Raw genomic sequence first — 72,089 nt, 5'->3', positions numbered from 1 at the left:
TCATTTGACCAGCCCACCGTGAGAGAGGCATCTGGCTACGTGAGGATGCTACATGATGAAGATTTTATTTTTTTCCTGCGGCTTTTTCACAAAATCATGCCCCACGTCGACATTCTGTACCAGAAGCTACAGAAGAAGGACATCGATGCTGTCTTTATCAAACGTGCCCTCGACAGCTTCACAAGCAGTGTGCAGGCCATATGGTAAGATTAAACAATATCATTCGATCTTTCTCAAAGCAGAGCTTTATTTGAAAATGTATGCATGAAAGGAGACTGCATTTGTGTTTGAAATTACATTATTCTCATTATATATGGCCAGTGGTGTAATCTAGCTTATTTTATATACTATGTGTACTGTACAGTGGTGCTCATAAGTGTATGAACACATTCTAAAGTTGACTAAAAAGAGGAATAAAAAAATAAATAAATCATCTTTTGGAAATTGATCTTAATGACTTAATTAAAAAAGTTGGAAAATCCAACCTTTAAGGACACCAATTTTCTTTTCTTTTTTATTCCTCTTTTTAGTCAACTTTAGCATGGGATCATAAGCTTATGAGCACCACTGTATACTGTGCTGAACATCCAGGCTATGTGAGACACAAAGGCTAACTTAAACACTAAAGACTTTATGCATCCCTGCCCATTTTAAGTGGAACTGAAGTATTTGTACTATACATGGATACATTGCATATACCTGTGCATCACATAGACAACAATACTGTACAAAGCCAACAAACACATTGGTCTGTTTGCCTTCAGGGACTCCTCTCAACAGCAGCTGCAAGAAGCAACAGGAGCCAAAAGACCCAGAACAGCTTTGAGAGAAGAGGAGAAGCAGAGGCTGTCTGAAGAGGTCTGCAACACCATCCTGGATCACACCAAAGAAAGGTTCTCTTTCTCTGGCCAGAATATGGGTGTTCATTTTTACAAAGCCATACAGATAGCTGTGTTTACCTTTTCTAGAAATTACTTTCAAATTCTGTTTTCAGGCAAAATGTCTATCACTGTTCATTTTCACAAATCTATACAAGAGGGCAGAATATGGAAGTCTATAAAAATGTCTTATTACCAATAACTTGCATCAATGTTTTCAGTAGCCTCTATCAAAAGCTCCTGCTTGCTTGTTGTGAATTATGCTCAGGTGCACATATTTCCAATTCAACCATGAGGCAAAAAATGTGGTAAAAGCTCTTGTTGATCCTGCAATCTGAACAAATACCAAGATGCTGTATTTTCAGCTGATATTTCATTTGTTTATGGAAATGCATATTGTTTATGCAGTGTTGAGGAATGTGAAAGAACACCCTTGATTATTTTTACTGTGATAACTTATTTTGATTTTGTAAGCCAACACTTTTGAGATCAGTCAATAAATGCTTCTGGTATTGACTTATATGCTGCCCCTGTCTTCATGTTGTTGCTGGACATATCTTTTTAAAAATGTGTGTAGGTCACCTAAATCATCAGAAAAATTGCCCCCCCTGAGAATTTTTTCAGGAGCCGCCACTGCATACTACATGGTAAGAGACAAACTTTTCAGTTGGAAAAAATCACGTGTTGGAAGAGGAGATCTTACCATTCTACCAATCACTCTCAGACACAGAGTCCTCATCCAAGCTCATGAAGGGCACCCAGGAACAAGAAAGATGAAGCAGTTCCTTCGCAGCAATGTAGGGTGGCATAAGATGGACCATGACATCACCAACTTTGTGAAAAACTCTGTGCCCTGCGCACTAAGTGAAAAATCACTTGTACCAGAAAAAACAATGCTACAACCTACACCATGGCCTAAAGGACCTTGGGAGAAGATCCATGTGGACATCTTTGGAGAACTACAAGCAGCTCCAGCTTATCAGAAGTACCTGATCGTTGTGACAGACCTGGACAGCAAATGGTCTGAAGTCATAACCACAAGCAACGTGACCACAGCAACAGTGATCAATGGACTTTCAGATCTGTTCACACAATGAGGCCAGCCTCAAGTTCTAGTGACTGATAATGGCCCACAATTCCAAGCTGACTTCACGTCCTACTTGGAGAAGAAAGGAGTCGTGCACCAGAAGACCTCATTGTACCATCCACTAGCCAATGCAGGTGTGGAAAGGTTTAACAAAGTCCTGAAGTATAGTCTTTGTGCCCTGCTGCAAGAAGGAAACAGTTCTCTGAGGCATTGCAAACCCTACTGTTGAGCTACAGATCAAAACCTCACAATGTGACAGGAAAATCACCCGCAGAGCTCATGATTGGAAGAACCTTGAGAGTCCCGCTGGATACAGTCCATCCATCTTTTGCGTCTTACAAGCCTCCTGACAACGCAAAGCTACGGGAAGAGTACAGAAACATCAGGATGCTCAAAATAAGTATTATGACAAAAGAAACAATGTCAAGGAGGATCCCTCACTGCAAGTTGGAGATTGTGTCTGGGTAAATAGACCACTGAGAGGACACAAGCTGAAAACCAGTTTGTCTGGACCTTATCGAATCATCGCCCGACCTGGCAGATACACCTTCCAGATTGAAGATGGAACCTTCTGGAACTCAAGAAGACTTTCGTACTAGCCAGCCCATCGAAGAAGAAATGAATGCTGAGGTGTTCATTCCACAACCTGACCATATTCAAGGTCAAGAGCAGAACATTTAAGGTCAAAGACAAGAAGTTGCTCATGGAAATGTGCCAGAAGTAAGAACACAAGAAGAACATCAAGCAGAGCCACGACCAGCTTGTGAAAGAAGGCTACCTGCTAGACTCCATGACTTTATCATGACTTAGGGTCTTAGAGTAAGAAGGGGGAAATGTAGAACCTGACTGACTATATAGTTCATAGTTTAGTCATAGGACTACAATTACCAATGTTCATTAACGGAAGTAACGTTAACATCCGGACTATAGGCAAGTTAATAGATTTTGGGGGGAATTAGCTAGCACTCTAGCTAGCTAGCTAGTTTTTTGTCCTTGACTAGCTAGCTACCTACATAAAGCTGGCAAATATGCTATGGTCACTACTTGCTAGCTAACAAGCTAGCTAATGATGGTCTTATCTTCCCTGAACCTTGTTCTCAGGATATCCATACTCCAAGGGTATTACATGAGACACAAACACTATTATTGCTAGATGGATAACACATCAATTAGCTAGGCCTAGCTAGCTATATGCCTAAACTATATAAATCATGATGATGATAACTAGGGGTAATGTGTAGTGTCTATGCTAAATTGTCATACATTCTTCTTCTCTACCACAGATTCCCACAAGGTCTCAGACTCCAGGATATTTTTTTATTTATTTTTATTTTTATTTTTATTCACCTTTATTTAACCAGGTAAGCCAGTTTAGAACAAGTTCTCATTTACAACTGCGACCTGGCCAAGATAAAGCAAAGCAGTGCGATAAAAACAACAACACAGAGTTACATATGGGGTAAAACAAAACATAAAGTCAAAAATACAACAGAAAATATATATACAGTGTGTGCAAATGTAGCAAGTTATGGAGGTAAGGCAATAAATAGGCCATAGTGCAAAATAATTACAATTAGTATTAACACTGGAATGATAGATGTGCAAGAGATAATGTGCAAATAGAGATACTGGGGTGCAAATTAGCTAAATAAATAACAATATGGGGATGAGGTAGTTGGGTGGGCTAATTTCAGATGGGCTGTGTACAGGTGCAGTGATCGGTAAGGTGCTCTGACAACTGATGCCTAAAGTTAGTGAGGGAGACAAGAGTCTCCAGCTTCAGAGATTTTTGCAATTCGTTCCAGTCATTGGCAGCAGAGAACTGGAAGGAATGGCGGCCAAAGGAGGTGTTGGCTTTGGGGATGACCAGTGAGATATACCTGCTGGAGCGCAGACTACGGGTGGGTGTTGCCATGGTGACCAATGAGCTAAGATAAGGCAGGGATTTGCCTAGCAGTGATTTATAGATGGCCTGGAGCCAGTGGGTTTGGCAACGAATATGTAGTGAGGACCAGCCAACAAGAGCGTACAGGTCACAGTGGTGGGTAGTATATGGGGCTTTGGTGACAAAACGGATGGCACTGTGATAGACTACATCCAATTTGCTGAGTAGAGTGTTGGAGGCTATTTTGTAAATGACATCGCCGAAGTCAAGGATCGGTAGGATAGTCAGTTTTACGAGGGCATGTTTGGCAGCATGAGTGAAGGAGGCTTTGTTGCGAAATAGGAAGCCGATTCTAGATTTAACTTTGGATTGGAGATGCTTCATGTGAGTCTGGAAGGAGAGTTTACAGTCTAACCACACACCTAGGTATTTGTAGTTGTCCACATACTCTAGGTCAGACCCGTCGAGAGTAGTGATTCTAGTCGGGTGGGCGGGTGCCAGCAGCATTCGATTGAAGAGCATGCATTTAGTTTTACTAGTGTTTAAGAGCAGTTGGAGGCTACTGAAGGAGTGTTGTATGGCATTGAAGCTCGTTTGGAGGTTTGTTAATACAGTGTCCAATGAAGGGCCAGATGTATACAAAATGGTGTCGTCTGCGTAGAGATGGATCTGAGAGTCACCAGCAGCAAGAGTGACATCATTGATATACACAGAGAAAAGAGTCGGCCCAAGAATTGAACCCTGTGGCACCCCCATAGAGACTGCCATAGGTCCAGACAACATGCCCTCCGATTTGACACATTGAACTCTATCTGAGAAGTAGTTGGTGAACCAGGCGAGGCAGTCATTTGAGAAACCAAGGCTATTTAGTCTGCCAATAAGAATGCGGTGGTTGACAGAGTCGAAAGCCTTGGCCATGTTGATGAAGACGGCTGCACAGTACTGTCTATTATCGATCGCGGTTATAATATCGTTTAGGACCTTGAGCGTGGCTGAGGTGCACCCATGACCAGCGGAAACCGGATTGCATAGCGGAGAAGGTACGGTGGGATTCGAAAAGGTCGGTGATCTGTTTGTTAACTTGGCTTTCAAAAACTTTCGAAAGGCAGGGCAGGATGGATATAGGTCTGTAACAGTTTGGATCTAGAGTGTCACCCCCTTTGAAGAGGGGGATGACCGCGGCAGCTTTCCAATCTCTGGGGATCTCAGATGTTACAAAAGATAGGTTGAACAGGCTAGTAATAGGGGTTGCGACAATTTTGGCGGCTAGTTTTAGAAAGAAAGGTTCCAGATTGTCTAGCAAAGATGATTTGTAGGGGTCCAGATTTTGCAGCTCTTTCAGAACATCAGCTGTCTGAATTTGTGTGAAGGAGAAGCGGGGGGGCATGGGAAAGTTGCAGCGGAGGGTGCAGAGTTGGTGGCTGGGGTAGTGGTAGCCAGGTGGAAAGCATGTCCAGCCGTAGCAAAATGCTTGTTGAAATTCTCGATTATTGTAGATTTATCGTGGTGATAGTGTTTCCTAGCCTCAGTGCAGTGGGCAGCTGGGAGTAGGTGCTCTTATTTTCCATGGACTTTACAGTGTCCCAAAACGTTTTGGAGTTAGTGCTACAGGATGCGAATTTCTGTTTGAAAAAATGTGCCTTTGCTTTCCTAACTGCTTGTGTATATTGGTTCCTAACTTCCCTGAAAAGTTGCATATCGCGGGGGCTATTCGATGCTAATGCAGTACGCCACAGGATGTTTTTGTGCTGGTCAAGGGCAGTCAAGTCTGAGGAGAACCAGGGGCTATATCTGTTCTTAGTTCTGTATTTTTTGAATGGGGCATGTTTATTTAAGATTGAGAGGAAATTACTTTTAAAGAACAACCAGGCATCATCTACTGACGGAATGAGATCGATATCCATCCAGGATACCTGGGCCTGGTCAATTAGGAAGGCCTGCTCGCTAAAGTGTTTTAGGGTGCGTTTGACAGTGATGAGGAGTGGTCATTTGACCGCGGACCCGTTACGGACGCAGGCAATAAGGCAGTGATCGCTGAGATCCTGGTTGAAGACAGCGGAGGTGTATTTAGAGGGTAAGTTAGTCAGGATGATATCTATGAGGGTGCCCATGTTTACGGATTTAGGGTTGTACCTGGTAGGTTAGATGATAATTTGTGTGAGATTGAGGGCATCTAGTTTAGATTGTAGGATGGCCGGGGAGTTAAGCATATCCCAATTTAGGTCACCAAGCAGTACGAACTCTGAGGATAAATGGGGGGCAATCAATTCACATATGGTGACCAGGGCACAGCTGGGGGCTGAGGGGGGTCTGTAGCAAGCGGCAACAGTGAGAGACTTATTTCTGGAAAGGTGGATTTTTAGAAGTAGAAGCTCAAACTGTTTGGGCACAGACCTGGATAGTATGATTGTAACCTCTACAGTAGATTGTAACCCCACCCCCTTTGGCAGTTCTATCGAGACGGAAAATGTTGTAATTGGGGATGGACATCGCTGAATTTTTGGTGGCCTTCCTAAGCCAGGATTCAGACACTGCTAGAACATCAGGGTTGGCGGAGTGTGCTAACGCAGTGAATAACTCAAACTTAGGGAGGAGGCTTCGGATGTTAACGTGCAAAAAAACAAGGCTTTTACGGTTACAGAAGTCAACAAATGATAACGCCTGGGGAGTAGGAGTGATACTGGGGGCTACAGGGCCTGGGTTAACCTGTACATCACCAGAGGAACAGAGGATTGTGGGTTCGATTCCCACGGGGGGCCAGTATGAAAAAAAAAATAATAATGTATGCACTCACTAACTGTAAGTTGCTCTGGATAAGAGCGTCTGCTAAATGACAAAAAATTAAATAAAAAAACAAAAAGAAGGATACGGCTAAAGGCTTTAAGAACTGGTATTCTAGTGCGTTGGGTACAGAGAAAAAAAGGGGCAGATTTCCGGGCGTTGTAGAATAGATTCAGGGCATTATGTACAGACAAGGATATGAAAGGATATGAGTACAGTGGAGGTAAACCTAAGCGTTGGGTAACGATGAAAGAGATAGCATCACTGGAGGCACAGATTGAGTCGGTCTCCGCGTGTATGGGGGGGTGGGACAAAGATGCTGTCTAAGGCAGGTTGAGCTGGGCTGGGGGCTCTACAGTGAAATAGTACAATAAGAAATAACCGAAACAGCAATAAGCAAGGCATATTGACATGGGAGAGAGGCATAAAGCAATCACAGGTGTTTTTCGAGAGAGCTAAGACAACAGCTGGTAATGGCGGCAAAGTTTGGGCTGAGAGTAAACATAAACAGGATGTGGTACCGTATAAAGGAACAGTCCAGCAGGCATCAGCTGTATAGCTGAATTATCATAAGGTCCGGTGAACAGCAATAGCAGAGTTCGGAGGTAGTTCGGGGGCTGCTACAGCACTGGCGAGCAAGAGGCCCGGCTTGCGTGTGCTAGCGGGCCGGGGCTAGCAGATGGATCTTCGTGGTCGACGTCGTAATGGGAAGCCTGTTGAAACCACATCAGATGATTTCGTGGGCAAACCAGTCGTGTTGGATCGGCGGGGCTCCGTGTCAACACTAGGGGGTCCCGTCCGGTTGACAGAGAGGTAGATAGCCGGGAGATGGGTCTGGCTCGAGGCTAGCTCAAGGCTAACTGGAGCTTGCTAATGGGCAATGGTAATTAGCGAAAGACAACAGCCATTTGGTTGCAGCTAGCTTGTTGCGATGATCCGGCGCTAGGGTCCAGTGATTCCGGCAGAAAATCCTATATGCTCTGGGTCGATAGCACGCTGTGCAGACTGGCCGACAAATTGTCCAGGCTAGAACTAGAGCTGGCTGGTGGGTAGTGCAGGCCAAGGACAATGGTGAAGATGCTAACGGTGGCTAATAGCAAGTAGCCATTCGGTTGCAGCTAGACTAGTTTCAGCTTAAGGTTCTTGATAAAAGTTATAAAGAAATAATAGAATCCTTCCCACGTTGAGTGAGGCAGGTTGCAGAAAAGTTCTGTCTCCTAGAGATGAACGTACTTTGGTGCGAAAAGTGCAAATCAATCCCAGAACAACAACAAAGGACCTGCTGGAGGAAACAGGTACAAAAGTATCTACAGTTGAAGTCGGAGGTTTACATACACTTATTAAAACTTGTTTTTCAACCACTCCACACATTTCTTGCTAACAAACTATAGTTTTGGCAAGTTGGTTAGGACATCTACTTTGTGCATGACACAAGTAATTTTTCCAATAATTGTTTACAGACAGATTATTTCACTTCTAATGCACTGTATCACAATTCCAGTGGGTCAGAAGTTTACATACACTAAGTTGACTGTGCCTTTAAACAGCTTGGAAAATTCCAGAAAATTATGTCATGTCTTTAGAAGCTTCTGATAGGCTAATTGACAAAATTTGAGTCAATTGGAGGTGAACCTGTGGATGTATTTCAAGGCCTACTTTCAAACTCAAGTGCCTCTTTGCTTGATATCATGGGAAAATCAAAAGAAATCAGCCAAGACCTCAGAAAAGAAATTGTAGACCTCCACAAGTCTGGTTCATCCTTGGGAGCAATTTCCAAATGCCTGAAGGTACCACTTTCATCTGTACAAACAATATTACGCAAGTATAAACACCATGGGACCAAGCAGCTGTCATACCGCTCAGGAAGGAGACGCGTTCTGTCTCCTAGAGATGAACGTACTTTGGTGCGAAAAGCGCAAATCAATCCCAGAACAACAGCAAAGAACCTTGTGAAGATGCTGGAGGAAACAGGTACAAAAGTATCTATATCCACAGTAAAACGAGTCCTGTATCGACATAACCTGAAAGGCCGCTCAGCAAGGAAGAAGCCACTGCTCCAAAACCACCATAAAAAAGCCAGACTATGGTTTGCAACTGCACATGGGGACAAAGATCGTACTTTTTGGAGAAATGTCCTCTGGTCTGATGAAACAAAAATATAACTGTTTGGCCATAATGACCATCGTTATGTTTGGAGGAAAAAGGGGTTGCTTGCAAGCCGAAGAACACCATCCCAACCGTGAAGCACAGGGGTGGCAGCATAATGCCGTGGGGGTGCTTTGCTGCAGGAGGGACTGGTGCACTTCACAAAATAGATGGCATCATGAGGAAGGAAAATTATGTGGATATATTGAAGCAACATCTCAAGACATCAGTCAGGAAGTTAAAGCTTGGTCGCAAATGGATCTTCCAAATGGACAATGACCCCAAGCAAACTTCAAAAGTTGTGCCAAAATGGCTTAAGAACAACAAAGTCAAGGTATTGGCGTGACCATCACAAAGCCCTGACCTCAATCTTATAGAAAATATGTGGGCAGAACTGAAAAAGCGTGTGCGAGCAAGGAGGCCTACAAACCTGACTCAGTTACACCAGCTCTGTCAGGAGGAATGGGCCAAAATTATTGTGGGAAGCTTGTGGAAGCCTACCTGAAACATTTGACCCAAGTTAAACAATTTAAAGGCAATGCTACCAAATACTAATTGAGTGTATGTAAACTTCTGACCCACTGGGAATGTGATGAAATAAAGAAAAGCTGAAATAAATCATTCTCTCTACTATTATTCTGACATTTCACATACTTAAAATAAAGTGGTGATCCTAACTGACCTAAGACAGGGGATTTTTACTAGGATTAAATGTCAGGAATTGTGAAAAACTGAGTTTAAATGTATTTGCCTAAGGTGTATGTAAACCTCCGACTTCAACTGTATGTACAGTGGGGAAAAAAAGTATTTAGTCAGCCACCAATTGTGCAAGTTCTCCCACTTAAAAAGATGAGAGAGGCCTGTTATTTTCATCATAGGTACACGTCAACTATGACAGACAAATTGAGAAAAAAATTCCAGAAAATCACATTGTAGGATTTTTAATGAATTTATTTGCAAATTATGGTGGAAAATAAGTATTTGGTCACCTTCAAACAAGCAAGATTTCTGTCTCTCACAGACCTGTAACTTCTTCTTTAAGAGGCTCCTCTGTCCTCCACTCGTTACCTGTATTAATGGCACCTGTTTGAACTTGTTATCAGTATAAAAGACACCTGTCCACAACCTCAAACAGTCACACTCCAACCTCCACTATGGCCAAGACCAAAGAGCTGTCAAAGGACACCAGAAACAAAATTGTAGACCTGCACCAGGCTGGGAAGACTGAATCTGCAATAGGTAAGCAGCTTGGTTTGAAGATATCAACTGTGGGAGCAATTATTAGGAAATGGAAGACATACAAGACCACTGATAATCTCCCTCGATCTGGGGCTCCACACAAGATCTCACCCCGTGGGGTCAAAATGATCACAAGAACGGTGAGCAAAAATCCCAGAACCACACGGGGGGACCTAGTGAATGACCTGCAGAGAGCTGGGACCAAAGTAACAAAGCCTACCATCAGTAACACACTACGCCGCCAGGGACTCAAATCCTGCAGTGCAAGACGTGTCCCCCTGCTTAAGCCAGTACATGTCCAGGCCCGTCTGAAGTTTGCTAGAGTGCATTTGGATGATACAGAAGAGTATTGGGAGAATGTCAAATGGTCAGATGAAACCAAAATATAACTTTTTGGTAAAAACTCAACTCGTCGTGTTTGGAGGACAAAGAATGCTGAGTTGCATCCAAAGAACACCATACCTACTGTGAAGCATGGGGGTGGAAACATCATGCTTTGGGGCTGTTTTTCTGCAAATGGACCAGGACGACTGATCCGTGTAAAGGAAAGAATGAATGGGGCCATGTATCGTGAGATTTTGAGTGAAAACCTCATTCTATCAGCAAGGGCATTGAAGATGAATCGTGGCTGGGTCTTTCAGCATGACAATGATCCCAAACACACCGCCCGGGCAACGAAGGAGTGGCTTCATAAGAAGCATTTCAAGGTCCTGGAGTGGCCTAGCCAGTCTCCAGATCTCAACCCCATAGAAAATCTTTGGAGGGAGTTGAAAGTCTGTGTTGCCCAGCGACAGCCCCAAAACATCACTGCTCTAGAGGAGATCTGCATGGAGGAATGGGCCAAAATACCAGCAACAGTGTGTGAAAACCTTGTGAAGACTTACAGAAAATGTTTGACCTGTGTCATTGCCAACAAAGGGTATATAACAAAGTATTGAGAAACTTTTGTTATTGACCAAATACTTATTTTCCACCATAATTTGCAAATAAATTCATTAAAAATCCTACAATGTGATTTTCTGGAAGTTTTTTCCTCATTTTGTCTGTCATAGTAGACGTGTACCTATGATGAAAATTACAGGCCTCTCTCATCTTTTTAAGTGGGAGAACTTGCACAATTGGTGGCTGACTAAATACTTTTTTCCCCCACTGTAGTTATTTGCTGTAAATGAAATAATAATATCACAGTGTTTTACCTGTTAATTGACTTGGCTAGCCAACTTAACCTGTGTGTCCCTAGCCCAAGATGTACTCATAAGGAGCCTAATTTTACCTTTACAATTCGAACACACCGACTGCGTCATTGCGTTTTGGTACACCAGAAGTACATTAATTTCCAATGGAACGCTGCGTTTGCCTTGCAGCATTGCGTTGCAGAGGCAGTTGCAGTGCGTTCTGTGTGGTGCATACGTTGGATTTATCGAACGTATGCATCAAATTGTATGCATAGACTTGACAGAAAGTAGCAAAATGTGAATGTTATACATAATAAATAAAAGCAGTTTGACTGCAGAATTTCTTAAATTTTTTTATTCATTTATTTGCCAAGTAGCATACATATTATTTATTATTATATAATTTCCCTCCAAAATGCATAGTTTTGGAGAAAAATGCAATAATAAATAGTAAAGATAGCAGAGAGTAGGCTTTTTCAAGAATGAGGCCAACGTTGAGGAAGGTGGTCTTGATCACGCTGTTGGGCCGAAAGCGCAGGTCTGTGTGGGTCCAGAGATGGTTGAAGTCCCGAAAGCAGGCAGGGGAGTTCCACCTTCTCATTCAAGAGCTTCGACTGTTTGGAGAGGAATTCTGAAGTTACTTTAGTCAGGAGGGATACCAACTACCGGGAGTCCATCAGCCCAGTTGAACGCCTAGCGATTTGCTAAATTGTAGTGAATTTTTAAAGCCTTTGATACCGTAATTGATTGATATTAGATATATTTTATGTGTAACCTAGCTAGCTAAAGGGCTCTCTAGGTAATAGCCCCTATGTGACATCAGATGTACTTTTACAGAATGTTCATTAGGACTATAACTTTTCCCAAAGATGGTTTAAAATCCTTTTTTAATGATGCAATGTTACCAATTGAAAATAAAGTTGGGGTGCCTTCTGCCCTGATGAAGGTAGGCTAGTCTTCTCCAGGACCCCTTGTTGTTCAAGACAGTTACAGTCATTCATTACATTCTTATTGGAATCACGTACACTCTTAGAAAAAAGGGTTCCAAAAGTGTCCTTCTGCTTTCCCCATAGGATAACCCTTTTTGGTTCCAGGTAGAACCCTTCGGGGAAAAGGTTATACATGGAACCCAAAAGTGTTCTACTTGGAACCAAAAGGGTTCTACCTGGAACCAAAAAGAGTACTACCTGGATAGCCGGAGAACCCCTTTAGGTTCTAGATAGCACCTTTTTTTCTAAGAGTAGAGTTGGCCTGGGCTACAGTTTATTAATACAGTCATAGACTGAATTGTACTCTTTCAAGGCATTGTTAATGATGGTTGATGAGTATTACAATATAATTAGTAGAGCATAATAATAAATAATAATAAACAGTAATGAGGTAGCTATATGAGTAGATATGATATGTGGGTGGAATTCAAGTTCCACACAATATTGATAATTATTTTGAATTATATTTCAGATTCTTGGCAACAGGGGGCTCCTACAGGACCATCGGATTCAGCTTCCGAGTTGGACGGTCCACGGTGGCAGGCATTGTCCCCTCTGTGGCACAGGCCACTTGGGACTGTCTGGTTGGTGAATACATGCCTGTCCCCAAGGAGGAAGACTGGAGGGCCAGGAGAGGTAGAATTTCCCCAACTGTCTTGGCTCCATTGACGGGAAACATGTAGTAATCCAGGCTCCACCGTGCTCTGGTTCGCAATTCTACATCTACAACGGTACATATTCAGTTATACTCTTGGCTGTTGTAGATGCCATCTACTGTTTCCGTGTCATCGATGTTGGTGCTTACGGCAAGGGAAGTGATGGCGGGACCCTCTGGGACTTCAGGATGGCACCCTGGAGATTCCACCACCTGCATCACTCCCTGGGGCTGAAGACCTGGAACCCGTTCCCCATGTCTTCGTCGGCGATGAGGCCTTCCCTTTGAGATCCAACCTCATGAGGCCCTACTATGGATGCCAGTTGCCATTGCCAAAGCCTGTAAGGATCTTCAACAAACGACTGTCCAGGGCAAGGTTAGTTGTTGAATGCACCTTTGGGATTCTGGCAGCCCGGTGGAGAATGTATCGGAGAGTGTTTGGTCTCAGCCCCTCAAATGTCGATGCCTGCATGAAGGCCACATGTTCTCCACAACTACCTGCGGAGGTCATTCCAGGAGCCGCTCCGGATGGAGATGGGCACGCCAAATGGTCACCTACCTGATGTCACCAGGGCAGGTGCCAACAATGCCCCCAGACAGGCACTCCAGGTGAGGGAGAAGCTGACCACCTACTTGTCATCGCCAGCAGGTGAAGTCCCATGGCATGGCATGCCGTGGAGCCCCCTAACACAAAGGTTATTTTAAGAACCATCCACCGTTGTCCATAAAATAGCATTTTGTCCCAGATTATTTTATGTCTCATTGTCTCTCTTCATTTGGAAGTTATATTTAAGTGAAATTTGAGAGTAAAGACCACACCTTAACCCCTTCCCTCTCCCATTAACATCAGTATTATACACACCTGGCATGGTACATCGGGTTAGCAGGAGCTCTAATTAAGGTTATACGACATACAGTTAGTATGATAACAATGGGAAAAGGTAACCTAGGGTCCATGCAAATAATACAGTTTACCACGATCTTCACTGGTCTGACAAAATGCAGGTGGAAAAAAAACTAATTAGGAAGAGAATGTGTTTTTACTTTCATCTTGTCTTAGATCTGCAAAGGTGTAGGGAAGAAATAAACAGATTAAGTCTAAATGAGATATTAATAAGCAAATGAAACAACTGACTATGAAAACATTTACATTTAATAAGTATTTAAGTACAGGAAAGAACATGACAGATACAGTATGCATATACTGTATTATATGCTATCTATTGCATCTTAGCCTATGCCACTCTGATAATGACATTGCTCATTCATATATTAATATATTCTTATTCCATTCCTTTACTTAGATTTGTGTGTATTAGGTTTGTGTTGTGGAACTGTTAGATATTACTTGCTAGATATTGCTGCACTGTCGGAACTAGAAGCACAAGCATTTCGCTACACTCGCAATAACATCTGCTAACCATGTGTATATGACCAATACATGACCAATACATTTTATTTGATTTTGAAACAAAAATAATATGTTTCTTATTATCTTAGCCAAAGTCAGTGAAACCACTTTATATAGTCACTATCGCTTCTTTCTATAGAATGATGGGATTCCTGTGAAGTCGAAATTATTATGTTCAACATCTTACTATTATCTTTTTAATATTATCTTTTTAATATTATCAACATTATCTTTTGAATGGTAATGTAAATCTGAGCTTGTTTGGCTTTGCAGTAGTTTAAGTTTTAGAATTCAGATATTTTCTCATGTTATAGCTCCCCCTTGTGATCTGCTATTGGGAGTTACAATCTTTGTCAAAATGCCAACATGTTTGGGTTATTATGATTTGAGAAACAGGCTTCATCAGTCCAAAAACTATTTGTTTGATTTTGTATAAAATTCCCTTTAATTAGAGACAAAACATTATATATTTTAGGTTGTATTGAATGTATCAATGTCACCTTTCCTTTTCCTATGTTTTCCTAGATCTGACATACCTCAAACTGATTTCTTACCTACAAAAAGAAGCTTGAAGTTTCAAAACAAAACCGTGTTTCCAAATTGCACCACAGTATAAGGAGGGTGACAATATACTCCCATTTATTTTGCAAAGCCATTCCTGGGGAAACATAAACCCAAACATTCTGATTTGTTTCAATTGTCAAGTCGGTTCAAAAGTACATTTAATATCTTTCAGCATACTACTAGAATTGCTGGCCCAGCACTGAAACGACAGGTTTTAATTCTCCCTGTTTACTTGAGACAAATGAGAGATTAGATCAGTGTGGTGCAAAGTCATCGGGAAAGAAGAAATTGCACAGTGAATATGGCAAACATGGCATCTTTATTGGGTAGATGGTTGAACCAAGACTTTGGCTATCGAGTTGCAGCAACACTGTCTGTGAGACAGGTGCAACGAGACAAAACTCTTTGTTTACTACTTGTGTATCCAACATGATCTACTGTAGAAGCCTCTTCAACAATAAATGATACACATTTAAAATATTCCATTACATTTACTCCACATAAGAAAAGACAATAGCAGCCATATAATGCATTTTAATACAACACACATAAGTGGTAATGGCAACAACATGGAAATCCATAACATAATTAAGTAAAAATGTATTTAAAAAAAGGCGAATTCTCTGTCATACAGTTAACACTTGTCTGCACCGATGCAGCTAATTTACGTTAATAAGTTCCTGTAATTATCTGATCATCTATTATATTTGGATATTGCTTCCTTTGGAAACCTGAATAACAAAAAAGAAAAGTCCTTCAATACCATACATCATTTAAAGTGCTATGTCTTGTTCAGAACTTGGTTCAAACTGGTCCATCATTCACAGTAGTGTCTAGACTCCTAAACATGTACAACAAAAAAGAGGCAAGTCTCTCAGACAAAACCCCTATAGAACTCACAGCATTATTCCAGAAAAGTCCAACATCTTCACATCAATAGATGAATTGTGTGCTGGACCAAGACATGTTTTATGGCAGGTCCAGGTCAAAGGCTACACTTCTTGTCAAGCGGAAGAACAGCTTGTACTACCTTTGATATATCTTAAGTCATATTTCAGAGTGAAACATTCTGTTTGTAGACAAGATGACAAACAGTTGCAGTGCCCTGCTCAATACATCAACCCATACTGCTGTCTCTAGATGGTTGGTTGCATTGAGTTAGGTGTTGATGAATGACTCTGTAGCACCAGTGCTGCTGGAAGAATTTACAGCTTCCGAAACATTGTAGGCATCTGACAAAGCAAGAGAGGTCAAACAGTTGGTTTGTTATATACAGAAAGGCAGGGTGATTTTTCAACAAAACAAATATTTAAAGAACTGTGATCATTTCAAAATTCATAGTAACTTTGTTCTTAACTACATAACAAATGATGAGCTTACTCCTCCTTATTCTTCTTCGGAAGAAGTTTAATGCACTGGTTGATGATGTTGCCGCACCACCATTGGTACTCTGGAATGGAAAAAAATGATATACAGTGGGGGAAAAAAGTATTTAGTCAGCCACCAATTGTGCAAGTTCTCCCACTTAAAGAGATGAGAGAGGCCTGTAATTTTCATCATAGGTACACGTAAGCTATGACAGACAAAATGAGAATTTTTTTCTCCAGAAAATCACATTGTAGGATTTTTAATGAATTTATTTGCAAATTATGGTGGAAAATAAGTATTTGGTCAATAACAAAAGTTTCTCAATACTTTGTTATATACCCTTTGTTGGCAATGACACAGGTCAAACGTTTTCTGTAAGTCTTCACAAGGTTTTCACACACTATTGCTGGTATTTTGGCCCATTCCTCCATGCAGATCTCCTCTAGAGCAGTGATGTTTTGGGGCTGTCGCTGGGCAACACGGACTTTCAACTCCCCTCCAAAGATTTTCTATGGGGTTGAGATCTGGAGACTGGCTAGGCCACTCCAGGACCTTGAAATGCTTCTTACGAAGCCACTCCTTCGTTTGCCGGGCGGTGTGTTTGGGATCATTGTCATGCTGAAAGACCCAGCCACGTTTCATCTTCAATGCCCTTGCTGATGGAAGGAGGTTTTCACTCAAAATCTCACGATACATGGCCCCATTCATTCTTTCCTTTACACGGATCAGTCGTCCTGGTCCCTTTGCAGAAAAACATCCCCAAAGCATGATGTTTCCACCCCCATGCTTCACAGTAGGTATGGTGTTCTTTGGATGCAACTCAGCATTCTTTGTCCTCCAAACACGACGAGTTGAGTTTTTACCAAAAAGTTCTATTTTGGTTTCATCTGACCATATGACATTCTCCCAATCCTCTTCTGGATCATCCAAATGCACTCTAGCAAACTTCAGACGGGCCTGGACATGTACTACCTTAAGCAGGGGGACACGTCTGGCACTGCAGGATTTGAGTCCCTGGCGGCGTAGTGTGTTACTGATGGTAGGCTTTGTTACTTTGGTCCCAGCTCTCTGCAGGTCATTCACTAGGTCCCCCCGTGTGGTTCTGGGATTTTTGCTCACCGTTCTTGTGATCATTTTGACCCCACGGGGTGAGATCTTGCGTGGAGCCCCAGATTGAGGGAGATTATCAGTGGTCTTGTATGTCTTCCATTTCCTAATAATTGCTCCCACAGTTGATATCTTCAAACCAAGCTGCTTACCTATTGCAGATTCAGTCTTCCCAGCCTGGTGCAGGTCTACAATTTTGTTTCTGGTGTCCTTTGAGAGCTCTTTGGTCTTGGCCATAGTGGAGTTTGGAGTGTGACTGTTTGAGGTTGTGGACAGGTGTCTTTTATACTGATAACAAGTTCAAACAGGTGCCTTTAATACAGGTAACGAGTGGAGGACAGAGGAGCCTCTTAAAGAAGAAGTTACAGGTCTGTGAGAGCCAGAAATCTTGCTTGTTTGTAGGTGACCAAATACTTATTTTCCACCATAATTTGCAAATAAATTAATAAAAAATCCTACAATGTGATTTTCTGGATTTTTTTTCCTCAATTTGTCTGTCACAGTTGACGTGTACCTATGATGAATATTACAGGCCTATCTAATCTTTTTAAGTGGGAGAACTTGCACAATTGGTGGCTGACTAAATACTTTTTTCCCCCACTGTACACTTATTGGGCAATCAATATTAGCTGATACAGTAGATAGTCTTATCAGAGAGAATCAAGCCTATGAGGAAGGCCAAAAGCAACCCATTAAACTCATGGTTTAACTTGAGAATTCTGAAATTGCAAACATGTCTAATTAATAGGATCATCAATGCACATAGTACACATGTACTTAACATGAAACATTTTAGTTAAATATAGAAGAAACGGTGTGAAGAGATGTACTTACCCTCGTACGGTCAGAGCCTGGGATGATGGAAGAGAAACTTCCTGCTATAGCTGACCGGATCTGAAACCACAGGACAATTTATTTAAAAATCCCAACACTCTTGCATACGAAGAGGGAATAAACAAAAATTGTATCACATACCTTGCCGTCTAAAAGTGTTCCAAACACCAAAACAAAGAAACCCTTTTAAGAAAGATTAAAGATTAATGTACATAATACAATGTTGCTAATGTTGTTCGACATCATGAAAACTAATATAATTGTAAACATGTTGACATTTTACATCAGAACTCATTACTTACAGCTTTCAGTTAGAACAAAAAATGAAATAAGGATTTCAGTGTATGACACTATTTATTTATTTATTATTATTATGGAAAATAATGCACCAATGTATGCAGTTACCTGTAGTGAATTGAAGAGGGCAAACACAATATGGATTCCCTTATTTGTTGGATCAACCATGGTTCCTACTCCCAGTCCCCAGGTAAGGCCAAAGAATGGAGTCAGAATGGCCAGACACCTGGCGATGACCACAACAGCATTTCTCTCATTTGGCTGGCTAGCATCCCCCACACCTCTCCTCAGCATTTTGTACAGAACCACAATCAGGATCAAAAAGTTGATGACCACTATGGTCAGGGCAGGGATCACAAAAGCAAGGAGAGCCATTGTCTTGTCCCAGTTGAGCCAACATGCCTGGTTTTCCTTGATGTATCCATCACTTGGAGCTGTTGCTGCCACAGTAACAACAGCAATGATAAAAGGTGCCCCATAGCCCACTGAGAAGCCAATAGCCAGCATAGTTGATTTTGACATATGGGAGAAAACCATGATGGTCCGGTAGAAAAGAAGAAGGCCCGAGATCAGCATCCAAAAGAATAGAGCAAGGTAGAAAAAGTGAATGAAAAACGTTGCTGCAGTACATGCTGGTATAGGTGTTGTGGTGTCCTCGCCTGGGTTTTCAAGGTCATTTTTTACTATTGATGCACCAATGATGAACCAAATGTCAGCAATCAGGAGAGACACAGCGATGTTCACTATGGAGACATGGCGCATGTAAGAGGTGTTGTTTCTGGTCATGGCCTTCCATACACAAGCCTCAATGATGAGACACATGACTAAGCTACCCATCGATATGCCAACTCCAACATAAGTGATTATATCCAAAGCGTCTTGAATCTCTTTCGGAATGGACGTTGACATCAAAATGGAGAAGGAGGTCAGATGGTTACAGTGACAGGTGACAGTGCCATTCTCATTAGACTGCAGTTTACATCCTTTATCATCCCATCCCCCAAGGCTGTTAAAAAGGCTGAAGTTCCAGAAAACACACTGAGGATTGAATGTGAGCGACTTGTTCACCTTATCGAAGCTCAATGAGACATTGTTAGTCGTTCCATTCAACTTCGCCAGCACTACAAATCCATTGATGATGTTGTCGTTGACACTTTGATTGCTGCCATTCCTGGCAGGTAACACATTATTGAGGGAGGAGAACGTTAGAGTGGTGATGGTGAGGTGATTGGAATTAGTCTCTGGAATCTCTATTAACACACTTGAATTTAAGTCTGCACTGAATGAGTTGTCAAATGTGGCTTGGTTTAACTGAATTAGCTCTGTTGTTACATTAAATGACTTTGTTGGGAGAGAACCTGCAAACAATTCCATGGAGCCCAGTAAACTAGAGCTGGTGTTTTTATTTTGGTCGGCATTGAGAACGGTCCAGGATTCTTTTGCTTCATCAGAAACTAGGACATTCACTGTTTCTAGAATGTTCTGGGGAGTCAATAAGAAATCTGAGTTAGGTCCAAACTTAATGTTAATAATTTAGCTTGTTTGTTTCTAAAAGCAAAACATGTACTTATGCTTATCTCACCACTATTATTTAACTTGAGTGTATTTCATTAGTTTTAGTTTATTTAAAGCACAGACTTATTTCCCGAAATTCATGCATTCAAAGTACAATACCAGTCAAAAGTTTGGACAAAAGTTTAAAAAAAATATTTTCTACATTTTAGAATAATAGTGAAGACATCAAAACTATGAAAAAAACACATATGGAATCACGTAGTAACCAAAAAATGTGTTAAACAAATCAAAATATATTTTATATTTGAGATTCTTCAAAGTAGCCACTCTTTGCCTTGATGACAGCTTTGCACACTCTTGGCATTCTCTCAACCAGCTTCATGAGGTAGTCACCTGGAATGCATTTCAATGAACAGGTGTGCCTTGTTAAAAGTTAATTTGTGGAATTTCTTTCCTTCTTAATACGTTTGAGCCAATCAGTTGTGTTGTGACAAGGGGTGGTATACAGACGATAGCCCTATTTGGTAAAAGACCAAGGCCATACTATGGCAAGAACAGCTCAAATAAGCAAAGAGAAACGACAGTCCATCATTACTTTAAGACATGAAGGTCAGTCAATACGGAACATTTCAAGAACTTTTCTTCAAGTGCAGTCGCAAAAACCATCAAGCGCTATGATGAAACTGGCTCTCATGAGTTACCTCTGCTGCAGAGGATAAGTTCATTAGAGTTACCAGCCTCAGAAATTGCAGCCCAAATAAATGCTTCACAGAGTTCAAGTAACAGACACATCTCAACATCAACTGTTCAGAGGAGACTGCGTGAATCAGGCCTTCATGGTCGAATTGCTGCAAAGAAACCACTACTAAAGGACACCAATAAGAAGAAGAGACTTGGTTGGGCCAAGAAACACGAACAATGGACATTATACTGGTGGAAATCTGTCCCATCGTCTGATGAGTCCAAATTTGAGATTTTTGGTTCCAACCACCATGTCTTTGTGAGACGCAGAGTAGCTGAACGGATGATCTCCGCATGTGTGGTTCCCACCGTGAAGCATGGAGGAGGAGGTGTGATGGTGTGGGGGTTCTTTGCTGGTACACTTAACCAGCATGGCTACCAAAGCATTCTGCAGAAATACGTCATCCTTTCTGGTTTGCGCTTAGTGGGACTATCATTTGTTTTTCAACAGGACAATGACCCAACACACCTCCAGGCTGTGTAAGGGCTATTTTACCAAGAAGGAGAGTGGTGGAGTGCTGCATCAGATGATCTGGCCTCCACAATCACCCGACCTCAACCCAATTGAGATGGTTTGGGATGAGTTGGACCGCAGAGTGAAGGAAAAGCAGCCAACAAGTGCTCAGCATATGTAGGAACTCCTTCAAGACTGGTGGAAAAGCATTCCAGGTGAAGCTGGTTGAGAGAATGCCGAGAGTGTGCAAAGCTGTCATCTAGGCAAATGGTGGCTACTTTGAAGAATCTCAAATAGAAAATATATTTAGATTTCTTTAACCCTTTTTTGGTTACTACATGATTCCATATGTGTAATTTCATAGTTTTGATGTCTTCACTATTATTCTACAATGTAGAAAATAGTAAAAATAAAGAAAAACCCTTGAATGAGTAGGTGTATCCAAACTTTTGACTGGTACTGTATACTGAAACCAAGTGAACTTTTATATACTTTAGTTTCGTTCACTTTTTCTGTTAATCTCTTGCACTATCTGTGCTTGTTTTGTTTGTATTCAACATACCTTTATCTCAGACTGGCTGATATTCTTTGAAATATTTGCAACAATGCTCAGAATATCAACAATGGTCGAAATAGTTGCAGTTGAATTAACGATTTTGCTCTTTAGATTTCCAGAGGTATCACTAAGTTTTGTTAAAAATCCTTCAACCATTGCTTCTTCCAATTCCTGCAGAGGAAGATATGATTATACTTAGACAATATACTGTATGTCATACACTTCAATTTAGGACACCTAAGAGAAACATGATACTGTGGATCAAGTTTGAAAATAAATAAATATAATTATTGCTTACAAAAAATTCTCAAGTCATAGGAGTTAGTTTTCCTTCAAATTGATAAATACAACAGAAAATCATGCTCCAAAGTATAAATACAGTTAAGACAATGGTTGCTAGGGTTTACTAATCATGGTAGGTGTTATTAAAAAGTATTACCTTAGATGAGGTCAGTAGCTCATTGATTGCAGTCAAGACACAAGTGTCACTCTGAAGTCTCCATTTTCCATTGCTTTCACAAATTGCTGTCTTACTTCCATCCTCACCTTCAGCACATGCTGCCACTGATGTGTCTTTAACTCGGCCACTACCATATTCATTGTCCTGGCAAGCAATATCTAGAAAACATATTTTGTTAAAAAAATTTAAACTAAAATCTCAACAACAACCAGTGGGAGTATTCAAAAACTGCAAATACTGTACTTACCTTCTGTGAAAATAGTCAATTTTGCAGTCTTTTCATATGCTGTTGGGTCTTTGACTTGGCATGTTAATGTGACTTCTTTGACTTGTCCATCACAGTTTTGAATTGTATAGTCATACTTAATGCAATTTCCAGGACTCTCATCTATAAATAATACATGTATAAAATGTAGACAACATGGTTTATGCATTAATTTATTTGGTCTCTTGTCATATTGAAAAGGAAGTCTGATTATCAACTAACACTTACATGTGACCAATTCTGTATTCCCTTCTTTCCACAGGAGTTTATAGGGAGTCTGCACACAACACTCCAGTGACTCAATTTTCCCCACCTTACATTGGATATTGATTTCTGTCATCGTTTGAATAACGGGAGCATCTTTGATGTCAATTTGACCCATTTGGTAGAAATAGATTAAGTCACTCTTCAGAGTGCATTCATATTTCCCTGGGATGAAACAATATTGACATTGCTGAGTCAAGAAACAATACCTGGACAGAAAACATTATCATCCTTTGTCCTCTGTAACTTTGGGTGGGTACGATCTGGGTTTTGAGATTTCAATCTTATAGAAACCAAAATCTAACAGCGATTAAAAAATATAATAAAACTGTCATTACACAATTGATAATATTTGGATTATAGACTCCTGCTTTCCTGCCAGGGTATTTTAATTGTATTTTTTTTAAATAAGCATAAAATATGAACTCTTCGACTTACCATCATCATCAGCAATTACATTTCTGATATCAAGTTTTGTCTTTTGTGATATCAAGGAATCTGTATAGATGGTGAACCTTCCAGTCGATGTTAAAACTCTTCCCTTTCGTTTCCACTCAACGTTTTTAATAGTGCCCATATTTACAGTATCAGGACGAGGTCCACACTCCAGGGTCATGGTGCCACCAGAGTAAATGGGAGTTGGTGTATAACTTAATGCTGGGTTACCTAGGAATAGATTGAGACATTCGTGGTAAACAGTTTTTTAGACCGATATTTAAAGCATCTTTCTTTTGGTCATTAGAATTTGCAATAATGTGATATGAGAAGGTTTTTACGGACTTACTGTTATAAATAATATTGAAAGAGCTAACATCAACTTGATAAACAGCTGGAAGTGATTTTGCAACTCCAGCATTAGCATTGGTAATTGCAGTGGGGTCTGCAACTGTGGTCCTAACATCACAGTTGACTATAACACTTCCAGGGCTGTTAATAGGAACCAAAGAGAGAATACAGAAATAAATACATGTTGAATGGAAACAGCTTACTTCCATAACAACAGTGGACACAGAAAACCTACCTGAAACTTGTCAATGCTGCTGAAATAAACCCTGGCATGTTCTTCCTATACTGCTCCTGGATCTGTGTGAGATAATGATATTGATAATGTAAAAAAAAAGGGCAATATTTCTAATACACTACATGACCAAAAGTATGTGGACACCTGCTCGTCAAACATCTCATTTCAAAATCATGGGCATTAATATGGAGTTGGTCCGGCCTTTGCTGCTATAACAGCCTCCACTCTTCTGGGAAGGCTTTCCACTAGATGTTAGAACATTGCTGTGGGGACTTGATTCCATTCAGCCACAAGAGCATTAGTGAGGTCAGGCACTGATATTGGGCAATTAGGCCTGGCTCGCAGTCGGCGTTCCAATTCATCCCAAAGGTGTTTGATGGGGTTGAGGTCAGGGCTCTGTGCAGGCCAGTCAAGTTCTTCCACAACGATCTTGACAAACCATTTCTGTACGGGCCTCGCTTTGTGCACGGGGGCATTGTCATGCTGAAACAGAAAAGGGCCTTCCCCAAACTGTTGCCACAATGTTGGACGCATCGAATCGTCTAGAATGTCATTGTGTGCTGTAGCGTTAAGATTTCCCTTCACTGGAACTAATGAGCCTGAACCATGAAAAACAGCCCCAGACCAATATTCCTCCTCCACCAAACTTTACAGTTGGAACTATGCATTCGGGCAGGTAGCGTTCTCCTGGCATCCACCAAACCCAGATTAGTTCATCGGACTGCCAGATGGTGAAGCGTGATTCATCACTCCAGAGAACGCGTTTCCACTGCTCCAGAGTCCAATGGCGGCGAGCTTTACACCACTCCAGCCGACGCTTAGCATTGCGCATGGTGATCTTAGGCTTGTGTGCGGCTGCTCGGCAATGGAAACCCATTTCATGAAGCTCCCGACGAGCAGTTCTTGTGCTGACGTTGCTTCCAGAGGCAGTTTGGAACTCGGTGGTGAGTGTTGCAACCAAGGACAGACGATTTTTACGCGCTACGCGCTTCAGCACTTGGCAGTCCCATTCTGTGAGCTTGTGTGCGGCTGAGCCGTTGTTGCTTCTAGACGTTTCCACTTCACAATAACAGCCACGTTGAAAGCCACTGAGCTCTTCAGTAAAGCCATTCTACTGCCAATGTTTGTCTATGGAGATTGCATGGCTGTGTGCTCGATTTTATACACCTGTCAGCAACAGGTGTGGCTGAAATAGCCGAATCCACTAATTTGAAGGGGTGTCCACATACTTTTGTATATATACATTCATAATTATCACACTGAAAATGTACCCTGGTTAGATAATTGGATGGATAGTTATTTAATGCATCTGATTATTTACTTGTGCCAACAGTAGGTTGAGTCATTTACTTACAACTGGTTCAATATCGCCTTTGTACTTTTTGTATTTGTCACTATTTTCATCATTTAGGTCGCTAGTGAAATCTTCAATCATTTTGAAGGACATTGCCAACAACAGAATATCTGAAACAAAATAAGAAGAATGACAAACATGCTTAAATGGAATGGAATTGTTGCTACCTATACTGTATATCCTATTATACACTCCCCTCCATATGTATTTGGACAGTGAAGCTAAAAAGTTACATTTGGTTTTATACTCAAGCCTTTTGGAAGTGAGATCAAATGTTTCATATGAGGCGACAGTACATAATGTCTCCTTTTATTTGAGGGTATTTACATACATATCTGTTTTACCGTGTAGAAATTAAAGCACTTTATGTATCTAGTCCCCCCATTTGAGAAAGTCATAAGTATTTGGAAAAATGTACTTATAGTGTAGTAAAGTAATCAAAAGTGTAGTATTTGTTCCCATATTCCTTGCACTCAATGACTAAATCAAGCTTGTGACTCTACAAACTCGTTGCATGCATTTGCAGAATGTTTTGGTTGTGTTTCAGATTATATTTTGCCCAATAGGAACTGAATGGTGAATATTGTATTGTGCCATTTTGGAGACACTTTTATTGTATGTCTCTGAACACTTCTACATTAATGTGGGTGATACCATGATTATGGATAATCATGAATGAATCGTGAATAATGATGACTGAAAAATTAACAGAGGCACAAAGATCATACCCCCCCAAAATGCGTTTGCTAATGGTGAGAGGTTAGCATGTTTTGTTGTAGCCTCTGCAACCTTCTCATTCATCATTTTTCATTATTAATTCATGATCTTTCATAACCATGGCATAATCAGGATTAATTTAGCAGTGCTCAGAAACATATTATATTCTTACACATACCAGCTTGGTTTGCAGTAGTTGTTATTGTTGTTGTTGCTGTTGTTGTTGTTGTTGTTGGTGGTGGTGGTGGTGGTGGTCGTATTGTTGTTGTTGTTGGTGGTGGTGGTGTTGTTTTTGTAGTTAATGCTGGTGTTGATTTAGTAGTTACTGTAGATGTGGTGTCCACCAAGAGAGAAATAACATAGTGATAAACTGAAGAAGCAGATGAACAAAAACTCATAAAAAGAATAGAAAGTAATATTTGCTAGCCTTCAAAAGCTCTTAGCCTTGTCACTGTAGTCAGTTATATTGTGACAGATAGTGACAACCAAAATGCATTTTTGTTCTGAACTAAAATATATTAGCCTACATACTTGTAACTGTGGTCAGTTGTGTTGTGAGGTCAGCTGTAGTACTTTGCGCTGCAGTGCTGGCCTCAGGTGTTGTAGAGTCTAAAGCAAAAAGAGAGAGAAAGAGAGAGAAAGAGAACGAGAGAGAGATTGTGACAAATTTATGAAGAACTGAAATTCAGAAAAATTATTTTCAGCAGTACTTGATTGTATTTACTGGTAACTGTGGTCAGTTGTGTTGTGGGGTCAGTTGTAGTACTTTGTCCTATTGTGGGTGCAGTTGTTGTAGAGTCTACAGAGGGGAAGAAACATAATGATTGAGTGTCAGATCTTTTGGTGGTGAACTCTGCTTCAGACAAGTTCTGTTCTCTAGAACTTGATGATACTTACTGGTAACTGCGGTCAGTTGTATTGTGGGATCAACTGTAGTACTTTGTGCTGTAGTGCTGGCCTCAGGTGTTGTAGAGTCTAAAGGAGAGAGAAACAGAAATTGTGAAAAAGGTGTGATGAACTGAAGTTCAGAACAAATTATTTTTAGCAGTACATGATTGTATTCACTGAGAACTGTGGTTAGTTGTGTTGTGGGGTCAGCTGTAGTGATCTGTTTTGTTGTGGCTGCATGTGTAGTAGAGTCTACCAAGAGAGAAGCATCAGAGTGATAGATTGAAGAAGTAACAGATTAATATAAACTCATACTAAGTTCAGAAAGTATTTTTTGCTAGCCTTTAAAAGCACTTAGCTTAATGGTCACTGGTGTCAGTTCTGTTGTGACAGATAGAGACACTTTAATGCAACTTTGTTCTGAACTAAAATATATTAGCGTACACTTACTGGTAACTGTGGTCAGTTGTGTTGTGGGGTCAGCTGTAGTACTCTGTTCTGTAGTGCTGGCCTCAGGTATTGTAGAGTCTGAAGCAGAAAGAGAAAGAAAGATAGCGAGAGAGAGCAAGAGAGAGATTGTGACAAATTTATGAAGAACTGAAATTCAGAATAAATTATTTTCAGCAGTACTTGATTGTATTTACTGGTAACTGTGGTCAGTTGTGTTGTGGGGTCAGCTGTAGGACTTTGTCCTGTTGTGGGTGCAGTTGTTGTAGAGTCTACATAAGGGAAGAAACATAATGATTGAGTGTCAGATCTTTTGGTGGTGAACTCTGCTTCAGACAAGTTCTGTTCTCCAGAACTTGATGATACTTACTGGTAACTGCGGTCAGTTGTGTTGTGGGATCAACTGTAGTACTTTGTGCTGTAGTGCTGGCCTCAGGTGTTGTAGAGTCTAAAGCAGAGAGAGATACAGAAATTGTGAAAAAGGTGGGATGAACTGAAGTTCAGAACAAATAATTTTTAGCAGTACTTGATTGTATTTACTGAGAACTGTGGTTAGTTGTGTTGTGGGGTCAGCTGTAGTGATCTGTTTTGTTGTGGCTGCATGTGTAGTAGAGTCTACGAAGAGAGAAGCATCAGAGTGATAGATTGAAGAAGTAACAGATTAATATAAACTCATACTAAGTTCAGAAAGTATTTTTGCTAGCCTTTAAAAGCACTTAGCTTAATGGTCACTGGTGTCAGTTCTGTTGTGACAGATAGAGACATTTTAATGCAACTTTGTTCTGAACTAAAATATATTAGTGTACACTTACTGGTAACTGTGGTCAGTTGTGTTGTGGGGTCAGCTGTAGTACTCTGTTCTGTAGTGCTGGCCTCAGGTGTTGTAGAGTCTGAAGCAGAAAGAGAGAGAAAGATAGCGAGAGAGAGCGAGAGAGAATTTGTGACAAATTTATGAAGAACTTAAATTCAGAACAAATTATTTTCAGCAGTACTTGATTTTATTTACTGGTAACTGCGGTCAGTTTTGTTGTGGGATCAACTGTAGTTATTTTTTCTGTAGTGCTGGTCTCAGGTGTTGTAGAGTCTAAAGCAGAGAGAGAGACAGAAATTGTGAAAAAGGTGTGATGAACTGAAGTTCAGAACAAATTATTTTTAGCAGTACTTGATTGTATTTACTGAGAACTGTGGTTAGTTGTGTTGTGGGGTCAGCTGTAGTGATCTGTTTTGTTGTGGCTGCATGTGTAGTAGAGTCTACGAAGAGAGAAGCATCAGAGTGATGGATTGAAGAAGTAACAGATTAATATAAACTCATACTAAGTTCAGAAAGTATTTTTTGCTAGCCTTTAAAAGCACTTAGCTTAATGGTCACTGGTGTCAGTTCTGTTGTGACAGATAGAGACACTTTAATGCAACTTTGTTCTGAACTAAAATATATTAGTGTACACTTACTGGTAACTGTGGTCAGTTGTGTTGTGGGGTCAGCTGTAGTACTCTGTTCTGTAGTGCTGGCCTCAGGTGTTGTAGAGTCTGAAGCAGAAAGAGAGAGAAAGATAGCGAGAGAGAGCGAGAGAGAATTTGTGACAAATTTATGAAGAACTTAAATTCAGAACAAATTATTTTCAGCAGTACTTGATTTTATTTACTGGTAACTGCGGTCAGTTTTGTTGTGGGATCAACTGTAGTTATTTTTTCTGTAGTGCTGGTCTCAGGTGTTGTAGAGTCTAAAGCAGAGAGAGAGACAGAAATTGTGAAAAAGGTGTGATGAACTGAAGTTCAGAACAAATTATTTTTAGCAGTACTTGATTTTATTTACTGAGAACTGTGGTTAGTTGTGTTGTGGGGTCAGCTGTAGTGATCTGTTTTGTTGTGGCTGCATGTGTAGTAGAGTCTACGAAGAGAGAAGCATCAGAGTGATAGATTGAAGAAGTAACAGATTAATATAAACTCATACTAAGTTCAGAAAGTATTTTTTGCTAGCCTTTAAAAGCACTTAGCTTAATGGTCACTGGTGTCAGTTCTGTTGTGACAGATAGAGACACTTTAATTTAACTTTGTTCTGAACAAAAATATATTAGTGTACACTTACTGGTAACTGTGGTCAGTTGTGTTGTGGTGTCAGCTGTAGTACTCTGTTCTGTAGTGCTGGCCTCAGGTGTTGTAGAGTCTGAAGCAGAAAGAGAGAGAAAGATAGCGAGAGAGAGCGAGAGAGAATTTGTGACAAATTTATGAAGAACTTAAATTCAGAACAAATTATTTTCAGCAGAACATGATTGTATTTACTGGTAACTGCGGTCAGTTTTGTTGTGGGATCAACTGTAGTTATTTTTTCTGTAGTGCTGGTCTCAGGTGTTGTAGAGTCTAAAGCAGAGAGAGAGACAGAAATTGTGAAAAAGGTGGGATGAACTGATGTTCAGAACAAATCATTTTTAGCAGTACTTGATTGTATTTACTGAGAACTGTGGTTAGTTGTGTTGTGGGGTCAGCTGTAGTGATCTGTTTTGTTGTGGCTGCATGTGTAGTAGAGTCTACCAAGAGAGAAGCATCAGAGTGATAGATTGAAGAAGAAACAGATTAATATAAACTCATACTAAGTTCAAAAAGTATTTTTTGCTAGCCTTTAAAAGCACTTAGCTTAATGGTCACTGGTGTCAGTTCTGTTGTGACAGATAGAGACACTTTAATGCAACTTTGTTTTGAACTAAAATATATTAGCGTACACTTACTGGTAACTGTGGTGAGTTGTGTTGTGGGGTCAGCTGTAGTACTCTGTTCTGTAGTGCTGGCCTCAGGTATTGTAGAGTCTGAAGCAGAAAGAGAGAGAAAGATAGCGAGAGAGAGCAAGAGAGAGATTGTGACAAATTTATGAAGAACTGAAATTCAGAATAAATTATTTTCAGCAGTACTTGATTGTATTTACTGGTAACTGTGGTCAGTTGTGTTGTGGGATCAACTGTAGTACTTTGTGCTGTAGTGCTGGCCTCAGGTGTTGTAGAGTCTAAAGGAGAGAGAGACAGAAATTGTGAAAAAGGTGTGATGAACTGAAGTTCAGAACAAATTATTTTTAGCAGTACTTGATTGTATTTACTGAGAACTGTGGTTAGTTGTGTTGTGGGGTCAGCTGTAGTGATCTGTTTTGTTGTGGTTGCATGTGTAGTAGAGTCTACCAAGAGAGAAGCATCAGAGTGATAGATTGAAGAAGTAACAGATTAATATAAACTCATACTAAGTTCAGAAAGTATTTTTTGCTAGCTTTTAAAAGCACTTAGCTTAATGGTCACTGGTGTCAGTTCTGTTGTGACAGATAGAGACACTTTAATGCAACTTTGTTCTGAACTAAAATATATTAGCGTACACTCACTGGTAACTGTGGTCAGTTGTGTTGTGGGGTCAGCTGTAGTACTCTGTTCTGTAGTGCTGGCCTCAGGTGTTGTAGAGTCTGAAGCAGAAAGAGAGAGAAAGATAGCGAGAGAGAGCGAGAGAGAATTTGTGACAAATTTATGAAGAACTTAAATTCAGAATAAATTATTTTCAGCAGTACTTGATTTTATTTACTGGTAACTGTGATCAGTTGTGTTGTGGGGTCAGCTGTATGACTTTGTCCTGTTGTGGGTGCAGTTGTTGTAGAGTCTACAGCAGGGAAGAAACATAATGATTGAGTGTCAGATCTTTTGGTGGTGAACTCTGCTTCAAACAAGTTTTATTCTCCAAAACCTGATGATACTTACTGGTAACTGCGGTCAGTTGTGTTGTGGGATCAACTGTAGTTATTTGTTCTGTAGTGCTGGCCTCAGGTGTTGTAGAATCTAAAGCAGAGAGCGAGAGACAGACAGAGAGAGACAGACATACAGACAGACAGACAGACAGACAGACAGACAGACAGACAGACAGACAGACAGACAGACAGACAGACAGACAGACAGACAGACAGACAGACAGTGAGAGAGCGAGGGAGAGAGAGAGATAGAGAGAGATTGTGACAAATGTGTGAAGAACTGAAGTTCAGAACAAATTATTTTCACTAGTATTTGATTGTATTTACTTGTAACTGTGGTCAATTGTGTTGTGGGATCAGCTGTAATTATTTGTTCTGTAGTGCTGGCCTCAGGTGTTGTAGAGTCTTAAGCAGAGTGAGAGAGAGAGCAAGACAAAGAGAGAGAGATTGTGACAAATGTGTGATGAACTGAAGATCAGAACAAAACATTTTCAGCTGTAAATGACTATTTACTGGTAACTGTGGTCAGTTGTGTTGTGGGGTCAGCTGTAGTACTCTGTTCTGTAGTGCTGGCCTCAGGTGTTGTATAGTCTGAAGCAGAGAGTGAGAGAAAGAGAGAGAGAGAGAGAGAGAGAGAGAGCGAGAGAGCGAGAGAGAGACATTGTGACAAATTTATAAAGAACTGAAATTCAGAATTAAAAAAAATTCAGCAGAACTTGATTGTATTTACTGGTAACTGTGGTTAGTTGTGTTGTGGGGTCAGCTGTAGTGATCTGTTTTGTTGTGGCTGCATGTGTAGTAGAGTCTACCAAGAGAGAAGCATCATAGTGATAGTTTGAAGTAGAAACAGATAAATATCAACTAATAGTAAGTTCAGAAAGTATTTTTTGCTAGCCTTTAAAAGCACTTAGCCTACTGGTCACTGGTGTCAGTTCTGTTGTGACAGATAGATAGTGACATGTTAATGCAACACAGACATGTGGCTACTTATGCCTGCTATCTTGAACATGCATGCTTTATATGATTACATAAGAAGAAATGTATAGTTAGAGTAATCTCAAAATGTGGCCATGGATGTGTTAGTCATTTTAAGGTTTGATTTTACATTAGTTTGTAAGATTGTCTTAACTTTAAACTATACTGTATTAGAAAAGTAATATTGAATTGTGTTTGGTTGACATCGCAACAAAATATCAACATTTAAAGGTGATGTACACTGTATGTACTGCTTCTGAGCCACTGGCTTATTCCAATTATTTAACTCTTATTTTGGTTGAGTTGGAGACGTTAATCCAACATATCATTTGTTAACTTGTCGACCACCAAATATCAACATTTGAAGGACATTTGTCTTCTGCTTTGATAATTCTATCTGTGCCACTGACTTAGTCTGGCTTGAATTCCAGTTTGTCTACAAATGAATAATTGATATGTTAGATTCGTGTCTCCATCTCAACCAAAAATCTAAGTTAAAGAAAAGGACTAAATCAAATCAAACTTTAAATGCACTCCTTCCCCAGTGAGCTAAAGGCTATAACTGCTGCTTTCAAAGAGTGGGACACTAATCCGGACGCTTATCAGAAATCCTAATACACTCTCTGATGAACCATCAAACAGGCAATGTGTTAATACAGGACTAAGACCGAATCCTACTACACCGGCTCTGATCCTTGTCGAATGTGTCAGGGCTTGCAAACTATCACAAATTAGAAAGGGAAACCCGGGCCGAGAGCTGCCCAGTGACATGAGCCTACCAGATGAGCTAAATGCCTTCTATGTTCACTTCGAGGCAAGCAACACTGAACCATGTGTGAGAGCACCAGCTGTTCCAGACGACTGTATGATCATGCTCTCTGTAGCCGAAGTGAGTAAGACCTTTAAACAGGTTACCATTCACAAGGCTGCAGGGCCAAACGGATTACCAGGATGCGTACTCAGAGCATGCGCTGACCAGCTGGCAAGTGTCTTCACTGACATTTTCAACCTCTCCCTGACCCAGTCTGTAAAATGTACATGTTTCAAGCAGACCAACATAGTCCCAGTGCTCAAAATCGCCAGGGTAATCTGCCTAAAATGCCTACTGTCCCGTAGCACTCACATATAATGTTGAAGTCGGAAGTTTACATACACCTTAGCCAAATACATTTAAACTCAGTTTTTCACAATTCCTGACATTTAATCCTAGTAGAAAATCCCTGTCTTAGGTCAGTTAGGATCACCACTTTATTTTAAGAATGTGAAATGTCAGAATAATAGTAGAGAGAATGATTTATTTTCTGCTTTTATTTCTTTCATCACATTCCCAGTGGGTCAGAAGTTTACATACACTCAATTAGTATTTGGTAGCATTGCCTTTAAATTGTTTAACTTGGGTCAAATGTTTCAGGTAGGCTTCCATAAGCTTCCCACGATAAGTTGGGTGAATTTTGGCCCATTCCTACTGACAAAGCTGGTGTAACTGAGTCAGGTTTGTAGGCCTCCTTGCTCGCACAGACTTTTTCAGTTCTGCCCACAAATGTTCTATAGGATTGAGGTCAGGGCTTTGTGATGGCCACTCTAATACCTTGACTTTGTTATCCTTAAGCCATTTTGCCACAACTTTGGAAGTATGCTTGGGGTCATTGTCCATTTGGAAGAGCCATTTGCGACCAAGCTTTAACTTCCTGACTGATGTCTTGAGATGTTGCTTCAATATATCCACATAAATTTCCTTCCTCATGATGCCATCTATTTTGTGAAGTGCACCAGTCCCTCCTGCAGCAAAGCACCCCCACAGCATGATGCTGCCACCCCCGTGGTTAACGATTGGGATGGTGTTCTTCGGCTTGCAAACTACCCCCCTTTTCCTCCAAACATAACAATGGTCATTATGGCCGAACCGTTCTATTTTTGTTTCATCAGACCAGAGGACATTTCTCCAAAAAGTACGATCTTTGTCCCCATGTGCAGTTGCAAACCATAGTCTGGCTTTTTTATGGCGGTTTTGGAGCAGTGGCTTCTTCCTTGCTGAGCGGCCTTTCAGGTTATGTCGATATAGGACTCGTTTTACTGTGAATATAGATACTTTTGTACCTGTTTCCTCCAGCATCTTCACAAGGTCCTTTGCTGTTGTTCTGGGATTCATTTGCACTTTTCACACCAAAGTACTCTAGGAGACAGAACGCGTCTCCTTCCCGAGCGGTATGACAGCTGCGTGGTCCCATGGTGTTTATACTTGCGTACTATTATTTGTACAGATGAAAGTGGTACCTTCAGGCATTTGGAAATTGCTCCTAAGGATGAACCAGACTTGTGGAGGTCTACAATTTCTTTTCTGAGGTCTTGGCTGATTTCTTTTGATTTTCCCATGATGTCAAGCAAAGAGGCACTGAGTTTGAAGGTAGGCCTTGAAATACATCCACAGGTACACCTCCAATTGAAACTTCTGACTTCAACTGTATACCATGAAATGCTTTGAAAGGCTGGTCATGGCTCACATCAACATCATCCCAGAAACCCTGGACCCACTACAATTCGCATTGTGCCCCAACAGATCCACAGATGACACAATCTCTATTGCACTCCACACTGCCCTTTCCCACCTGGACAAAAGGAACAGCTACTTGAGAATGCTGTTCATTGACTACAGCCCAGCGTTCAACACCATAGCGCCCTCCAAGCTCATCACTAAGCTAAGGACCCTGGGACTGAACACCTCCCTCTGCAACTGGATCTTGGACTTCCTGAATGGCCGTTCCCAGGTGGTGAGGGTAGGCACCAACACATCGCAACGCTGACCCTCAACACTGGGGCCCCTCAGGGGTTGGTGCTTAGTCCCTTCCTGCACTCCCTGTTTACCCCTTGACTGCGTGGCCACATACGACTCCAACTCCATCGTTAAGTTTGCAGATGACACGATGGTAGGCCTGATCACCGATGACAATGAGACAGCCTATAGGGAGGAGGTCAGAGACCTGGCAGTGTGGTGCCAGGACAACAACCTCTCCCTCAACGTGGGCAAGACAAATTACCTTATTGTGGACTATAGGGAACAGAGGGCCGAACACGCCCCCATTCACATCGACTAGGCTGTTGTGGAGCGGGTCGAGAGCTTCAAGTTCCTCGGTGTCCACATCACTAAGGACCTATCATGGTCCAAACACACCAAGTCATGAAGAGGGCACGACAACGCCTCCCCCTCAGAAGGCTGAAAATATTTGGCATGGGCCCTCAGATCCTCAAAATTCTCAAAGTTCTACAGCTGCACCATTGAGAGCATCTTGACTGGCTGGATCACCGCTTGGTATTGCAACTCCTCGGCATCCAACCACAAGGTGCTACAGAGGGTGGTGCGTATGGCCCATTACATCACTGGGGCCGAACTCCCTGCCATCCAGGACCTCTATACCAGGCGGTGTCAGGGGAAGACCCAAAATGTTTTCAAAGACTCCAGCCACCCAAGTAATAGACAGTTCTCTCCGCTACCACATGGCAAGCGGTACATGAGCACCATGTGTGAGACAGAAAGGCTACTGAACAGTATTCAGACACCTTGAGTTTTTCCACATTTTGTTATGTTACAACCTTATTCTAAAAAACAGAAATACCTTATTTACATAAGTATTCAGACCATTTGCTATGAGACTCGAAATTGAGCTCAGGTGAATCCTGTTTCCATTGATAATCCTTGAGATGTTTCTACAACTTGATTGGAGTCCACCTGTGGTAAATTCAATTGATTGGACATGATTTGGAAAGGCACACACCTGTCTACATAAGGTCCTACAGTTGACAGTGGCTGTCAGAGAAAAAATCAAGCCATGAGGTCGAAGGAATTGTCCGTAGAGACAGGATTGTGTTGAGCCACAGATCTGGGGAAGGGTACCAAAACATGTCTGCAGCATTGAAGGTCCCCAAGAACGCAGTGGCCTCCATCATCAAGTTTGAAACCACCAAGACTCTTCCTAGAGCTGGCGGCCCGGCCAAACTGAGCAATCGGGGGCTAAGGGCCTTGGTCAGGGAGGTGGCCAAGAACCTGATGGTCATTCTGATAGAGCTCCAGAGTTCCTCTGTGGAGATGGGAGAACCTTCCAGAAGGACAACCATCTCTGCAGCACTCCACCAATCAGGCCTTTATGGTAGAGTTGCCAGACAGAATCTCAAGTCTCTGAATGTCCTTAAGTGGCCCAGCAAGAGCCTGGACTTGAACCCGATCGAACATCTCTGGAGAGACCTGAAAATAGCTGTGCAGCTACGCTCCCCATCGAACCTGACAGAGCTTGAGAGGATCTGCAGAGAAGAATGGGAGAAACTACCCAAATACAGGTGTGCCAAGGTTGTAGCGTCATACCCAAGAAGACTCGAGGCTGCAATCGCTGACAAAGGTGCTTCAATAAAGTATTGAGTAAAGGGTCTGAATATTTATGTAAATGTTTACATTACCTGTTGTAGGAGAGGCTGTTGTTGTTGGACATGCGGTAAAGTCTTTGAGGTGAAGAAAATAGGATATTGGTTAGTTACACATATCAGAAAATGTTAACAAAAGTCAAATCTGTGAGGATGTTGGTTCTTACTTTGGTTGTGAACCGACTGGCAGTACTGTCCATCTGGAGGAATGGCATTGATACATCCACAAGTGTCAGATATGATGTCATCACATTTCCCATAAGAGACACACTGGTCACATGACCAACGATATTGGTCCTCACATCTGCACTGGAATCCAGTACCATTTGGGTAGCAAACTGAGGACATTCGAGTAGATTTAGAAATCTCAATCAAAATGCCCCTAATTGGTCTGTAAGCATTTAAAAATAATAATTTGCACATTGAAGTCTTACCTGTAGAGATGTTGATACCAGTTATTTGTATCAGATCATTGATTCTGACAGGGTAACTAGCATTTCTCAGAATGGCTCTCAGTTGATCTATCACTGTAACGTCTGTGGTGTTCAGCTCAATTTCAATCATGTATTCGTAGAGAGTTGGTGGCACTGTTGAAACTGAAAATGAACAATGTCATTCATTAATTTGCAATTATTAAATATATTTAGATCTATCAAGATGACAAGACAATTGTAATCCTATTGTTTTTAATGCAATTCATCAGATATATTTGGTATTACATTACCTGTTGTAGGAGAGGCTGTTGTTGTTGGACATGTGGTATAGTCTTTGAGGTGAAGAAAATAGGATATTGGTTAGTTACATATATCAGAAAATGTTAACAAAAGTCAAATCTGTGAGGATGTTGGTTCTTACTTTGGTTGTGAACTGACTGGCAGTACTGTCCATCTGGAGGAATGGCATTGATACATCCACATGTGTCAGATGTGATGTCATCACATTTCCCATAAGAGACACACTGGTCACATGACCAACGATATTGGTCCTCACATCTGCACTGGAATCCAGTACCATTTGGGTAGCAAACTGAGGACATTCGAGTAGATTTAGAAATCTCAATCAAATGTACACTTAATCGGTCTGTAAGCATTTAAAAATAATAATTTGCACATTGAAGTCTTACCTGTAGAGATGTTGATACCACTGATTTGTATCATATTATTGATTCTGACAGGGTAACTAGCATTTCTCAGTATGGCGCTCAGTTGATCTATCACTGTAACGTCTGTGGTGTTCAGCTCAATTTCAATCATGTATTCGTAGAGAGTTGGTGGTACTGTTGAAACTGAAAATGAACAATGTCAGTCATTCATTTGCAATCATTAAATATATTTAGATCTATCAAGATGACAAGACAATAGTAATCCTATTGTTTTTAATGCAATTCATCAGATATATTTGGTATTACATTACCTTTTGTAGGAGAGGCTGTTGTTGTTGGACATGCGGTAAAGTCTTTGAGGTGAAGAAAATAGGATATTGGTTAGTTACATATATCAGAAAATGTTAACAAAAGTCAAATCTGTGAGGATGTTGGTTTTTACTTTGGTTGTGAACCGAGTGGCAGTACTGTCCATCTGGAGGAATGGCATTGATACATCCACACGTGTCAGATGTGATGTCATCACATTTCCCATAAGAGACACACTGGTCACATGACCAACGATATTGGTCCTCACATCTGCACTGGAATCCAGTACCATTTGGGTAGCAAACTGAGGACATTCGAGTAGATTTAGAAATCTCAATCAAAATTACACTTAATCGGTCTGTAATCATTTAAAAATAATAATTTGCACATTGAAGTCTTACCTGTAGAGATGTTGATACCAGTGATTTGTATCATATTATTGATTCTGACAGGGTAACTAGCATTTCTCAGAATGGCTCTCAGTTGATCTATCACTGTAACGTCTGTGGTGCTCAGCTCAATTTCAATCATGTATTCGTAGAGAGTTGGTGGTACTGTTGAAACTGAAAACGAACAATGTCAGTCATTCATTTGCAATGATTAAAAATATTTAGATCTATCAAGATGACAAGACAATAGTAATCCTATTGTTTTTAATGCAATTCATCAGATATATTTGGTATTACATTACCTGTTGTAGGAGAGGCTGTTGTTGTTGGACATGCGGTAAAGTCTTTGAGGTGAAGAAAAGAGGATATTGGTTAGTTCCACATATTAGAAAATGTTAACAAAAGTCGAATCTGTGAGGATGTTGGTTCTTACTTTGGTTGTGAACCGACTGGCAGTACTGTCCATCTGGAGGAATTGCATTGATACATCCACACGTGTCAGATGTGATGTCATCACATTTCACATAAGAGACACACTGGTCACATGACCAACGATATTGGTCCTCACATCTGCACAGGAATCCAGTACCATTTGGGTAGCAAACTGAGGACATACGAGTAGATTTAGAAATCTCAATCAAAATTAAACTTCATCGGTCTGTAAGCATTTAAAAATAATAATTTGTACATTGAAGTCTTACCTGTAGAGATGTTGATACCAATGATTTGTATCAGATTATTGATTCTGACAGGGTAACTAGCATTTCTCAGAATGGCTCTCAGTTGATCTATCACTGTAACGTCTGTGGAGCTCAGCTCAATTTCAATCATGTATTCGTAGAGAGTTGGTGGTACTGTTGAAACTGAAAAAGAACAATGTCAGTCATTCATTTGCAATGATTAAATATATTTAGATCTATCAAGATGACAAGACAATAGTAATCCTATTGTTTTTAATGCAATTCATCAGATATATTTGGTATTACATTACCTGTTGTAGGAGAGGCTGTTGTTGTTGGACATGCGGTAAAGTCTTTGAGGTGAAGAAAAGAGGATATTGATTAGTTACACATATCAGAAAATGTTAACAAAAGTCAAATCTGTGAGGATGTTGGTTCTTACTTTGGTTGTGAACCGACTGGCAGTACTGTCCATCTGGAGGAATGGCATTGATACATCCACACGTGTCAGATGTGATGTCATCACATTTCCCATAAGAGACACACTGGTCACATGACCAACGATATTGGTCCTCACATCTGCACTGGAATCCAGTACCATTTGGGTAGCAAACTGAGGACATTCGAGAAGATTTAGAAATCTCAATCAAAATTACACTTAATCGGTCTGTAAGCATTTAAAAATAATAATTTGCACATTGAAGTCTTACCTGTAGAGATGTTGATACCAGTGATTTGTATCAGATTATTGATTCTGACAGGGTAACTAGCATTTCTCAGAATGGCTCTCAGTTGATCCATCACTGTAACGTCTGTGGTGCTCAGCTCAATTTCAATCATGTATTCGTAGAGAGTTGGTGGTACTGTTGAAACTGAAAATGAACAATGTCAGTCATTCATTTGCAATGATTAAATATATTTAGATCTATCAAGATGACAAGACAATAGTAATCCTATTGTTTTTAATGCAATTCATCAGATATATTTGGTATTACATTACCTGTTGTAGGAGAGGCTGTTGTTGTTGGACATGCGGTAAAGTCTTTGAGGTGAAGAAAAGAGGATATTGATTAGTTACACATATCAGAAAATGTTAACAAAAGTCAAATCTGTGAGGATGTTGGTTCTTACTTTGGTTGTGAACCGACTGGCAGTACTGTCCATCTGGAGGAATTGCATTGATACATCCACACGTGTCAGATGTGATGTCATCACATTTCACATAAGAGACACACTGGTCACATGACCAACGATATTGGTCCTCACATCTGCACTGGAATCCAGTACCATTTGGGTAGCAAACTGAGGACATTCGAGTAGATTTAGAAATCTCAATCAAATGTACACTTAATCGGTCTGTAATCATTTAAAAATAATAATTTGCACATTGAAGTCTTACCTGTAGAGATGTTGATACCAGTGATTTGTATCAGATTATTGATTCTGACAGGGTAACTAGCATTTCTCAGAATGGCTCTCAGTTGATCTATCACTGTAACGTCTGTGGTGCTCAGCTCAATTTCAATCATGTATTCGTAGAGAGTTGGTGGTACTGTTGAAATTGAAAATGAACAATGTCAGTCATTCATTTGCAATGATTAAATATATTTAGATCTATGAAGATGACAAGACAATACTAATCCAATTGTTTTTAATGCAATTCATCAGATATATTTGGTATTACCTTACCTGTTGTAGGAGAGGCTGTTGTTGTTGGACATGCGGTAAAGTCTTTGAGGTGAAGAAAAGAGGATATTGGTTAGTTCCACATATTAGAAAATGTTAACAAAAGTCGAATCTGTGAGGATGTTGTTTCTTACTTTGGTTGTGAACCGACTGGCAGTACTGTCCATCTGGAGGAATTGCATTGATACATCCACACGTGTCAGATGTGATGTCATCACATTTCCCATAAGAGACACACTGGTCACATGACCAACGATATTGGTCCTCACATCTGCACTGGAATCCAGTACCATTTGGGTAGCAAACTGAGGACATTCGAGTAGATTTAGAAATCTCAATCAAATGTACACTTAATCGGTCTGTAATCATTTAAAAATAATAATTTGCACATTGAAGTCTTACCTGTAGAGATGTTGATACCAGTGATTTGTATCAGATTATTGATTCTGACAGGGTAACTAGCATTTCTCAGAATGGCTCTCAGTTGATCTATCACTGTAACGTCTGTGGTGTTCAGCTCAATTTCAATCATGTATTCGTAGAGAGTTGGTGGTACTGTTGAAACTGAAAACGAACAATGTCAGTCATTCATTTGCAATGATTAAATATATTTAGATATATCAAGATGACAAGACAATAGTAATCCTATTGTTTTTAATGCAATTCATCAGATATATTTGGTATTACATTACCTGTTGTAGGAGAGGCTGTTGTTGTTGGACATGGGGTAAAGTCTTTGAGGTGAAGAAAAGAGGATATTGGTTAGTTCCACATATTAGAAAATGTTAACAAAAGTCGAATCTGTGAGGATGTTGGTTCTTACTTTGGTTGTGAACCGACTGGCAGTACTGTCCATCTGGAGGAATCGCATTGATACATCCACACGTGTCAGATGTGATGTCATCACATTTCCCATAAGAGACACACTGGTCACATGACCAACGATATTGGTCCTCACATCTGCACTGGAATCCAGTACCATTTGGGTAGCAAACTGAGGACATTCGAGTAGATTTAGAAATCTCAATCAAATGTACACTTAATCGGTCTGTAATCATTTAAAAATAATAATTTGCACATTGAAGTCTTACCTGTAGAGATGTTGATACCAGTGATTTGTATCAGATTATTGATTCTGACAGGGTAACTAGCATTTCTCAGTATGGCTCTCAGTTGATCTATCACTGTAACGTCTGTGGTGTTCAGCTCAATTTCAATCATGTATTCGTAGAGAGTTGGTGGTAATGTTGAAACTGAAAACGAACAATGTCAGTCATTCATTTGCAATGATTAAATATATTTAGATATATCAAGATGACAAGACAATAGTAATCCTATTGTTTTTAATGCAATTCATCAGATATATTTGGTATTACATTACCTGTTGTAAGAGAGGCTGTTGTTGTTGGACATGCGGTAAAGTCTTTGAGGTGAAGAAAAGAGGATATTGGTTAGTTACACATATTAGAAAATGTTAACAAAAGTCGAATCTGTGAGGATGTTGTTTCTTACTTTGGTTGTGAACCGACTGGCAGTACTGTCCATCTGGAGGAATTGCATTGATACATCCACACGTGTCAGATGTGATGTCATCACATTTCCCATAAGAGACACACTGGTCACATGACCAACGATATTGGTCCTCACATCTGCACTGGAATCCAGTACCATTTGGGTAGCAAACTGAGGACATTCGAGTAGATTTAGAAATCTCAATCAAATGTACACTTAATCGGTCTGTAAGCATTTAAAAATAATAATTTGCACATTGAAGTCTTACCTGTAGAGATGTTGATACCAGTGATTTGTATCAGATTATTGATTCTGACAGGGTAACTAGCATTTCTCAGAATGGCTCTCAGTTGATCTATCACTGTAACGTCTGTGGTGTTCAGCTCAATTTCAATCATGTATTCGTAGAGAGTTGGTGGTACTGTTGAAACTGAAAATGAACAATGTCAGTCATTCATTTGCAATGATTAAATATATTTAGGTCTATCAAGATGACAAGACAGTACTAATCCTATTGTTTTTAATGCAATTCATCAGATATATTTGGTATTACATTACCTGTTGTAGGAGAGGCTGTTGTTGTTGGACATGCGGTAAAGTCTTTGAGGTGAAGAAAATGGGATATTGGTTAGTTACATATATCAGAAAATGTTAACAAAAGTCAAATCTGTGAGGATGTTGGTTCTTACTTTGGTTGTGAACCGACTGGCAGTACTGTCCATCTGGAGGAATGGCATTGATACATCCACACGTGTCAGATGTGATGTCATCACATTTCCCATAAGAGACACACTGGTCACATGACCAACGATATTGGTCCTCACATCTGCACTGGAATCCAGTACCATTTGGGTAGCAAACTGAGGACATTCGAGTAGATTTAGAAATCTCAATCAAATGTACACTTAATCGGTCTGTAAGCATTTAAAAATAATAATTTGCACATTGAAGTCTTACCTGTAGAGATGTTGATACCAGTGATTTGTATCAGATTATTGATTCTGACAGGGTAACTAGCATTTCTCAGTATGGCTCTCAGTTGATCTATCACTGTAACGTCTGTGGTGTTCAGCTCAATTTCAATCATGTATTCGTAGAGAGTTGGTGGTACGGTTGAAACTGAAAATGAACAATGTCAGTCATTCATTTGCAATCATTAAATATATTTAGATCTATCAAGATGACAAGACAATAGTAATCCTATTGTTTTTAATGCAATTCATCAGATATATTTGGTATTACATTACCTGTTGTAGGAGAGGCTGTTGTTGTTGGACATGCGGTAAAGTCTTTGAGGTGAAGAAAATGGGATATTGGTTAGTTACATATATCAGAAAATGTTAACAAAAGTCAAATCTGTGAGGATGTTGGTTCTTACTTTGGTTGTGAACCGACTGGCAGTACTGTCCATCTGGAGGAATTGCATTGATACATCCACACGTGTCAGATGTGATGTCATCACATTTCCCATAAGAGACACACTGGTCACATGACCAACGATATTGGTCCTCACATCTGCACTGGAATCCAGTACCATTTGGGTAGCAAACTGAGGACATACGAGTAGATTTAGAAATCTCAATCAAATGTACACTTAATCGGTATGTAAGCATTTAAAAATAATAATTTGCACATTGAAGTCTTACCTGTAGAGATGTTGATACCAGTGATTTGTATCAGATTATTGATTCTGACAGGGTAACTAGCATTTCTCAGTATGGCTCTCAGTTGATCTATCACTGTAACGTCTGTGGTGTTCAGCTCAATTTCAATCATGTATTCGTAGAGAGTTGGTGGTACTGTTGAAACTGAAAATGAACAATGTCAGTCATTCATTTGCAATGATTAAATATATTTAGATCTATCAAGATGACAAGACAATAGTAATCCTATTGTTTTTAATGCAATTCATCAGATATATTTGGTATTACATTACCTGTTGTAAGAGAGGCTGTTGTTGTTGGACATGCGGTAAAGTCTTTGAGGTGAAGAAAAGAGGATATTGGTTAGTTACACATATTAGAAAATGTTAACAAAAGTCGAATCTGTGAGGATGTTGTTTCTTACTTTGGTTGTGAACCGACTGGCAGTACTGTCCATCTGGAGGAATGGCATTGATACATCCACACGTGTCAGATGTGATGTCATCACATTTCCCATAAGAGACACACTGGTCACATGACCAACGATATTGGTCCTCACATCTGCACTGGAATCCAGTACCATTTGGGTAGCAAACTGAGGACATACGAGTAGATTTAGAAATCTCAATCAAATGTACACTTAATCGGTATGTAAGCATTTAAAAATAATAATTTGCACATTGAAGTCTTACCTGTAGAGATGTTGATACCAGTGATTTGTATCAGATTATTGATTCTGACAGGGTAACTAGCATTTCTCAGAATGGCTCTCAGTTGATCTATCACTGTAACGTCTGTGGTGCTCAGCTCAATTTCAATCATGTATTCGTAGAGAGTAGGTGGTACTGTTGAAACTGAAAACGAACAATGTCAGTCATTCATTTGCAATGATTAAATATATTTAGATCTATCAAGATGACAAGACAATAGTAATCCTATTGTTTTTAATGCAATTCATCAGATATATTTGGTATTACATTACCTGTTGTAGGAGAGGCTGTTGTTGTTGGACATGCGGTAAAGTCTTTGAGGTGAAGAAAAGAGGATATTGGTTAGTTACACATATTAGAAAATGTTAACAAAAGTCGAATCTGTGAGGATGTTGTTTCTTACTTTGGTTGTGAACCGACTGGCAGTACTGTCCATCTGGAGGAATTGCATTGATACATCCACACGTGTCAGATGTGATGTCATCACATTTCCCATAAGAGACACACTGGTCACATGACCAACGATATTGGTCCTCACATCTGCACTGGAATCCAGTACCATTTGGGTAGCAAACTGAGGACATACGAGTAGATTTAGAAATCTCAATCAAATGTACACTTAATCGGTCTGTAAGCATTTAAAAATAATAATTTGCACATTGAAGTCTTACCTGTAGAGATGTTGATACCAGTGATTTGTATCAGATTATTGATTCTGACAGGGTAAATAGCATTTCTCAGTATGGCTCTCAGTTGATCTATCACTGTAACGTCTGTGGTGTTCAGCTCAATTTCAATCATGTATTCGTAGAGAGTTGGTGGTACGGTTGAAACTGAAAATGAACAATGTCAGTCATTCATTTGCAATGATTAAATATATTTAGATCTATCAAGATGACAAGACAATAGTAATCCTATTGTTTTTAATGCAATTCATCAGATATATTTGGTATTACATTACCTGTTGTAGGAGAGGCTGTTGTTGTTGGACATGCGGTAAAGTCTTTGAGGTGAAGAAAAGAGGATATTGGTTAGTTACACATATTAGAAAATGTTAACAAAAGTCGAATCTGTGAGGATGTTGTTTCTTACTTTGGTTGTGAACCGACTGGCAGTACTGTCCATCTGGAGGAATTGCATTGATACATCCACACGTGTCAGATGTGATGTCATCACATTTCCCATAAGAGACACACTGGTCACATGACCAACGATATTGGTCCTCACATCTGCACTGGAATCCAGTACCATTTGGGTAGCAAACTGAGGACATACGAGTAGATTTAGAAATCTCAATCAAATGTACACTTAATCGGTATGTAAGCATTTAAAAATAATAATTTGCACATTGAAGTCTTACCTGTAGAGATGTTGATACCAGTGATTTGTATCAGATTATTGATTCTGACAGGGTAACTAGCATTTCTCAGTATGGCTCTCAGTTGATCTATCACTGTAACGTCTGTGGTGTTCAGCTCAATTTCAATCATGTATTCGTAGAGAGTTGGTGGTACGGTTGAAACTGAAAATGAACAATGTCAGTCATTCATTTGCAATCATTAAATATATTTAGATCTATCAAGATGACAAGACAATAGTAATCCTACTGTTTTTAATGCAATTCATCAGATATATTTGGTATTACATTACCTGTTGTAGGAGAGGCTGTTGTTGTTGGACATGCGGTAAAGTCTTTGAGGTGAAGAAAATAGGACATTGGTAAGTTACATATATCAGAAAATGTTAACAAAAGTCAAATCTGTGAGGATGTTGTTTCTTACTTTGGTTGTGAACCGACTGGCAGTACTGTCCATCTGGAGGAATGGCATTGATACATCCACACGTGTCAGATGTGATGTCATCACATTTCCCATAAGAGACACACTGGTCACATGACCAACGATATTGGTCCTCACATCTGCACTGGAATCCAGTACCATTTGGGTAGCAAACTGAGGACATTCGAGTAGATTTAGAAATGTCAATCAAAATTACACTTAATCGGTCTGTAAGCATTTAAAAATAATAATTTGCACATTGAAGTCTTACCTGTAGAGATGTTGATACCAGTGATTTGTATCAGATTATTGATTCTGACAGGGTAACTAGCATTTCTCAGAATGGCTCTCAGTTGATCTATCACTGTAACGTCTGTGGTGCTCAGCTCAATTTCAATCATGTATTCGTAGAGAGTTGGTGGTACTGTTGAAACTGAAAACGAACAATGTCAGTCATTCATTTGCAATGATTAAATATATTTAGATCTATCAAGATGACAATACAATAGTAATCCTATTGTTTTTAATGCAATTCATCAGATATATTTGGTATTACATTACCTGTTGTAGGAGAGGCTGTTGTTGTTGGACATGCGGTAAAGTCTTTGAGGTGAAGAAAAGAGGATATTGGTTAGTTCCACATATTAGAAAACGTTAACAAAAGTCAAATCTGTGAGGATGTTGGTTCTTACTTTGGTTGTGAACCGACTGGCAGTACTGTCCATCTGGAGGAATGGCATTGATACATCCACACGTGTCAGATGTGATGTCATCACATTTCCCATAAGAGACACACTGGTCACATGACCAACGATATTGGTCCTCACATCTGCACTGGAATCCAGTACCATTTGGGTAGCAAACTGAGGACATACGAGTAGATTTAGAAATCTCAATCAAATGTACACTTAATCGGTATGTAAGCATTTAAAAATAATAATTTGCACATTGAAGTCTTACCTGTAGAGATGTTGATACCAGTGATTTGTATCAGATTATTGATTCTGACAGGGTAACTAGCATTTCTCAGTATGGCTCTCAGTTGATCTATCACTGTAACGTCTGTGGTGTTCAGCTCAATTTCAATCATGTATTCGTAGAGAGTTGGTTGTACTGTTGAAACTGAAAATGAAAAATGTCAGTTATTCATTTGCAATGATTAAATATATTTAGATCTATCAAGATGACAAGACAATAGTAATGGTATTGTTTTTAATGCAATTCATCAGATATATTTGGTCTTACATTACCTGTTGTAGGAGAGGCTGTTGTTGTTGGACATGCGGTAAAGTCTTTGAGGTGAAGAAAAGAGGATATTGGTTAGTTACATATATCAGAAAATGTTAACAAAAGTCAAATCTGTGAGGATGTTGTTTCTTACTTTGGTTGTGAACCGACTGGCAGTACTGTCCATCTGGAGGAATTGCATTGATACATCCACACGTGTCAGATGTGATGTCATCACATTTCCCATAAGAGACACACTGGTCACATGACCAACGATATTGGTCCTCACATCTGCACTGGAATCCAGTACCATTTGGGTAGCAAACTGAGGACATACGAGTAGATTTAGAAATCTCAATCAAATGTACACTTAATCGGTATGTAAGCATTTAAAAATAATAATTTGCACATTGAAGTCTTACCTGTAGAGATGTTGATACCAGTGATTTGTATCAGATTATTGATTCTGACAGGGTAACTAGCATTTCTCAGTATGGCTCTCAGTTGATCTATCACTGTAAAGTCTGTGGTGTTCAGCTCAATTTCAATCATGTATTCGTAGAGAGTTGGTGGTACTGTTGAAACTGAAAATGAACAATGTCAGTCATTCATTTGCAATGATTAAATAAATTTATATCTATCAAGATGACAAGACAATACTAATCCTATTGTTTTTAATGCAATTCATCAGATATATTTGGTCTTACATTACCTGTTGTAGGAGAGGCTGTTGTTGTTGGACATGCGGTAAAGTCTTTGAGGTGAAGAAAATAGGATATTGGTTAGTTACACATATTAGAAAATGTTAACAAAAGTCGAATCTGTGAGGATGTTGTTTCTTACTTTGGTTGTGAACCGACTGGCAGTACTGTCCATCTGGAGGAATTGCATTGATACATCCACACGTGTCAGATGTGATGTCATCACATTTCCCATAAGAGACACACTGGTCACATGACCAACGATATTGGTCCTCACATCTGCACTGGAATCCAGTACCATTTGGGTAGCAAACTGAGGACATACGAGTAGATTTAGAAATCTCAATCAAATGTACACTTAATCGGTCTGTAAGCATTTAAAAATAATAATTTGCACATTGAAGTCTTACCTGTAGAGATGTTGATACCAGTGATTTGTATCAGATTATTGATTCTGACAGGGTAACTAGCATTTCTCAGTATGGCTCTCAGTTGATCTATCACTGTAATGTCTGTGGTGTTCAGCTCAATTTCAATCATGTATTCGTAGAGAGTTGGTGGTACGGTTGAAACTGAAAATGAACAATGTCAGTCATTCATTTGCAATCATTAAATATATTTAGATCTATCAAGATGACAAGACAATAGTAATCCTACTGTTTTTAATGCAATTCATCAGATATATTTGGTATTACATTACCTGTTGTAGGAGAGGCTGTTGTTGTTGGACATGCGGTAAAGTCTTTGAGGTGAAGAAAATAGGACATTGGTTAGTTACACATATTAGAAAATGTTAACAAAAGTCGAATCTGTGAGGATGTTGTTTCTTACTTTGGTTGTGAACCGACTGGCAGTACTGTCCATCTGGAGGAATGGCATTGATACATCCACACGTGTCAGATGTGATGTCATCACATTTCCCATAAGAGACACACTGGTCACATGACCAACGATATTGGTCCTCACATCTGCACTGGAATCTAGTACCATTTGGGTAGCAAACTGAGGACATTCGAGTAGATTTAGAAATGTCAATCAAAATTACACTTAATCGGTCTGTAAGCATTTAAAAATAATAATTTGCACATTGAAGTCTTACCTGTAGAGATGTTGATACCAGTGATTTGTATCAGATTATTGATTCTGACAGGGTAACTAGCATTTCTCAGTATGGCTCTCAGTTGATCTATCACTGTAACGTCTGTGGTGTTCAGCTCAATTTCAATCATGTATTCGTAGAGAGTTGGTGGTACTGTTGAAACTGAAAATGAACAATGTCAGTCATTCATTTGCAATGATTAAATATATTTAGATCTATCAAGATGACAAGACAATAGTAATGGTATTGTTTTTAATGCAATTCATCAGATATATTTGGTTTTACATTACCTGTTGTAGGAGAGGCTGTTGTTGTTGGACATGCGGTAAAGTCTTTGAGGTGAAGAAAAGAGGATATTGGTTAGTTACATATATCAGAAAATGTTAACAAAAGTCAAATCTGTGAGGATGTTGGTTCTTACTTTGGTTGTGAACCGACTGGCAGTACTGTCCATCTGGAGGAATGGCATTGATACATCCACACGTGTCAGATGTGATGTCATCACATTTCCCATAAGAGACACACTGGTCACATGACCAACGATATTGGTCCTCACATCTGCACTGGAATCCAGTACCATTTGGGTAGCAAACTGAGGACATACGAGTAGATTTAGAAATCTCAATCAAAATTACACTTCATCGGTCTGTAAGCATTTAAAAATAATAATTTGTACATTGAAGTCTTACCTGTAGAGATGTTGATACCAGTGATTTGTATCAGATTATTGATTCTGACAGGGTAACTAGCATTTCTCAGTATGGCTCTCAGTTGATCTATCACTGTAAAGTCTGTGGTGTTCAGCTCAATTTCAATCATGTATTCGTAGAGAGTTGGTGGTACTGTTGAAACTGAAAACGAACAATGTCAGTCATTCATTTGCAATGATTAAATATATTTAGATCTATCAAGATGACAAGACAATAGTAATCCTATTGTTTTTAATGCAATTCATCAGATATATTTGGTATTACATTACCTGTTGTAGGAGAGGCTGTTGTTGTTGGACATGCGGTAAAGTCTTTGAGGTGAAGAAAATAGGATATTGGTTAGTTACACATATTAGAAAATGTTAACAAAAGTCAAATCTGTGAGGATGTTGGTTCTTACTTTGGTTGTGAACCGACTGGCAGTACTGTCCATCTGGAGGAATTGCATTGATACATCCACACGTGTCAGATGTGATGTCATCACATTTCCCATAAGAGACACACTGGTCACATGACCAACGATATTGGTCCTCACATCTGCACTGGAATCTAGTACCATTTGGGTAGCAAACTGAGGACATTCGAGTAGATTTAGAAATGTCAATCAAAATTACACTTAATCGGTCTGTAAGCATTTAAAAATAATAATTTGCACATTGAAGTCTTACCTGTAGAGATGTTGATACCAGTGATTTGTATCAGATTATTGATTCTGACAGGGTAACTAGCATTTCTCAGTATGGCTCTCAGTTGATCTATCACTGTAACGTCTGTGGTGTTCAGCTCAATTTCAATCATGTATTCGTAGAGAGTTGGTGGTACGGTTGAAACTGAAAATGAACAATGTCAGTCATTCATTTGCAATCATTAAATATATTTAGATCTATCAAGATGACAAGACAATAGTAATGGTATTGTTTTTAATGCAATTCATCAGATATATTTGGTCTTACATTACCTGTTGTAGGAGAGGCTGTTGTTGTTGGACATGCGGTAAAGTCTTTGAGGTGAAGAAAATAGAATATTGGTTAGTTACATATATCAGAAAATGTTAACAAAAGTCAAATCTGTGAGGATGTTGGTTCTTACTTTGGTTGTGAACCGACTGGCAGTACTGTCCATCTGGAGGAATGGCATTGATACATCCACACGTGTCAGATGTGATGTCATCACATTTCCCATAAGAGACACACTGGTCACATGACCAACGATATTGGTCCTCACATCTGCACTGGAATCTAGTACCATTTGGGTAGCAAACTGAGGACATTCGAGTAGATTTAGAAATGTCAATCAAAATTACACTTAATCGGTCTGTAAGCATTTAAAAATAATAATTTGCACATTGAAGTCTTACCTGTAGAGATGTTGATACCAGTGATTTGTATCAGATTATTGATTCTGACAGGGTAACTAGCATTTCTCAGAATGGCTCTCAGTTGATCTATCACTGTAACGTCTGTGGTGCTCAGCTCAATTTCAATCATGTATTCGTAGAGAGTTGGTGGTACTGTTGAAACTGAAAACGAACAATGTCAGTCATTCATTTGCAATGATTAAATATATTTAGATCTATCAAGATGACAAGACAATAGTAATCCTATTGTTTTTAATGCAATTCATCAGATATATTTGGTATTACATTACCTGTTGTAGGAGAGGCTGTTGTTGTTGGACATGCGGTAAAGTCTTTGAGGTGAAGAAAAGAGGATATTGGTTAGTTACATATATCAGAAAATGTTAACAAAAGTCAAATCTGTGAGGATGTTGGTTCTTACTTTGGTTGTGAACCGACTGGCAGTACTGTCCATCTGGAGGAATGGCATTGATACATCCACACGTGTCAGATGTGATGTCATCACATTTCCCATAAGAGACACACTGGTCACATGACCAACGATATTGGTCCTCACATCTGCACTGGAATCCAGTACCATTTGGGTAGCAAACTGAGGACATACGAGTAGATTTAGAAATCTCAATCAAAATTACACTTAATCGGTCTGTAAGCATTTAAAAATAATAATTTGTACATTGAAGTCTTACCTGTAGAGATGTTGATACCAGTGATTTGTATCAGATTATTGATTCTGACAGGGTAACTAGCATTTCTCAGTATGGCTCTCAGTTGATCTATCACTGTAAAGTCTGTGGTGTTCAGCTCAATTTCAATCATGTATTCGTAGAGAGTTGGTGGTACGGTTGAAACTGAAAATGAACAATGTCAGTCATTCATTTGCAATGATTAAATATATTTAGATCTATCAAGATGACAAGACAATAGTAATCCTATTGTTTTTAATGCAATTCATCAGATATATTTGATATTACATTACCTGTTGTAGGAGAGGCTGTTGTTGTTGGACATGCGGTAAAGTCTTTGAGGTGAAGAAAAGAGGATATTGGTAAGTTACATATATTAGAAAATGTTAACAAAAGTCGAATCTGTGAGGATGTTGTTTCTTACTTTGGTTGTGAACCGACTGGCAGTACTGTCCATCTGGAGGAATGGCATTGATACATCCACACGTGTCAGATGTGATGTCATCACATTTCCCATAAGAGACACACTGGTCACATGACCAACGATATTGGTCCTCGCATCTGCACTGGAATCCAGTACCATTTGGGTAGCAAACTGAGGACATACGAGTAGATTTAGAAATCTCAATCAAAATTACACTTAATCGGTCTGTAAGCATTTAAAAATAATAATTTGTACATTGAAGTCTTACCTGTAGAGATGTTGATACCAGTGATTTGTATCAGATTATTGATTCTGACAGGGTAACTAGCATTTCTCAGTATGGCTCTCAGTTGATCTATCACTGTAAAGTCTGTGGTGTTCAGCTCAATTTCAATCATGTATTCGTAGAGAGTTGGTGGTACTGTTGAAACTGAAAATGAACAATGTCAGTCATTCATTTGCAATGATTAAATATATTTAGATCTATCAAGATGACAAGACAATAGTAATGGTATTGTTTTTAATGCAATTCATCAGATATATTTGGTCTTACATTACCTGTTGTAGGAGAGGCTGTTGTTGTTGGACATGCGGTAAAGTCTTTGAGGTGAAGAAAAGAGGATATTGGTTAGTTACACATATTAGAAAATGTTAACAAAAGTCGAATCTGTGAGGATGTTGTTTCTTACTTTGGTTGTGAACCGACTGGCAGTACTGTCCATCTGGAGGAATTGCATTGATACATCCACACGTGTCAGATGTGATGTCATCACATTTCCCATAAGAGACACACTGGTCACATGACCAACGATATTGGTCCTCGCATCTGCACTGGAATCCAGTACCATTTGGGTAGCAAACTGAGGACATACGAGTAGATTTAGAAATCTCAATCAAATGTACACTTAATCGGTCTGTAAGCATTTAAAAATAATAATTTGCACATTGAAGTCTTACCTGTAGAGATGTTGATACCAGTGATTTGTATCAGATTATTGATTCTGACAGGGTAACTAGCATTTCTCAGTATGGCTCTCAGTTGATCTATCACTGTAACGTCTGTGGTGTTCAGCTCAATTTCAATCATGTATTCGTAGAGAGTTGGTGGTACTGTTGAAACTGAAAATGAACAATGTCAGTTATTCATTTGCAATGATTAAATATATTTAGATCTATCAAGATGACAAGACAATAGTAATGGTATTGTTTTTAATGCAATTCATCAGATATATTTGATCTTACATTACCTGTTGTAGGAGAGGCTGTTGTTGTTGGACATGCGGTAAAGTCTTTGAGGTGAAGAAAAGAGGATATTGGTTAGTTACATATATCAGAAAATGTTAACAAAAGTCAAATCTGTGAGGATGTTGGTTCTTACTTTGGTTGTGAACCGACTGGCAGTACTGTCCATCTGGAGGAATTGCATTGATACATCCACACGTGTCAGATGTGATGTCATCACATTTCCCATAAGAGACACACTGGTCACATGACCAACGATATTGGTCCTCGCATCTGCACTGGAATCCAGTACCATTTGGGTAGCAAACTGAGGACATTCGAGTAGATTTAGAAATGTCAATCAAAATTACACTTAATCGGTCTGTAAGCATTTAAAAATAATAATTTGCACATTGAAGTCTTACCTGTAGAGATGTTGATACCAGTGATTTGTATCAGATTATTGATTCTGACAGGGTAACTAGCATTTCTCAGAATGGCTCTCAGTTGACCTATCACTGTAACGTCTGTGGTGCTCAGCTCAATTTCAATCATGTATTCGTAGAGAGTTGGTGGTACTGTTGAAACTGAAAACTGAAAAATGTCAGTCATTCATTTGCAATGATTAAATATATTTAGATCTATCAAGATGACAAGACAATAGTAATGGTATTGTTTTTAATGCAATTCATCAGATATATTTGGTATTACATTACCTGTTGTAGGAGAGGCTGTTGTTGTTGGACATGCGGTAAAGTCTTTGAGGTGAAGAAAAGAGGATATTGGTTAGTTACATATATCAGAAAATGTTAACAAAAGTCAAATCTGTGAGGATGTTGGTTCTTACTTTGGTTGTGAACCGACTGGCAGTACTGTCCATCTGGAGGAATGGCATTGATACATCCACACGTGTCAGATGTGATGTCATCACATTTCCCATAAGAGACACACTGGTCACATGACCAACGATATTGGTCCTCACATCTGCACTGGAATCCAGTACCATTTGGGTAGCAAACTGAGGACATATGAGTAGATTTAGAAATCTCAATCAAAATTACACTTCATCGGTCTGTAAGCATTTAAAAATAATAATTTGTACATTGAAGTCTTACCTGTAGAGATGTTGATACCAGTGATTTGTATCAGATTATCGATTCTGACAGGGTAACTATTATTTCTCAGTATGGCTCTCAGTTGATCTATCACTGTAATGTCTGTGGTGTTCAGCTTAATTTCAATCATGTATTCGTAGAGAGTTGGTGGTACTGTTGAAACTGAAAATGAACAATGTCAGTTATTCATTTGCAATGATTAAATATATTTAGATCTATCAAGATGACAAGACAATAGTAATGGTATTGTTTTTAATGCAATTCATCAGATATATTTGATCTTACATTACCTGTTGTAGGAGAGGCTGTTGTTGTTGGACATGCGGTAAAGTCTTTGAGGTGAAGAAAATAGGATATTGGTTAGTTATATATATCAGAAAATGTTAACAAAAGTCAAATCTGTGAGGATGTTGGTTCTTACTTTGGTTGTGAACCGACTGGCAGTACTGTCCATCTGGAGGAATGGCATTGATACATCCACACGTGTCAGATGTGATGTCATCACATTTCCCATAAGAGACACATTGGTCACATGACCAACGATATTGGTCCTCACATCTGCACTGGAATCCAGTACCATTTGGGTAGCAAACTGAGGACATACGAGTAGATTTAGAAATCTCAATCAAAATTACACTTAATTGGTCTGTAAGCATTTAAAAATAATAATTTGTACATTGAAGTCTTACCTGTAGAGATGTTGATACCAGTGATTTGTATCAGATTATCGATTCTGACAGGGTAACTATTATTTCTCAGTATGGCTCTCAGTTGATCTATCACTGTAATGTCTGTGGTGTTCAGCTTAATTTCAATAATGTATTCGTAGAGAGTTGGTGGTAATGTTGAAACTGAAAACGAACAATGTCAGTTATTCATTTGCAATGATTAAATATATTTAGATCTATCAAGATGACAAGACAATAGTAATGGTATTGTTTTTAATGCAATTCATCAGATATATTTGATCTTACATTACCTGTTGTAGGAGAGGCTGTTGTTGTTGGACATGCGGTAAAGTCTTTGAGGTGAAGAAAATAGGATATTGGTTAGTTATATATATCAGAAAATGTTAACAAAAGTCAAATCTGTGAGGATGTTGGTTCTTACTTTGGTTGTGAACCAACTGGCAGTACTGTCCATCTGGAGGAATTGCATTGATACATCCACACGTGTCAGATGTGATGTCATCACATTTCCCATAAGAGACACATTGGTCACATGACCAACGATATTGGTCCTCACATCTGCACTGGAATCCAGTACCATTTGGGTAGCAAACTGAGGACATACGAGTAGATTTAGAAATCTCAATCAAAATTACACTTAATTGGTCTGTAAGCATTTAAAAATAATAATTTGTACATTGAAGTCTTACCTGTAGAGATGTTGATACCAGTGATTTGTATCAGATTATCGATTCTGACAGGGTAACTATTATTTCTCAGTATGGCTCTCAGTTGATCTATCACTGTAATGTCTGTGGTGTTCAGCTTAATTTCAATCATGTATTCGTAGAGAGTTGGTGGTACTGTTGAAACTGAAAATGAACAATGTCAGTTATTCATTTGCAATGATTAAATATATTTAGATCTATCAAGATGACAAGACAATAGTAATGGTATTGTTTTTAATGCAATTCATCAGATATATTTGGTCTTACATTACCTGTTGTAGGAGAGGCTGTTGTTGTTGGACATGCGGTAAAGTCTTTGAGGTGAAGAAAATAGGATATTGGTTAGTTACATATATCAGAAAATGTTAACAAAAGTCAAATCTGTGAGGATGTTGGTTCTTACTTTGGTTGTGAACCGACTGGCAGTACTGTCCATCTGGAGGAATGGCATTGATACATCCACACGTGTCAGATGTGATGTCATCACATTTCCCATAAGAGACACACTGGTCACATGACCAACGATATTGGTCCTCACATCTGCACTGGAATCCAGTACCATTTGGGTAGCAAACTGAGGACATACGAGTAGATTTAGAAATCTCAATCAAAATTACACTTAATTGGTCTGTAAGCATTTAAAAATAATAATTTGTACATTGAAGTCTTACCTGTAGAGATGTTGATACCAGTGATTTGTATCAGATTATTGATTCTGACAGGGTAACTAGCATTTCTCAGTATGGCTCTCAGTTGATCTATCACTGTAATGTCTGTGGTGTTCAGCTTAATTTCAATCATGTATTCGTAGAGAGTTGGTGGTACTGTTGAAACTGAAAATGAACAATGTCAGTTATTCATTTGCAATGATTAAATATATTTAAATCTATCAAGATGACAAGACAATAGTAATGGTATTGTTTTTAATGCAATTCATCAGATATATTTGGTCTTACATTACCTGTTGTAGGAGAGGCTGTTGTTGTTGGACATGCGGTAAAGTCTTTGAGGTGAAGAAAATAGGATATTGGTTAGTTACATATATCAGAAAATGTTAACAAAAGTCAAATCTGTGAGGATGTTGGTTCTTACTTTGGTTGTGAACCGACTGGCAGTACTGTCCATCTGGAGGAATGGCATTGATACATCCACACGTGTCAGATGTGATGTCATCACATTTCCCATAAGAGACACACTGGTCACATGACCAACGATATTGGTCCTCACATCTGCACTGGAATCCAGTACCATTTGGGTAGCAAACTGAGGACATTCGAGTAGATTTAGAAATCTCAATCAAAATTACACTTAATCGGTCTGTAAGCATTTAAAAATAATAATTTGCACAATGAAGTCTTACCTGTAGAGATGTTGATACCAGTGATTTGTATCAGATTATTGATTCTGACAGGGTAACTAGCATTTCTCAGTATGGCTCTCAGTTGATCTATCACTGTAATGTCTGTGGTGTTCAGCTTAATTTCAATCATGTATTCGTAGAGAGTTGGTGGTACTGTTGAAACTGAAAATGAACAATGTCAGTTATTCATTTGCAATGATTAAATATATTTAAATCTATCAAGATGACAAGACAATAGTAATGGTATTGTTTTTAATGCAATTCATCAGATATATTTGGTCTTACATTACCTGTTGTAGGAGAGGCTGTTGTTGTTGGACATGCGGTAAAGTCTTTGAGGTGAAGAAAATAGGATATTGGTTAGTTACATATATCAGAAAATGTTAACAAAAGTCAAATCTGTGAGGATGTTGGTTCTTACTTTGGTTGTGAACCAACTGGCAGTACTGTCCATCTGGAGGAATTGCATTGATACATCCACACGTGTCAGATGTGATGTCATCACATTTCCCATAAGAGACACACTGGTCACATGACCAACGATATTGGTCCTCACATCTGCACTGGAATCCAGTACCATTTGGGTAGCAAACTGAGGACATACGAGTAGATTTAGAAATCTCAATCAAAATTACACTTAATTGGTCTGTAAGCATTTAAAAATAATAATTTGTACATTGAAGTCTTACCTGTAGAGATGTTGATACCAGTGATTTGTATCAGATTATTGATTCTGACAGGGTAACTAGCATTTCTCAGAATGGCTCTCAGTTGATCTATCACTGTAACGTCTGTGGTGCTCAGCTCAATTTCAATCATGTATTCGTAGAGAGTTGGTGGTACTGTTGAAACTGAAAATGAACAATGTCAGTCATTCATTTGCAATGATTAAATATATTTAGATCTATCAAGATGACAAGACAATAGTAATGGTATTTGTTGAGCTGAATCTCAGGAGTGAGTCAAAGAACTGCACTTCCCAGAGTGCACCAGCAGCAGCAAACCGGCTGCTTGTCACCTGATCAGTCATTTTCACTGATTTGGAGCACCTGTGAAGGCATGGAGGGGCTCAGTCATTCAGAAGAACAAACTTCAGAGAGAAGACTCCAAGTTCACTCAAAGGTTCAGTCTAAAGACGCCAATGGTAAATGGTTAATTCATTTAAGTTATTTAGAATGTTTATTTAAATGTTTAAAGTAATTTAAGTTAATTAAAATGTTTAATTAAAATGGTTACATTTTGTTCTGTCTTTAAAGGTTTACAACCTAATTTACTGGCTAATTTACTGGACAGACCAATCAACTGAAAGCAAACAAAAAATAAAAAAGATTGAGTCAGTAATTTGAGTTGTCCCTGTGTCCTTTGGATGGTGAACAAGAGGAGGACTTGACAGTTGTAAACCACGCGGAGCGGCCTGGCCCTGAGGATAAACGGCTTCAGATCCAGAAATAAGCTGTTGACGCAGAGGAAGTCAAGATGGCGGAAGATGTCCTGGGGAAGTCGGTCCAGCAGCTCAAAAAGGAGAGGACCACTGCAAAAAGCAGCTTCACCAGACAAGCCAACTTCATTTCAAAAGGAGCAAGCAGCATGCTTCAAGTGGAGTTAAAGGAGGAATTCGCTAAGCTTTCATATTGTTTCAGAAAGATGCTTGATGCCAACGATGACTACAGGATTGGACTGGAGGCTGACATGACTGAGGATAAGGGACCAGGTCTTAATGAACAGCAAGAGGCTGACATTGATAGATCTGTAAATGAAGGTGAAACAAAGTTGGCGGAGATAAGAGACATTGTTCAAACAAACCTGTGGTCGAGGTATGGAAGGAGTGAACTTCTTGTGGCAATCCTGGAAGCAGAAAATGCCAATGATAAAGCGGCTGATGTACCTGTGGAAAGTGCCAATTTAGAGGGCTATGAAGTGCACCTCGCCCTCTTGGACAAGAGAATAAAAGAGGCCATCTCAGCAATGTCAACATGGGAGCGATGGATCCCTGTAGGATTAAAGGACAAATTAGATGGAAGAGTCAAGGACATAAGAGTATTCTACTACAGGCTTGAGTTAAGGAGACCTGCATTTGCCACTGCACGGACGATCAATGAGCAAGGCACAGGAGGGAAACTACTACCCCAACCGGCAACATCCACACCAATAGTGAGAATCAAGCCAATCTCTCTACCTATCTTCAATGGAATCAAGAGAGAATATCACAGATGGAGGAAAGACTGGGAAAGGCTACAAAAGCAGGGAGAGCCATCCGGATCGACTGAAGTTAAGAAAATTCAACTCCTGGAGAGTGTGGATGACAAAATCTCAAAAGACCTCAGACTTTCAACCTACACCACTGCCGATGACATGTTCAGAGTCCTGGAGAACAGGTATGGCAACAAGTCAACCATCATAGTGGAAATCCTGGAAGAGCTGGAGAAGATGCCGCATGTGAAAGGGACCCAACCAAGAAAATCTCATACAGTCAGTGGGGAAGGCTCTAGCAGATCTCACAGAGTTAGGAAACTCTGGAGCCATAAATAACCCACTGGTAATTAGATCCATTGAAAGCAAGTTGCCTGACTTCATTAAAAGAGACTGGGTGATGTTCATGGTTGAACCCAGAAACAATGTCACATCAGACAACCACTTTGTCATGCTCTTGAAGTTCCTGAAAAGTCAAGAAGAAATACTAGAGAGACTCGAACAGCTCAGAACTGTGGAGAAGGTAAAAAAAATCAGATCGTTTGGACAAGAAGTATGACAGAAAGATTGCCTCAACAAAAACCACAAAGAAAGAAGAGCTTGATGAGGTATGTGGTGTATGTGGTGATAGTGGGCACAACAACAAAATCTTCTTCTGTAGAAAGTTCAAAAGACTTAAGCTACCTGAAAAGAAAACTGTATTGAGAAAGCTGGGAGCATGCAGAAAATGTATTGGATGCCATGATGAAGATGGATACTGCAGAGACACTTTCCTATGCAGAAACAAAGACTGTAAAAGGGAAGGTGGTGCCCCAGACCACCATTTTTTCCTCTGCCCAAAAGGAATGTGAAATGTTGCTGTTGGAGATGTGGTCTGGTTGGCTGACCAAAATGCCCTAAGAGGACAGTACAAGCTGGCTAGAGTGGTCGTTGTCAATGCTGACAGCAAAGGCATCGTAAGAGATGTGCTGGTGAAGACTTTTCCAGGCTATCCTGTTCACATCACAAAGTCATACAGCAAAAAAGGGCCCACAAGAGCAAACGGTGAAAGAACGAAGAGGCTTCAAACCAAAATCCCAGCCTCAATTCTTCATAGAGATGTCAGACGCCTTGTCATTCTACTTCCCATTGAAGAACAAACAGAGGAGTGAAGGGCTTGTGTGACCTCTCTGGATTTGAAAAAACCAGGAGCTCAAGTGGGAGGTGTTGAGCTGAATCTCAGGAGTGAGTCAAAGAACTACAATTCCCAGAGTGCACCAGCAGCAGCAAACCGGCTGCTTGTCACCTGATCAGTCAATTTCACTGATTTGGAGCACCTGTGAAGGCATGGAGGGGCTCAGTCATTCAGAAGAACAAACTTCAGAGAGAAGACTCCAAGTTCACTCAAAGGTTCAGTCCAAAGACGCCAATGGTAAATGGTTAATTCATTTAAGTTATTTAGAATGTTTATTTAATTGTTTAAAGTAATTTAAGTTAATTAAAATGTTTAATTAAAATGGTAACTTTTTGTTGTTTTTAAAGGTTTACAACCTAATTTACTGGCTAATTTACTGGCTAATTTACTGGCTAATTTACTGGACAGACCAATCAACTGAAAGCAAACAAAAAATAAAAAATATTGAGTCAGAAATTTGAGTTGTCCCTGTGTCCTTTGGATGGTGAACAAGAGGAGGACTTGACAGTATTGATTTTAATGCAATTCATCAGATATATTTGGTATTACATTACCTGTTGTAGGAGAGGCTGTTGTTGTTGGACATGCGGTAAAGTCTTTGAGGTGAAGAAAATAGGATATTGGTTTGTTAAACATATTAGAAAATGTTAACAAAAGTCGAATCTGTGAGGATGTTGGTTCTTACTTTGGTTGTGAACCGACTGGCAGTACTGTCCATCTGGAGGAATGGCATTGATACATCCACACGTGTCATATGTGATGTCATCACATTTCCCATAAGAGACACACTGGTCACATGACCAACGATATTGGTCCTCACATCTGCACTGGAATCCAGTACCATTTGGGTAGCAAACTGAGGATATACGAGTAGATTTAGACATCTCAATCAAAATTACACTTCATCGGTCTGTAAGCATTTAAAAATAATAATTTGTACATTGAAGTCTTACCTGTAGAGATGTTGATACCAGTGATTTGTATCAGATTATTGATTCTGACAGGGTAACTAGCATTTCTCAGTATGGCGCTCAGTTGATCTATCACTGTAACGTCTGTGGTGTTCAGCTCAATTTCAATCATGTATTCGTAGAGAGTTGGTGGTACTGTTGAAACTGAAAATGAACAATGTCAGTCATTCATTTGCAATGATTAAATATATTTAGATCTATCAAGATGACAAGACAATAGTAATGGTATTGTTTTTAATGCAATTCATCAGATATATTTGGTCTTACATTACCTGTTGTAGGAGAGGCTGTTGTTGTTGGACATGCGGTAAAGTCTTTGAGGTGAAGAAAATAGGATATTGGTTACTTACACATATCAGAAAATGTTAACAAAAGTCAAATCTGTGAGGATGTTGGTTCTTACTTTGTTTGTGAACCGACTGGCAGTACTGTCCATCTTTAGGAATGGCATTGATACATCCACACGTGTCAGATGTGATGTCATCACATTTCCCATAAGAGACACACTGGTCACATGACCAACGATATTGGTCCTCACATCTGCACTGGAATCCAGTACCATTTGGGTAGCAAACTGAGGATATACGAGTAGATTTAGACATCTCAATCAAAATTACACTTCATCGGTCTGTAAGCATTTAAAAATAATAATTTGTACATTGAAGTCTTACCTGTAGAGATGTTGATACCAGTGATTTGTATCAGATTATTGATTCTGACAGGGTAACTAGCATTTCTCAGAATGGCGCTCAGTTGATCTATCACTGTAACGTCTGTGGTGTTCAGCTCAATTTCAATCATGTATTCGTAGAGAGTTGGTGGTACTGTTGAAACTGAAAATGAACAATGTCAGTCATTCATTTGCAATGATTAAATATATTTAGATCTATCAAGATGACAAGACAATAGTAATGGTATTGTTTTTAATGCAATTCATCAGATATATTTGGTCTTACATTACCTGTTGTAGGAGAGGCTGTTGTTGTTGGACATGCGGTAAAGTCTTTGAGGTGAAGAAAATAGGATATTGGTTAGTTACACATATTAGAAAATGTTAACAAAAGTCAAATCTGTGAGGATGTTGGTTCTTACTTTGGTTGTGAACCAACTGGCAGTACTGTCCATCTGGAGGAATGGCATTGATACATCCACACGTGTCAGATATGATGTCATCACATTTCCCATAAGAGACACACTGGTCACATGACCAACGATATTGGTCCTCACATCTGCACTGAAATCCAGTACCATTTGGGTAGCAAACTGAGGACATTCGAGTAGATTTAGAAATCTCAATCAAAATTACACTTAATCGGTCTGTAAGCATTTAAAATTAATAATTTGCACATTGAAGTCTTACCTGTAGAGATGTTGATACCAGTGATTTGTATCAGATTATTGATTCTAACAGGGTAACTAGCATTTCTCAGAATGGCTCTCAGTTGATCTATCACTGTAACGTCTGTGGTGTTCAGCTCAATTTCAATCATGTATTCGTAGAGCGTTGGTAGTACTGTTGAAACTGAAAATGAACAATGTCAGTCATTCATTTGCAATGATTAAATATATTTAGATCTATCAAGATGACAAGACAATAGTAATACTATTGTTTTTAATGCAATTTATCAGATATATTTGGTCTTACATTACCTGTTGTAGGAGAGGCTGTTGTTGTTGGACATGCGGTAAAGTCTTTGAGGTGAAGAAAAGAGTATATTGGTTAGTTACACATATTAGAAAATGTTAACAAAAGTTGAATCTGTGAGGATGTTGGTTCTTACTTTGTTTGTGAACCGACTGGCAGTACTGTCCATCTTTAGGAATGGCATTGATACATCCACACGTGTCAGATGTGATGTCATCACATTCCCCATAAGAGAGACACTGGTCACATGACCAACGATATTGGTCCTCACATCTGCACTGAAATCCAGTACCATTTGGGTAGCAAACTGAGGACATTCGAGTAGATTTAGAAATCTCAATCAAAATTACACTTAATCGGTCTGTAAGCATTTAAAATTAATAATTTGCACATTGAAGTCTTACCTGTAGAGATGTTGATACCAGTGATTTGTATCAGATTATTGATTCTAACAGGGTAACTAGCATTTCTCAGAATGGCTCTCAGTTGATCTATCACTGTAACGTCTGTGGTGTTCAGCTCAATTTCAATCATGTATTCGTAGAGCGTTGGTAGTACTGTTGAAACTGAAAATGAACAATGTCAGTCATTCATTTGCAATGATTAAATATATTTAGATCTATCAAGATGACAAGACAATAGTAATACTATTGTTTTTAATGCAATTTATCAGATATATTTGGTCTTACATTACCTGTTGTAGGAGAGGCTGTTGTTGTTGGACATGCGGTAAAGTCTTTGAGGTGAAGAAAAGAGTATATTGGTTAGTTACACATATTAGAAAATGTTAACAAAAGTTGAATCTGTGAGGATGTTGGTTCTTACTTTGTTTGTGAACCGACTGGCAGTACTGTCCATCTTTAGGAATGGCATTGATACATCCACACGTGTCAGATGTGATGTCATCACATTTCCCATAAGAGAGACACTGGTCACATGACCAACGATATTGGTCCTCACATCTGCACTGGAATCCAGTACCATTTGGGTAGCAAACTGAGGACATTCGAGTAGATTTAGAAATCTCAATCAAAATTACACTTAATCGGTCTGTAAGCATTTAAAAATAATAATTTGCAGATTGGAGTATTACCTGTAGAGATGTTGATACCAGTGATTTGTATCAGATTATTGATTCTAACAGGGTAACTAGCATTTCTCAGAATGGCTCTCAGTTGATCTATCACTGTAACGTCTGTGGTGTTCAGCTCAATTTCAATCATGTATTCGTAGAGCGTTGGTAGTACTGTTGAAACTGAAAATGAACAATGTCAGTCATTCATTTGCAATGATTAAATATATTTAGATCTATCAAGATGACAAGACAATAGTAATACTATTGTTTTTAATGCAATTTATCAGATATATTTGGTCTTACATTACCTGTTGTAGGAGAGGCTGTTGTTGTTGGACATGCGGTAAAGTCTTTGAGGTGAAGAAAAGAGTATATTGGTTAGTTACACATATTAGAAAATGTTAACAAAAGTTGAATCTGTGAGGATGTTGGTTCTTACTTTGTTTGTGAACCGACTGGCAGTACTGTCCATCTTTAGGAATGGCATTGATACATCCACACGTGTCAGATGTGATGTCATCACATTTCCCATAAGAGAGACACTGGTCACATGACCAACGATATTGGTCCTCACATCTGCACTGAAATCCAGTACCATTTGGGTAGCAAACTGAGGACATTCGAGTAGATTTAGAAATCTCAATCAAAATTACACTTAATCGGTCTGTAAGCATTTAAAATTAATAATTTGCACATTGAAGTCTTACCTGTAGAGATGTTGATACCAGTGATTTGTATCAGATTATTGATTCTAACAGGGTAACTAGCATTTCTCAGAATGGCTCTCAGTTGATCTATCACTGTAACGTCTGTGGTGTTCAGCTCAATTTCAATCATGTATTCGTAGAGCGTTGGTAGTACTGTTGAAACTGAAAATGAACAATGTCAGTCATTCATTTGCAATGATTAAATATATTTAGATCTATCAAGATGACAAGACAATAGTAATACTATTGTTTTTAATGCAATTTATCAGATATATTTGGTCTTACATTACCTGTTGTAGGAGAGGCTGTTGTTGTTGGACATGCGGTAAAGTCTTTGAGGTGAAGAAAAGAGTATATTGGTTAGTTACACATATTAGAAAATGTTAACAAAAGTTGAATCTGTGAGGATGTTGGTTCTTACTTTGTTTGTGAACCGACTGGCAGTACTGTCCATCTTTAGGAATGGCATTGATACATCCACACGTGTCAGATGTGATGTCATCACATTTCCCATAAGAGAGACACTGGTCACATGACCAACGATATTGGTCCTCACATCTGCACTGGAATCCAGTACCATTTGGGTAGCAAACTGAGGACATTCGAGTAGATTTAGAAATCTCAATCAAAATTACACTTAATCGGTCTGTAAGCATTTAAAAATAATAATTTGCAGATTGGAGTATTACCTGTAGAGATGTTGATACCAGTGATTTGTATCAGATTATTGATTCTGACAGGGTAACTAGCATTTCTCAGTATGGCGCTCAGTTGATCTATCACTGTAACGTCTGTGGTGTTCAGCTCAATTTCAATCATGTATTCGTAGAGAGTTGGTGGTACTGTTGAAACTGAAAATGAACAATGTCAGTCATTCATTTGCAATGATTAAATATATTTAGATCTATCAAGATGACAAGACAATAGTAATGGTATTGTTTTTAATGCAATTCATCAGATATATTTGGTCTTACATTACCTGTTGTAGGAGAGGCTGTTGTTGTTGGACATGCGGTAAAGTCTTTGAGGTGAAGAAAATAGGATATTGGTTACTTACACATATCAGAAAATGTTAACAAAAGTCAAATCTGTGAGGATGTTGGTTCTTACTTTGGTTGTGAACCGACTGGCAGTACTGTCCATCTGGAGGAATGGCATTGATACATCCACACGTGTCAGATATGATGTCATCACATTTCCCATAAGAGACACACTGGTCACATGACCAACGATATTGGTCCTCACATCTGCACTGAAATCCAGTACCATTTGGGTAGCAAACTGAGGACATTCGAGTAGATTTAGAAATCTCAATCAAAATTACACTTAATCGGTCTGTAAGCATTTAAAATTAATAATTTGCACATTGAAGTCTTACCTGTAGAGATGTTGATACCAGTGATTTGTATCAGATTATTGATTCTAACAGGGTAACTAGCATTTCTCAGAATGGCTCTCAGTTGATCTATCACTGTAACGTCTGTGGTGTTCAGCTCAATTTCAATCATGTATTCGTAGAGCGTTGGTAGTACTGTTGAAACTGAAAATGAACAATGTCAGTCATTCATTTGCAATGATTAAATATATTTAGATCTATCAAGATGACAAGACAATAGTAATACTATTGTTTTTAATGCAATTTATCAGATATATTTGGTCTTACATTACCTGTTGTAGGAGAGGCTGTTGTTGTTGGACATGCGGTAAAGTCTTTGAGGTGAAGAAAAGAGTATATTGGTTAGTTACACATATTAGAAAATGTTAACAAAAGTTGAATCTGTGAGGATGTTGGTTCTTACTTTGTTTGTGAACCGACTGGCAGTACTGTCCATCTTTAGGAATGGCATTGATACATCCACACGTGTCAGATGTGATGTCATCACATTTCCCATAAGAGAGACACTGGTCACATGACCAACGATATTGGTCCTCACATCTGCACTGGAATCCAGTACCATTTGGGTAGCAAACTGAGGACATTCGAGTAGATTTAGAAATCTCAATCAAAATTACACTTAATCGGTCTGTAAGCATTTAAAAATAATAATTTGCAGATTGGAGTATTACCTGTAGAGATGTTGATACCAGTGATTTGTATCAGATTATTGATTCTAACAGGGTAACTAGCATTTCTCAGAATGGCTCTCAGTTGATCTATCACTGTAACGTCTGTGGTGTTCAGCTCAATTTCAATCATGTATTCGTAGAGCGTTGGTAGTACTGTTGAAACTGAAAACGAACAATGTCAGTCATTCATTTGCAATGCTTAAATATATTTAGATCTATCAAGATGACAAGACAGTAGTAATGCTATTGTTTTTAATGCAATTCATCAGATATATGTCGTTACTACATTACCTGTTGTAGGAGAGGCTGTTGTCGTTGGACATGCTGTAAAGTCTTTGAGGTGAAGAGAATGGGATATTGGTTAGTTACATATATTAGAAAATGTTGACAAAAGTCGAATCTGTGAGGATGTTGGTTCTTACTTTGGTGGTGAACTGACTGGCAATACTGTCCATCTGGAGGAATGGCATTGATACATCCACAAGTGTCAGATGTGATGTCATCACATTTCCCATAAGAGACACACTGGTCACATGACCAACGGAACTGGTCCTCACATCGGCACTGGAATCCAGTACCATTTGTGTGGCACACTGAAAAACAATACATCAGTACAAGTCATAATTTACTAAGGATTAAAAAAAGAATTCAACAAGAACTTTAATATTTCTTACCTGTAGTAATGTCGAGACCAGTGATGTTGATCATGCTACTAAGTGAGACGGGTAAACTGAGATTTCTCAGAAGGTTCTTCAGGTCATTTATGGCTATTAAGTCAGTGACATTGAACTCAACATCAACAAAGTACTCAACAGGAGTTACAGGTTCTGTTGAATCAAATATATGGAAAATATATTTGCATTGTTATGTCAAACCAGAGCAGTTATTTGTGTTATTAAATTGCAATTTGAAAATCAAGTTTATTCATATGTTAATACAGATTCAAATATTTTATAAACAAATACATTTAAATTACTTGTGTATGGCTGGCAGTACTGTCCATCAGCTGGATTGGCATTGATACATCCACATGTATCACCAGCGATGTCATCACAGGCTCCATATGTGACACAGTTGTTATATAACCAATGATATTGGTCCTCACATCTGCACTGGAATCCAGTACCATTTGGGAAGCAAACTGAGTGAAATGGAAATTATTTTCACAGCATGTGCATGTGAAAGAACATCCAATCAATTCCTTTTCTCCTACATCATTAGAAAAGCAATGCCTAACACTAGTAACGCCCAACAGTATAATTACCAGTGGTGATGTCAACATCATAGATTTCAGTGGAGTTGTTGATAGTGAGGGGAAGACTTGTTGAATTGACAGCTGACTTAATTTGCACTATTGTTTTGATGTCTGACACGTTCACTTCAACATCAATAGTGTAGTTCCATCGATTTGATAATACTGTAAGGATAGCAATAAAGGAATGGGTGACATTTAGATTAAGAGTTCCTATGCTCTTTTTTAAGACGTAGTTTGAATTGTCATTCAAGAGGATGATGATTGGCTTTGCAAGATCATTTAAATGTCATCCATTGATTAGACTCACCTGCTCTTTTTTCCCTAACATGATGTGGCTGATGTGGGTTGTCCTCTGTGTTGAATACCTTTACCAAGAGAATGAAAGTCAGTATCCATATTTAGATTTGCTTCAGAGTTTATATCTTCTTAGAATATGTTCAACGATTAGAATATGCTGTTTGACAGGTTTTTGGGTTTTCAAGTCGTGTTAAATACTGTATGATCATCTAATCACAAGACTCCACACTTTCCAGTTAAACCATAAAGATTTCAAAAGAAACATGATAGTTATGGTGCAAGAACTAAGCAGTAGGCCGCCTAACTCCTACTGAGATCATCAAGTTACTAAGTTTCTCATATTCTGTTACATGTGTTCCTAAATATTGTCTGAAGGTGTTGATGATATTGACCTTAATTTCCTACATTTCCATTGGACAGCATGAGGTACTGTTAACATAATACCTGTGAAACAAGGCTTGAAATTTCAATGAATTCCTGCGTTTCCAAAATAAAGCATGTCACCAGGAGGACAAAGACGCTCAGCCCATTCTTTGATATTGCCATTCCTGTTATGGGGAAACAAGGCAAAGGAGTTGAGAAGAAAACAGGAAGAACTGTAAAAACCTACATTCACTATAAAGACCAAAGTACACAATAAAACTCCACCGGTAACTTTTCTGTAGCACTTATCTCATGCACGTTTCATTTAAAAATGTCCATAGAAGTATCTATTGTTTCATTTTTATTGATTTGTAATCCTGAGACTTGTGTTTTGTCCAAATTAACAGATTAAGCTGAATCAGGGGATTTGTGATATCATCTTAATTATCACCTTCTGTAATGTGCTGATTTAAATAATTAATCTCACCTTGACTTATTAACACACTTAGTGTGCAGTCATTTATTTGTAAGTAGGAAAGAGACCGTTTGAAATGGGATCTGCCATGGTTACAAAACATTGATGTTGTATAAAAACTGAAGTTCTTTCCTCATTCCTAGAATGCCATTGTCTTTAGTATGTCCCTGTCCCTGGTGAGTGGACAATTCCCCATATGTTCCAATCACATGTCAAAATAAATGATGTAAGACAATTCATTGTAAATAACATATAATACAGAGTATTCCTCCAAAAAAATTCAAAATACATGCAGATTTACTGTAGGAAATTAATATAACATAAATATTATTTAAAAGTGAAAATATTAGTATAAATACACCAAGGTACTGGATTTCTGATAAATAAAAATAAATTCTGCTGCACATGGAAGTCAACATTTACTGAATGTAAAACAGATTATGTTCTGCATCTAACATTATTCATATCCATATTCAGACAAAAGTACAAACATAAACATGCAAAGGGGTTACAAATAACCCTGGTGCAACAGACTAGAGCTCTGTTGTCCTTTCGTAGGCCTGCTCTTCTGATTTAGAGAAGTAGCCTTCTCTATGTGAAGGTAGTTGACACTTGTGGTCCTCTGTAGCTCAGCTGGTAGAGCACGGCGCTTGTAACGCCAAGGTAGTGGGTTCGATCCCCGGGACCACCCATACACAAAAATGTATGCACGCATGACTGTAAGTCGCTTTGGATAAAAGCGTCTGCTAAATGGCATATTATTATTTTTTATTATTACTTGATTTAGAAATTGCTAGTACCATTGTCTGTGCCAATCTGATGACTTCTTAGCCAGGTTCACTGTCAGTACTGAATGGGTGATCCTACTGAACTGTCTAAATCAAGTGTCAACTCCATCCTGGACACGCTGCTATGCAAATCAAACACACTTCTGAAAGTGTAGTGTGGGAAAAATTGATTTCATGTGCCATATTGTTGACATTTCAGGTACAATTCGATTTTCATAAATATTTAACTTTAACTTTGATGGCCACAATGCTCTTCCTATTAGCATTAAGACGTTTATCACTGAAGTGCTGATATCCAAATTGTTGCAGGTTTGTTCAAAAGCAGTTGACATCAATCATCAATCATGTCATGTCTACCACACAAATAACAAAAAGAACACAAGAAAAGCAAGCTTGATGTTGAAAAAAATCTAAATCTAATTATTTCCATTTCATTAAGCCTGTGTGCTTTTCAGACGGGAAAGGAACTAATAGTCAAGATAAAAAATATATGCACCAACAACAGGCAATAGAATATTTATATAGACACCAAAAGGTAGCAGAGAAAATTTAATGGAGCTACTGATAACACTACTAGAAAGTCCTACGTATACAACTTGACAGCACAAAATATCTTTAACTAATAAACCAACAAAGGAAATCAATGTGACTAGAGATAGCGGATTGTTGAGTCAGTCAGGGCAAATGAATCAGTTGAAAACATGGAAACTCAGATATGCACTGTTATTTGATGTTGCTCATATCATGTCAGACCCTAAGTAATAATGAGTTACAGATACAACAGAAACATTTAGATTGGTATTTAAGCCTCAACTCAGAAAGGAGGTCAGTCACATTACCACCCAAGTGAAGAGTCTCCCATGCAGGCCAATTTCATTCTCTTTCCCCCTCCTTATAACATTGACCTCAATTATTATTCAGTTCTTCACTATCATCATCATGTATCATTTCACTGAAAAACAAACTAACAAAAATCTTACCTTGCTTCTTCTTACTATTCTAGTTGACAAGTGTATTATTGTACGTTGCAGGGAGACTCAAAACCCACATCCAACACCGTTTACTGACTGTCACTCCCTTACTACCGTGAACTATGTGGACATTTCCTGAAATACGGTAAGGGACTGACTGACTGTGACAGAGCACCTGCTCAACAGGTTTAATTATTTATTCTATTTCCTTGTGTCACTGAGTGTAACTGAGTGAGTATTGAAGAGCAGAGCACAGACACACTTGAGCCATCAGCACAACCATCATTATAAATCTGAAGTAAAGGTAATCGTGTAAAAACAGCAGTGCAGTGGGTCAGTGACTATGCATTGTCTGTCATGAACATTGTGTCTCAACAAAACAAAAATCCACTTGATCGCTCTGGTCAAAAGACCGTCCATTTTACAATACAATACAAAGCAGTGAATACACACAACTTGAACCGAACAGTGAAAAATGAATACACAGTAAAAATGTAACTTATTATATATATTTAACTATAGCAGATTCTATTTTTTTTTGTAGATTGAAGTTGTTGGGTTATCGATATACTTCATCAAGATGATCCTACAGATGATTTTACCATTATCCATTAGCCTTTACAGTGCTATGAAAAAGTATTTGCCCCCTTTCTAATTTTCTAATATTAGATTAAGGGAACATTAGTGAACAAATAACACAACAATTACATATTTATTTCATTTATTTCATAAACAAAGTTATGCAACACCCAATTCCCCTGTGTGAAAAAGTAATTGCCCCCTTACACTCAATAACTGGTTGTGCCACCTTT

The 72,089-nt window shown here is 39.0% G+C and overlaps 1 protein-coding gene and 3 long non-coding RNA genes across 4 annotated transcripts; all 4 read right to left on the bottom strand.

Moving 5' to 3' along the window:
- Positions 1-15,109: 15,109 nt before the first annotated feature.
- adgrf6 (adhesion G protein-coupled receptor F6) lies at positions 15,110-67,278 on the bottom strand. The gene is made up of 143 exons (XM_045211173.1): positions 67,129-67,278; positions 66,861-67,031; positions 66,730-66,771; positions 66,440-66,601; positions 66,172-66,342; positions 65,751-65,912; positions 65,509-65,653; positions 65,352-65,393; positions 64,663-64,704; positions 63,974-64,015; positions 63,285-63,326; positions 62,727-62,863; positions 62,306-62,467; positions 62,038-62,208; positions 61,617-61,778; positions 61,349-61,519; positions 59,223-59,289; positions 58,691-58,830; positions 57,989-58,150; positions 57,721-57,891; positions 57,300-57,461; positions 57,032-57,202; positions 56,611-56,772; positions 56,343-56,513; positions 55,922-56,083; positions 55,654-55,824; positions 55,233-55,394; positions 54,965-55,135; positions 54,544-54,705; positions 54,276-54,446; positions 53,854-54,006; positions 53,586-53,756; positions 53,455-53,496; positions 53,165-53,326; positions 52,897-53,067; positions 52,766-52,807; positions 52,476-52,637; positions 52,208-52,378; positions 52,077-52,118; positions 51,787-51,948; positions 51,519-51,689; positions 51,388-51,429; positions 51,098-51,259; positions 50,830-51,000; positions 50,699-50,740; positions 50,409-50,570; positions 50,141-50,311; positions 50,010-50,051; positions 49,720-49,881; positions 49,452-49,622; positions 49,321-49,362; positions 49,031-49,192; positions 48,763-48,933; positions 48,632-48,673; positions 48,342-48,503; positions 48,074-48,244; positions 47,943-47,984; positions 47,653-47,814; positions 47,385-47,555; positions 47,254-47,295; positions 46,964-47,125; positions 46,696-46,866; positions 46,565-46,606; positions 46,275-46,436; positions 46,007-46,177; positions 45,876-45,917; positions 45,586-45,747; positions 45,318-45,488; positions 45,187-45,228; positions 44,897-45,058; positions 44,629-44,799; positions 44,498-44,539; positions 44,208-44,369; positions 43,940-44,110; positions 43,809-43,850; positions 43,519-43,680; positions 43,251-43,421; positions 43,120-43,161; positions 42,830-42,991; positions 42,562-42,732; positions 42,431-42,472; positions 42,141-42,302; positions 41,873-42,043; positions 41,742-41,783; positions 41,452-41,613; positions 41,184-41,354; positions 41,053-41,094; positions 40,763-40,924; positions 40,495-40,665; positions 40,364-40,405; positions 40,074-40,235; positions 39,806-39,976; positions 39,675-39,716; positions 39,385-39,546; positions 39,117-39,287; positions 38,986-39,027; positions 38,696-38,857; positions 38,428-38,598; positions 38,297-38,338; positions 38,007-38,168; positions 37,739-37,909; positions 37,608-37,649; positions 37,318-37,479; positions 37,050-37,220; positions 36,919-36,960; positions 36,629-36,790; positions 36,362-36,532; positions 36,231-36,272; positions 31,323-31,400; positions 31,137-31,214; positions 30,823-30,900; positions 30,650-30,724; positions 30,456-30,533; positions 30,015-30,092; positions 29,821-29,898; positions 29,378-29,455; positions 29,184-29,261; positions 28,741-28,818; positions 28,547-28,624; positions 28,104-28,181; positions 27,910-27,987; positions 27,638-27,712; positions 27,468-27,545; positions 27,295-27,369; positions 27,101-27,178; positions 26,660-26,737; positions 26,487-26,561; positions 26,294-26,371; positions 26,031-26,087; positions 25,941-25,976; positions 25,046-25,155; positions 23,692-23,753; positions 23,455-23,597; positions 23,109-23,336; positions 22,635-22,835; positions 22,389-22,529; positions 22,121-22,299; positions 21,688-21,852; positions 18,524-19,897; positions 18,260-18,301; positions 18,119-18,178; positions 16,190-16,259; positions 15,110-16,041 (listed from the first exon to the last, which is right to left on the bottom strand). The coding sequence occupies exons 1-143, from the start codon at positions 67,256-67,258 to the stop codon at positions 15,968-15,970; spliced, it is 18,390 nt and encodes a 6,129-aa protein (XP_045067108.1). The 5' UTR covers positions 67,259-67,278; the 3' UTR covers positions 15,110-15,967.
- On the bottom strand, positions 55,523-55,960 carry LOC123482713. Its single transcript, XR_006657840.1, has 3 exons — positions 55,922-55,960; positions 55,654-55,824; positions 55,523-55,564 (listed from the first exon to the last, which is right to left on the bottom strand). It is a non-coding gene; the product is annotated as an uncharacterized LOC123482713 (long non-coding RNA).
- LOC121552139 lies at positions 62,378-62,758 on the bottom strand. The gene is made up of 3 exons (XR_006657839.1): positions 62,727-62,758; positions 62,596-62,637; positions 62,378-62,467 (listed from the first exon to the last, which is right to left on the bottom strand). It is a non-coding gene; the product is annotated as an uncharacterized LOC121552139 (long non-coding RNA).
- Positions 63,024-63,493, bottom strand: LOC121552253. The gene is made up of 3 exons (XR_005997178.1): positions 63,416-63,493; positions 63,285-63,326; positions 63,024-63,156 (listed from the first exon to the last, which is right to left on the bottom strand). It is a non-coding gene; the product is annotated as an uncharacterized LOC121552253 (long non-coding RNA).
- Positions 67,279-72,089: the final 4,811 nt, after the last annotated feature.

Source organism: Coregonus clupeaformis, chromosome 36 (genome assembly GCF_020615455.1).
Source record: "Coregonus clupeaformis isolate EN_2021a chromosome 36, ASM2061545v1, whole genome shotgun sequence".
Taxonomy (NCBI): Eukaryota; Metazoa; Chordata; class Actinopteri; order Salmoniformes; family Salmonidae; genus Coregonus; species Coregonus clupeaformis.
The sequence above is the reverse complement of the archived record's forward strand: the minus strand, read 5'-3'. Positions and strand labels throughout refer to the sequence as shown.

Bases quoted from the DNA above. Each gene is read 5' to 3' on its own strand.
- adgrf6 (XM_045211173.1), bottom strand. From the start codon at position 67,258: ATGATTGAAATTGAGCTGAACACCACAGACGTTACAGTGATAGATCAA. The intron at 57,203-57,299 runs GTAAGACTTCAT...GAATGTCCTCAG, and splicing joins TGGTATCAACATCTCTACAG to TTTGCTACCCAAATGGTACT. The intron at 53,757-53,853 runs GTAAGACTTCAA...GAATGTCCTCAG, and splicing joins TGGTATCAACATCTCTACAG to TTTGCTACCCAAATGGTACT.